General features: G+C 46.5%; 1 protein-coding gene across 2 annotated transcripts; it reads right to left on the bottom strand.

Moving 5' to 3' along the window:
• Window positions 1-22,193: 22,193 nt before the first annotated feature.
• On the bottom strand, window positions 22,194-71,083 carry ajap1 (adherens junctions associated protein 1). 2 transcript variants are annotated; one of them, XM_030363800.1, is made up of 7 exons: window positions 70,090-71,083; window positions 42,447-43,240; window positions 27,756-27,843; window positions 26,585-26,827; window positions 26,070-26,141; window positions 24,100-24,237; window positions 22,194-22,272 (listed from the first exon to the last, which is right to left on the bottom strand). In XM_030363800.1, the coding sequence occupies exons 1-6, from the start codon at window positions 70,116-70,118 to the stop codon at window positions 24,165-24,167; spliced, it is 1,299 nt and encodes a 432-aa protein (XP_030219660.1). In that variant the 5' UTR covers window positions 70,119-71,083; the 3' UTR covers window positions 22,194-22,272; window positions 24,100-24,164. The 2 variants fall into 2 exon arrangements, with proteins under 2 accessions (XP_030219660.1, XP_030219669.1); XM_030363809.1 differs by lacking the exon at window positions 26,070-26,141.
• Between the last annotated feature and the right edge of the window lie 1,006 nt (window positions 71,084-72,089).

Genomic DNA, 72,089 nt, shown 5'->3' with positions numbered 1-72,089 from the left:
GCAATAAATGTTTTTCATTGAGATTTTAATTATTTTTGGGCAGATTTTATCCATCCATCATCCATCCAGCCCCTTATCCATCGATCCATCCACCCGTTGTCTTTTCTGGAGGTCTCACACACACACACACACACACACACACACACACACACACACACACACACACACACACACCCGCATGTGCATACACACACACACCCGCATGTGCATACACATACACACACACAAAGACAGACCTGTTTGTGTGCATCTCAAGGATTTCCTCTTTTAGGCCATTGTGTTGAATTGTGATGCCGAGTTGCCAAATGTAACGCGTGAAATGCGCTGTGTACTATCTTATGTAATGTAGCTGGGGCCAGAGAGCTCTCATCCAGTGGAATATCCCTGAGCCACTTAATCAGGTTACTTCTAACGCTGTGCGGAGGGCTTGCTTCGTTTATCCACCTCCCCCAGCCCCCATCCCCACCAGCCCCCCAGCTCTGGCTCTTAATACGAGTCACCGACCCCCCCCGGTCACAGGCATGACTTTGTAGCTCTCATGTGCTGAGGAACCGGGACTGTCAAGCCCAGTGTTCCCATACTAGCTACGTTATCCACACATGCTATCAGGGTACGGTAAATATACAGCCTGGCTTATATTTGATCGGTAACCCAGGCTTTGCACCGTACTTGCGATGTATAGAAGTACAGAAGTCGGTTTAAAAATACGCTTTGAGTATTTCAAGGAAATAAGACGACCATTCTATAGAGGATTATAAAATGATGATTATGAGGATTATCATTGATATTCTTATTTTTGATTTTGATTTTAATGGAGGATAAGCTTCAATATAGTAGTAGACAGTAACTTTCTGTCTGCGAGGGAACTTTGTTCTTTTATTCAAAAGATTTAAAAGGAATACAACTGGAACCCACTGCGGAGGCCAACATTCAAGGAAAAGAAAAAGCAGGCTTTTCATGTTGTTTCTGCCTTTCTTGGCAGTCCTTTGGTGTCGCACAGGATCCTGCACTTCTTTGTGCAGCCAGCTGATGATGTATGTTGAATGGACGGCAATCTTTTGTCGCGTGCAAAAGCCCCAAAAAAAAGAAAAAGAAAAATCCCAGAAGAAGGAGCAGAAGAGGAATGGATGGCAGTGTCAAAGCGTAGTCGGGATGAATGGAGAGTTGTTCTGCCGTACATTACGGATGGATGGTCCGTTTCCCAGAATGCACCACAGCATCCCAGACGGGCAGTGAGGATGTATGATGCGGTAATGACCATAACCTTCCCTCTGTCCTTGTGCACTACAACAAACCGATGACGGAAAAGTACAGCGATTTCATCAGGCCGAGATTTGTTCTCTGCTTTTAAAGGATGATCACACACCAGGCCGGCCTGACCCCCAGGTCACCCCGTAGCCGCTGGCGTTCCGGTGGGTCTGGGGGGCTCTAGCTGGCTTAGCAGCTACAAAAGGAAGCTCACAGCGTTTGAATCTGGGTTGAAAACATAGCAATTGATCATCGTCTATAAAAAAAAGGCTGCATTTATATAAATAGACTGCAATTTAAAAAAACATTTACACATTGAAAAGGAACGCCGACAAAGGAATAAATAGATGGAGAAAAGAGGCACAAGAGGTATAAGGGCGAGAGCAAGGCGGTCACAGAGACGTGACTTAAGGCAACAACAAGAGGATGGAACTATACGGCGGCCTTCTTTCCAAACTTTGGCCTCTGGGGCTGAGGCAGCCCTCGAACGTACTCGGGAACGAGGAGAGAGGCCGTCAATCAACCGTGAAATACCGAAACTGTCACGGTTAGCGGGTGGCAGGCAGGCAGGTAGGACCCAATCGCAGACAGTTCAGGTAAAAGGATCATTTATTAACTCAAAAGGCAAGGAACACCGAGAACACGGATGACGCGGGTAACACAGGGTACACAGGTAACACAACTCACCACAAACTAAAATGATTCGACAAAGAACAAAGGAAAGACAAGGGCTTAAATACCAAACACACAGGGCACGCAACGAGTAAGAGCTGAGACACATTAGGGGAGGGAGCAGTAATCACGCAGGAGGGAAACCTGACATGGGGAGAAACAAGACCGATACCAAAGTAAAACAGGTAACACACCAAAACAAGACAAGGAAACAGACAGACCCTGACCGAAACAGAAACTCCTCCTATTGCCGGCGTCCAGCCTAGGAGCAGACGTCAGCGGCAGCACGGGGCGGGCGACGCGCAAAAACATTCTGTAAGAGGATCCTAGTGGTGTTTCCTTCTCCCTGCCGGGGAAGATGGGTTGTCAAGGGGTGTGTGTGTGTGTGTGTGTGTGTGTGTGTGTGTGTGGGGGGGGGGTGGGGGGGGGGTGTTGATACGGGGAGGGAGTTTAAATCATTTATGGTGTTGAATACAGGCCTCCGAGGCATTTACGTTCGCCGACTCTGCCGCCGCGTTGCCGTGTAGAGTCGGGGAGGACGGATGCGTGAGCAAACACACTCCGGCCGGTTATTAGATGCTGGGGCGAATTGACTCCTTAACAAGATGAAAGCTCCTTTAGACAGTGCTTCGCTACTGCATGGGTGGATGTCTGCTGGAATGGTGGGAGGAGGAGGAGGCTGCTGCGGTAATCCTGAGGCCTCGGCCTCCCAACACCACCACCGACAACACCAACACCACCACTGGCGGTGGACTTGTTTTCCAATAAAGCATGGCTTTCATCTTTTCAACTTGGAGACCGGTGTGGAGAGGAGAAGCAACGCGACGGCAGCGAATGAAAGACAAACAGAATGAAAGATTGGACCTGGGCTTAAAGTGTGGACTCAGTCGTAATCACTGTTGTACCTCCGAGGAAAAACCACCTCATCCCCAATCGCTGAATCCATATGCCGTCGCCACGGCGACATGTACGCGAGTATATCTTGGGGAATTGCAGCGCTATGAAGAGGAGTTTACCGGGCTCAAAGAATAAGACGCGCAACAGATGGAGAGCACAAGGAGAAGTAAACAACTTATGCTTTGTTTTTGTTTTTTTTCTCCCCAACTTGAACATCGATTTGTTGAGGTGTGCTTGATTTCGGTGACGCTCCGTTGAGAGTCAGTCAACGGAGTCTAGTGAAGGGCTTTGGAACTTTGATGTCATGACCCTGTATGGGGTCGGCCAACATGCACATGGGGTCGTTCTCAAATATATTTGAGAATTATATGTAATTTTATTTGTTTGCATTTTTTGAGCGTAGGGTTTGGTTTAAGGTTCAGGGTTTGGATTTAGAATAATTAATAATTAAAATAATTAAAAGAATTAGGGATACTTGTTTATAGTTTTAGGGTTCCAGGTCAAAAAAGTTTAGAAACCTCCGGCCATATCGCTAGGGTTTCTGTTTCCACTGTCTAATGCTGCGTTTGAGTATTCTCTGCGAACCATCTCGGATCCCGGATCTGACGCCACGCCCACACTTCAAGCGTTTTATTATTTCGCTCGGTCGTTGGAGGAAAACATGGACGCCACCCAGAAAGCTGTTGTCGTGGTTGCATTTGCAGAGGACCAGGCACTCCAAAATAAGTAGGCTATAGGCCATAGGCAGAGATACGGACGCAGTAAAGTATTGCAGTAATACGATTGAACGAAATTGCCATTTAAACCACCAAAGTGGTCCAAGCACAATGAAAACAGTTCATACTTCAAGTCACACTGGGCGCAGCCATCTTGAATTCTGTCTCGGAATTTTGCTCGGTCACCACTGAGTTCAACCGAGATGGCGAGTTCGCCGTCCGAGGAAAAGGGGCGTGTTTGTGCGTGTCACTAGGCAACGTCCTCGAAATCTCCGAGACGGATGGATAATGAAACGCAACATAACCCCTTCCTGCTGCTTAATTACCTGTCTCTTTATTCACAATCGAACCCCTACCTGCTTCTTAATGACCTGTATTTGAATTCATTGTCCAACCCCTACCTTCTCCTTAACAACCTGTCTCTGTATAAACTGTCCAACCATTTTCTGCTCCTTAACGACCCGTTCCTGTATCAATTGTCTAACCCCTACCTGCGCCTTAACAACCTGTCTCTGTATTCACTATCTAACCCCTACCTGCTCCTCAATGACCTGTCTCTGTATTCACTATCTAACCCCTACCTGCTCCTTAATGACCTGTCTCTGTTATCACTTCTAACCCCTACCTGCTCCTCAATGACCTGTCTCTGTTATCACTTCTAACCCCTACCTGCTCCTCAACAACCTGTCTCTGTTATCACTTCTAACCCCTACCTGCTCCTTAACGACCTGTCTCTGTTATCACTTCTAACCCCTACCTGCTCCTCAACAACCTGTCTCTGTTATCACTTCTAACCCCTACCTGCTCCTTAACGACCTTTTCTTGATAAAAAGGTAACCGTCTTTTAACCGTCTTTTTCTTGATAAGTCACCTTGGATAGAAGCAACTCTTAATGACTAAATAGTTATTAGCGTCCATATGATTGATGTACAGCTAGTGCAGGCAATGGCGTCTGCAGCTTCTGCCCTTATGTGTTTAGTTTGGTTGTCACGCATCGACACACATTTGGCTGCGGAGAGCAGTGCTAAATAATTTGGCTATTTAATAGTTCATTGAGTCACTACAGTGGGCTCGCTAATTAAAGAATGCTCAATCAGAGAGAGAGAGAGAGAGAGGGGGGGAAGAGAGAGAGAGAGGGTGGGAGAGCTGCAGAGTAATAGTTAGAGAGAGAGAGAGCGAGAGAGGAAATGAGAGAGAGAAAGGGACTGTGTTGTTTGGTTGATGAGGGGGTTCTCACCCTCGCAAACTGATTGGACCAACCAATTGGTAATTCATGTTTTCACCAGCTGCCCCCGACGGAGTCTTCCGGAGTGCCCTGAATAGACCCTCAGACACCCCGAGGACGATGATGGCTCCGAGTGTTCCTCATGTGGGAGAGATAATGAACGGAGGACAGGCGCGCGGCTGCGAGGGCTCTGTAATTACCAGCGACAAAGGCTAAAACAATAGGCTAATGTTTATTTGTGAACATCTTACGGTTTTCTCACTGCAGTTTTATTTTGGCTCAAGGCTGTGTTTACTTTAGTGTTTGAGTCGTGATATGTGTCTTTGTAAATGCTTAGTGTGTGTGTGTGTGTGTGTTCATAAAAAACAGAATCCATGATAAAAAAATATCTATAATAAAAAAAGATTTGTTTTTTATATATATATTTTTATCACCAGCATGAAAAATAAAGAAAAATCTAAGATCCCAACAAGGAGCACAATACAATAGACAGTCTGTTTTTTATTTTCTCTTATCGTGAGACTCAGTTCAGTGACTGCCCTGTAATCGACAGCAGCCCCAGACATTGGCAATACACAGACACACAAACACCCCACACACACACACACACACCACACACACACACACACACACACACACACACACACACACACACACACACACACACACACACACACACACACACACAGGAGCATACACATACACACTCTCACGCACACACACAGGAGCACACACACAGACCCACTCACATACACACTCACACATACCCGCACAAAGACGTTTTGCATACTTGTACACACACACACACACACACACACACACACACACACACACACACACACACACACACACACACACACACACACACACACACTCTTACCCTCACACTCACACACTGACTCACAAACTACACTGACACACCCGCACACACACACACACACACACACACACAGTCTCACACTCACAAGCAAACACACAGACACAGACACACACGCTCCATCAACACAAGCACACACACAAAGATTCACTCACTCGCCATACACACACACGCGCACACGCACACGCACACACATGCACAGCAGGGGAGGGCGCCATATTGATCATAAACAGGAAAGTCCCTTGAAAACAACATTAAAAAGGTCACTGTTGATGGGGCTCTGTCTGCTGAATATGAAAATCTCCTTTCTCCGTCTCTGATTACAATCACAGTACACCGCCCCCGCATCTCATTGTGCAGGCAATTATCATCTGGATGGAGATACGTCAGGAGGAGCGCACTTCATTTGTATTTAGACACCACACAAGTTGCAGGGGGTGTGCATTCAGTGGGCTACGTGGCTGCATAACTGGCGGTTTGTCTGTGCCGACGTGTGTTTTCAATAGAAACGTTGTGTCGCTAATCTCCATTTAATTGGTATTTTTGTTTTGTACTGTTTTGTTATGCGCTGTCGCAAAATGCCTGTCCATCATCGCCTAGGATTAAAGCACACGACGACGGACAATTAATTTTCTCTTGCCAACGAACCGTATTCACCATTGCTAATTCCTATCACATTATTTTCAAGAGTGCATTATGAGTGTTGAGCTGGCCACATCACTCTCCACAACCTTTACAAGAGACGGTCCAAGTGTTTGAGGTTCATAACATCAAAGAGCAGAAGTATCCTTTTCATTCTTTGACTCCCGTTGGCTTGGCTCCCGCCAAGATACAGTAGCGACGGAACCGAAAGAGAAAAGGCAAGAAAAGCCTTTGGCTCGCGAGCGAAATTAAATTCCCTCTTTTTTTTTTTCTCCCCTCCTCTGTAAATTATTTACATCTGAAAGCGCTTTGAAGTCATTTAACCCTCCTTAGGCTGGTGGCGGTCTTTCTTCTTGCTTTCAGTCAAAGCGAGTCTTATTCCTCGCCGTCGGTCCGTTGGTGAGGAAAGAAAGTGGCTCGAGGGGGTTCTTGAAACCACACGTTTTCATTTCTCCTTCCCTGTGAGCTGACGTTCTTCTGAAAGTCAAAGGGGCGCTTGGAAATCGAAGGGAATGCTCTTCTAATGAGTCACATGCTCACAGGGGTGCTTTTTTTGCCTCAGAGAAAAGCTTGGGTTTGGGGGCGTCCTTCCAGAGATCATTCGGACTGGGGGTGCAGGCGAGGACGGAGGGTGGGGTCCACTCGTTGGTGCCCAGTCGGGATGGGTGGAGAAGGTTCTAGGGGTCCTTGTAAAGTTGACAAGGTTTTTTGTTATACCAACAAATCCCATGAGGTCGATTATTCGTTTTCTTCAATATATACGTTGGCTGTTGATAATTCATAATATGTGGAAAAGGATAATAGTATTTAAGTTCATGGGAAAATGTATTCATTTATTTCTGGTTTGGGGTCGATGAAAGGGTTTTATTGAGCCGTACTGAGGGAGCTGTTGGGGGGGGGGGGGGGGGGGGGGGGGGAACGATACACAATTCGTCCCCATAATGCTTTTCTAAGCCCAGATACATGTAACACAGTGGTTACAATGGAAGCCACACTGTAACATGTCTCCCTTTCTGGCTGCTGTTCATCCTCCCACATTTAGTTGCCTAGTTCTGATCTGATCTCATCACTCATCCGTCTCCTCTGTGAATATGTTATGAATATACACGACCTCTCAATCTGTAATCCACTCTGAATGATCAAAATTATTATCATGTAACATGTTTTATCTTGGCATCTATACATGGAGTAAACGCAAACTTAATGTGAAGTGAAATATCAAATGACCAATCGATACATATATATCGTGGAATGCAAAAAACGAATATGAAATATATATATTTATATATTAACCAAATATATAGCAACAGGTTATTTCAAACCCACATCAAGGACACAAAGCCACGATTTGTACAGTTTAACCTTTCCTCAAATAAAATATAAATGCACAATCCCTCAGGATCAGACGAATAAGAGAGCGGATAGTGACAGAATAGTGCAGATACCAGCGGTATACGGTCTGGGTCAGACTCCTCTCATGTCTGCCTTTATATAACCGAGCATGTCTCGTATGCAGATGTACAGTTCAGGCTTCTAAAGGAAGATCTCCAGCTAGATCATCATCAATCAGATATGCAGTGACTGTGGCTGCAGCCTTTGAACACTTAGCTGTAGCTGCGCTCTCTGGCTCTGCCTCGGCTTGTCTCCGCCGCCTCTCTGCCGCGCGGTTCACCTCAGTTCAGATCTCCCACCCGTTCCCGAGCAACACACAAGCGCTGCAGTTACTCTGGGTTTGTTTGTTATTCTCTGTATCTTTTCTTGTTACATAGTCCTGGCGTGATGCTTTGTTTATTTTATAGAAAGAACAAGGACAGGAGGGGGGGAAAGAAAGTTGTTTCATCGTTCAAACGCGATGTGACACCTGTGTGTCAATCAGTTATACAAATCTTTTGATGAGATAAGCAAAAGAAGATGTATCATAACAGAGTGGACAAGATATCGTGTTAATGAGGATTACACGTTGCTGTCTCGCTGTGTACGTACAGCTCGATTTGACTTGAATTGATTTTAATGATATACTGGCGGGGCCAGTGGCGGCCATTTTTTTCAGCCCAACTGTCACGAGAGAGAAAGCTTGTTTTTTTTGTAGCCAATCAGGATCCCTACAGAAGCTCAACACACTCACTCTGCATCTCATTTCCGTGGCTGTGATCCAAGTGCCACTCGATACCGCAGCTATAGCCTAGGTGACTCCTCGTCCATGTGAACTATTGTGAAGTATGTGTGTGTGTATTTCATCAGAGCGGGAGAGGGAGAGAAGGAGAGGGAGAGAGAACTCGTCAAGTGCAACTCTGCTGATTTCTTAAAGTATTTAGCATTAGGATACATGAATGCAGGCCGCTGCCAGCTAGCCTCCACCTTTGAGACTTGTTAAATTGCATATTGGCTCCAGATGCGGGTTAGTTAGGTTACCTGTGAGACATCCCCAAAATAGAACCAAAATGTGTTGATCCTTCCTTTTTCCTCCCTGTAGGTTAATTTATCCTTCCTTCCATCTGTTTGGCATAAGTATAGAGCTATGGCATTATGACGTACACCTTAGATCCTACGTCATAAAGGTTCACGCCATCTTAGTCTTTATTTCCCCTTCCTTTGTGAGTTTGTTTTGTGTATGTGCAAAAAATGTGCAACATATTCCAATCAAATACAGATAATTTCATAATTTCTACAAATACAGATGACCTGAGTTGACAGAATCGATATGAATAAATACAATACTACCACGAATACACAGTCAACTAATATGAACAACAGACAGCGAATACGAACACATGGTCAGCTGATACGAATACGTGGTCGATTTGAATAGATAGACAGCCAACAGGATAAAAGACGGCTAATCTCAGTAGATAGACACCTCAGGGGAACAATAGAGAGCTGGTGTGAAGAGGTGCCAGATAGCAACAGTGATTATGGACAACAAGAGAGCTGCAGGTTCTCCAGATGGGACTGATGGGGGAGAGCATCTGGCTGGAGCATGTTATGTGTCACCTGTATTTCACCCACCACGCACCCCTCTCTGCACAAGAGGCCTGTCGCTTCATCTGCCGATTGGTCGCGAGCGAGGCTGGGGCGAATATGAGTGGAGACAGCTGGGGTCGGATTTATGGCACCTCTTTTTATTAGTATCACTGTGTCCGTCTAGTTTTATGAGGCGAGGTGGCGGAGGTGAGTGTGTGTGTGTGAGTGTGAGTATGTGTGTGTTAGCGTGTGTGTGTGTGTGTGTGTTACAAAGAGAGAGAGAGAGAGAGAGAGAGAGAGAGAGAGAGAGAGAGAGAGAGAGAGAGAGAGAGAGAGAGAGAGAGAGAGAGAGAGAGAGAGAGAGAGAGAGAGAGAGAGAGAGAGAGAGAGAGAGAGAGAGAGAGAGGTCTGTACAGATACTGTCATGAGCACGTTCCTGTGTCCGTGTGATGTGTGTAAATCTGTGTCACTGTGTGTGTGTACGTATGTGCTTTGTAAAATGCAATGCCTCTTAACAGTGCACAGTGGCGTGTAGTGTACCAAGCTGGCCTATCTGCAAGCAAGGCAGCAGTGTACGGCATCCGTTCTGCATCTCTGATCCCCCCCCCAACACACACACACACACACACACACACACACACACACACACACACACACACACACACACACACACACACACACACACACACACACACACACACACACACACACACACACACACAGAGACACCCCTATCCCAACCAGCCCTCCCTCCACTTCCCCATCACCCACCAGTAAACCCAAACACCAACCTCCTGAAATTCAACCAAATAAACTCTCCACAAACGATTTGGTTTGAGGGTGAATCACTCTCTGGAATACAAAATGGCCCCCACATCGAGAAACATATGTAAAGTAGTTTCACTTTCATGCTATCATTGGGCCCATTAGTCTCTCTCTCTCTCGCTTTCTCTTTCCCTTTCTCTCTCTCTCTATCTGTCTCTCTCTCTCTGATTGTATCTCTCTTTATCTGGCTCTCTCTCTCATTGTCTCTTTCTCGCTCTCGCTCTCTCGGTTACAGGAGTGCCGCGTCGGGGCTAAAGCCGCAACAGAGCGATGGGAGAGTGTTCATAAATCTTTAATCAACATTTTCTAACGTGCAGTCATAACAACCATTTATAATTCCTCGAGTCACTGTGTGAGAGCACGGGGGGGGGGGGGAAGGGGAAGGGGGGGGTTGGGTGTCAGCCCGCGAACCGGGGTATTAATCCACAGGCCTGGGCTGTGGAGAGAGAAGAAGAAGAAGAACATTCACTGCTAAATTAGTCATTCCCAATGAAAAGCCCCCTTAAGCAGGCATTTATGCTTATTACACAAGCATGCTCAAACACACACACACACACACACACACACACACACACACACACACACACACACACACACACACACACACACACACACACACACACACACACACACACACACACAGGCATTTACACAAATGTTGTTTTCCATGTTGATGGCATTAGTCATGCGCACTTGAATGTGCACGCGTCATGTGACCTAATTATTATTTTGGTAATCTCCGCCAGGGAGTTATGCAATAAAGCGTTCATTTAAATAAAAGTCAAAATTGAACCTCATGTTTGATGCCACTTACCATTCAGCATTCAGCTAAAGCCTGAAACACATTAAAAACAACATAAAAAAAAAATAAACACATCGGCTCATTTCGTAAAGATGTCTAACCTACTTACATGATTGGTTGGATCATAGGTTTAGGTTCATATTTTTTCAACCAATCATGTTGATTCCACTCCATCGTTTCCGTTCCATTCATGTGGTCCATCCCAATACATCTTTAACATGAGTGAATGAACTTTCAAAGATTTGCGAGACTGTTCTAATGTGAGGACCTCAGGGAGAACCACAAGGCCCCCGGAAAAGTTCCGACCAGGAAGTGTCGGCGACGGCTGAGTCATGCACCACACATCCAGACGCTCCCTAATTGGAATGGAAATTCTGATGATGATTAATCACATGATCCACTTGGAGGCTGCTAATAAGGAGCTATTTTAGCCAGGTGACATCATAATCCCCCCTCCCGCCAAAATCACCTCTGGCGGCGTCTCGCTCCACATTACAATGAATAATTCATTCCTCGCTTTGCAATATTCCTTTGGAAGGCGGAAGATGAAATGAGAGGAAGGGACTGTTTTAACTTTAACTTTGTTTAAAGACGGGTGATATCTTTTAAACAAAGTGAATTGCACTTAATAGCGATGGAGGAACTGTTAGATTAGGAACCAAGTGCTGCTAACGTACTAAAGTCATTCAAAAAGTTGAAAAAAGTAAAAGTGCCTTTGCCTCAATCAGGCCAAGATGATGTCCTCTGGTAAGTGTTAATGCTAGGGTTAGTGTAAGGGGAAGGATTAGAATTAGGTTAATGTTAGTGTCATTGCTAGGGTTAGTGTAAGGGGTAAGATTAGCCTTAAGTTATTAACACCTACACAACCACTATTACCAGTACCACCACCAATTCAACCACCAACATCACTACCACCCATCTCACCCCCACCACCGTCAGCAGGACCACCTCCGCAATCCCCACCACTCCAGCCACCACCACCGCCACCACCACCGCCACCACCACCCCCACCACCCCCACCACCCCCACTCCAGCCACCACCAGCTCAACCCCCACCTTCACAATCACTTCATCCACCACCTCCACCACCACCACTACCACTCCAGCCACCACCACCACTACCACTCCAGCCACCACCACCTCCACCAGCACCTCCACCAGCACCTCCGCCACCACTCCAGCCACCACCACTCCTGCCAGGGCTGTGACGGGTCACCTGGTGGCCTGGCTGGGGGGCCGGGCGCGGGGCTCGGGGGCTCGGGGGCTCGGCAGCAGCCGCTGCCAGGGAGAGGCGCGTCCTGATGGGCACTTTGTCTCATCCGCAGCGAGCCCCCGCTCTGGCAGCTACCGGCGTTTCTGCTGCTCCTCCATCGCCACTGATGGCCGAGTCTGTCCGTCGCGCCGGCAGAAATCATTGGGTTGGCTGTCTAATGTGTGTGTGTGTGTGTGTGTGAGGAAGTGACAGAGGTGTGTTGGTTTGGGAGGGAGGTGTGTTTGTTTGAGTCTGAGAGGGTTGTGTGTGTGTTTGGGCATGAGAGAGAGAGAGAGGTGCATGTGTGCGTGTGTTCATGTGTGTGTCTGACGCGTGTGTGTAGTGTGTGTGTGTGTGTGTGTTATGTTTGTATCATGAGGTTGTGTAGGGTGTCTCTGATGTGTGTGTGTGTGTGTGTGCACTGACGTATGTGAAGCGCGCACGTGTGATGGGAGGTGGGTGAGTCAGGTTGCGTCGGTGTGCGAGGTGGGGCTCTGGATGGGGGTGTGTGTGTCGGGGGGGGGGGGGGGGGGGGGGGGGTTTGGCGGAGCATGTCACTGCCAGTTGAGGCTGGTCCGGCCCGCCTCTTGCTAATGCAGTCTGGCATGCCGCGCCCCCCCCTGGGACAGACCCCTTCCAAGGCCCCCTCTACCTCCACCTCCACCTCCACCCTCCACCTCCTACTCCACCACCCTGGCTCTCCCCAGCGGTACTGCGGGCCAGCGCTGCCCACGCCCATCCGTCAGAGAGGGACCGACTGTAGCTCCAGGTGGTCCCAGAAATAAACAGAGGGGAAAAGCAGGGGAAAGAGACAACCACGGTGACTGAGACAGACAGTCGACTGACAGAGGGAGAGCGAGACAGAGAGAGGGAGAGGGAGACAGAGAGAGGGAGAGGGAGAGGGAGACAGAGAGAGGGAGAGGGAGAGAGGGAGAGGGCGAGGGAGAGGGAGAGCGAGACAGGGAGAGGGAGAGGGAGAGGGAGACAGAGAGAGGGAGAGGGAGACAGAGAGAGGGAGAGGGAGAGGGAGAGCGAGACAGGGAGAGGGAGAGGGAGAGCGAGACAGAGACAGAGAGAGAGAGAGAGGGAGGGATGGAGACGGAGAGAGAGACAGAGAGAGAGAAAGAAAGAGAGAGAGACGGAGAGAGAGACGGAGACGGAGAGAGAGACGGAGAGAGAGAGAAAGAAAGAGAGAGACGGAGAGAGAGAGAGAGAGAGAGAGAAAGAGAGAAAGAAAGAGAGAGAGACGGAGACAGTGAGAGAGATAGAGTTTTGCAGAAGACCTAAAGAGACAGCAACAGAAAAAAATGAACAGAAACCAAAAAGGGGAAAGAGAGAGAGAGATACAGAAAAGTAGAAAACAAAGAGACAGAGCGGGAGGAAGAGAGACGGCGAGAAGGAGAGATTCGGCAGAAAGCGGCCTTTGAAAAATGTATTTCAGCAGCAATCGGAAATATTGTGGCTGCTGTGCATGTTCTGATGAAATTAACCTTTGTGAACGTCTCCCGTTGAAATATTCATGTCGCCAGACTCGAACTGTTAATAAGATGCATAATCATCGCAAAGTGATCCTGACACACACACACACACACACACACACACACACACACACACACACACACACACACACACACACACACACACACACACACACACACACACTAACACACTAACACACTACATCCCGGTTAGACCCTAGACGACTGATGAGCTGGCTTACGATGGTGAGTGCTGAGAGTGACAGCTGTAAGGCCCACTGAGCTTTCATCAGAGCCACCTGTGACAGCTGACAGCCTGAGATGGAGGGGAACCAAAACCAGTCCCCAGCCCAGGCTTGCTCACACTCATATTTCACATTTCAAACACGCACACACACATTTACACAGAGACCCAATTAAACAAGGGGTATATCTCAGCGGAAGAGAGTTTAGTAGCGACGGGCGACTTTTGAAGGTCTCGTCGTTGAGTAATAAAGCGGTTTAATCAAAAGTAAACGACTGCCAAGTCAAATTAGCTGCACTTTGCGATGAGTACATTGTGCAGACCTCGGCGGTCGAACTTTGTTTAAAACTGGGGAAACTCTGATAAGGGCACAAGGTCGAAATTAAGCTGGTATGCTTCTTTGGAATATCCAGCGTGACATTTATCATATTATCTATTTTAGTGCCTTCATCATATTTTATATGGTAATATGCTCTGAATATTAATAGTTTTTAGATAACACTTTCAGTTGATAAAGAAAACCTAAAGATATATTTTTTCATCTTTGACAGCATGCGCTCACGGTCCCAGCTAAGGTGCAGCTCTGTCACCTTAGCTGTCACCTTAGTCTGTTTGGAGATATGATAAAGAAAGTGGGCGTTCACCCGCTTGGTGCGTCAGGAGTTCCCTTCTTCCCGTCGCTGGCTGCTCGACGTGGCAATAACCCTAGGGGTCGAACACAAACATATTTAATATTTTATATCAAACGTCGCCACGTAGATAAGACGGGTCCGCACGGCCTGTCTTGCCTAGAAAGAAGTCTAGGAAGAAGCTTTTCAGCTATCGATGAAATCGCAGGGTTTGTTTTTGAAATAGTGCTCTCTCTGCGTCAGTAGAGGCTGAGAAGGTTAACGTAGTAAACGTTCGCGGGCGAAGCCACTGTCATAGCCGCGGTTACAGCCACAGCAATGCGCAGTGCATGCGCCCAACAGCAGAAAGCGCGTTCGCGCTTCCTGCCGCTGGGCGTGGGCACGGCGAGTAGGGCTCGGTGACAATAGTGAAGAGTTCTATCCTCAGTGGTATAAGTATTGTACTGAAATGATCCTCCCAAGGGGACGGATGATTGGAAGATTGGGTGAATTGATTAAAGGCACCCAGTGCAACTTTATGTAAACATTCAATGAAAAATAAACATTCAATTTCTAGTCTTTTTTACACGTAGTAAGTTTCAATAACTCCATACCATTACATATCGACATTCAAGGAGCAAAGATGAGACGTCGCTGTGTGGTGAGAACTGATAGAAAATCGTAAACAACAACAATCGCCGGTGGGGAGAAGTCATTTTTCCATTGACTGGAAGCCTGCTTTATTTATTGTAGGTTACAAAAAATAAAGAAAATGGCGGCATTGTTGTTGTTATCGATTTTCTATCAGTTCTCACCACACAACGACGTCTCATCTTTGCTGCTTGAATGTCGGTATGTAATGGTATGGAGTTATTGAAACTTACTACGTGTAAAAAAGACTAGAAATTGAATGTTTATTTTTAAGCCTCGAAAGTTGCACTGGGTGCCTTTAATGCATGATTAGAATGGGATGAATTGTTTAATGCTTAGATAAACAACTGAATTGATGCATGCTAATTGGATGAATAAATGAATTGATTGATGGACGATTGGATGAATATATGAATGGAATAAAGGATGGTTGTATTCATAAATCAGTTAATTCATCAATGATTGGGTGAATTGATGCTGGGTTAAATGGGGGATAGGGTGATTGGATGAATGGCTGGTTGGATACAGGGATTATTCGATATTGGATGACTTTATCACGTAGGCTGACCCCTGCACTCTTGATAAGTCTACGTAGCTTTGGTTTTGGCCTTCTTTTTGCGGACCACACCCCTACCATGTGGTAAGGACCCAATCACAGGCGCGGGTTGTTTTACATTTTATTAATAGCAACATCAGAGTACTAAATGTACAGAGGACGAATCCAATGAGAATCGCATTTACAGTGCTTGCAAATACAGAGCTTAGTAGTATAAGAGTAACCAAATTAAAATCACCTGTAAATCCAAACGTTTACCAATTACTACAAAAAAGGAATAGATGTGGTAAGACACAAAATAAAATAAAATGCACAACAACATTAAGTCGTCTCAGAGGCTGTCCCTCTGTGGATGTGGTGTTTGTGTATGTGTGTATTTTTTGTATATACTATATTCATAGGTCTTATACAAAAGGAACAGAGGTACTCATTGATATATTAAACAGAAATATAAAAAGTTTTTAAGAGTCACAAAGTACAAATTTTTCATTTTTATGGCAACAACACAAGTCAAGTCAAGGTTCCTGTGTACTATGTATGGTTTGTGAATGTGATAACTTTTTTTTATAACGTTTTGAATCAACAAGAAAACCACTGTTGCCTCTCCTCTCCGTACCCTTGGGACAAAAAAAACGAGAAACTGCTCGGTCTGAGAGTATCCACAGAGAACTTCCCTTTGCAACAACCCAAAATGATGCTCCTGCCAATCCAAGCCTTCTCAAATATCAACCAGGTGTTCCAAAAAAGAGAAATCAATGGACAAACCAACAAATAAATAAATAATTTAAATAAATAAATAAATAAAAAACACTCTTTGGGCCGACACTTTTATTTTGGCGCATTCCTGTTGTAGAAGATTCGGCACACACACACACACACACACACACACACACACACACACACACACACACACACACACACACACACACACACACACACACACACACACACACACACACACACACACACACACACACAGCTAGTGGTCTGCCCCATGGGCCATGAAGGGAGATGATAAGTTGTGTGTTGTCTCTTCACACCGGCCACCGATTGGTTAAACAGGACCTGGTTGCTTCAGCTCTGGTCACGAGAGGTAAGGTACAGGGCGAGGTCAGACTGTTGATGTTCTCCGCTCCCAGAAGCTCTTACGTACGTTCGCCGGCATGTGGATGTGGTTTGAATTCAGCATCGAGAGAAGCAGTGTGTATGTGAGCAGCGACGCATCTATGCAATTCTTAATCTGCAGGATGAAGTCAGGAGAAATCAGTCTAGGTACTTTTTTTAGTTATTTTCTTTTGTTGGGGGTCTATTGTGTATGCCAGGTCCCCTCCTCGATAGTAATCGGTGGTTGCTAGGCAACCGCATACAAATGCTATCCCCGTTGGGAGGATGGGCCGTCGCGTCAACAAGTGTCAACAAGCCTCTTTGCGTGGGGGTAGGCCGTGTTCAAACAGGAACAGGAAGCCATCACAGGCAACGCATCGATTCACGTCCGCTGGTTTAATTTGCAACTAACGATATTAAGGGGAGGGGGGGGGGGGGGCAACATGGCCGCCCTGAGAAAGTCTAACGTTCGATTCACCTGTCACCTGCGCCAATAGGTTTCAATCTATGTGTCAGCGAGACAAACACAGGGATAAGCCGCCCCGCTAGGTGTGGTGGCCTTCTGTTTGACTCGGGGTTGGCTTGGTAGATAGACATTGGATTGGCTTGTTAATGTATGGGGTGCGGGGCCTGGGTCCTTGGTCGGGGTGGGGGGGCATTCATTTGTTGTTCTGAAAGGCATTCCGACTCTTTGGTGTCTGGATTTTCTCATTAGACAAGAACATGCCTTCCTCTAGAAAACTGATCTCAACCTAGCCCAGTAAGGCGTGGTCCTTCTAAACTCAACACCATCATTGAGATCAGTACTCCTTGTTATAAACTCAACAATGGAAAGTTAGGTAAAGTAAGGCATATCCTTACATGGGTGATACGACTCTATAGGTATGAGAAGCGCTGGGAGGATTCTAGTCATTTTCTAGCTAACAACATATTCTTAGCCTGTAATGCCACGTTAGATATTACCTAACCAAAAAAAAGAGAATACATATAGTTTTAAGTATTTCAAATCTTAAAATTATTCACAGTATCACTTCAAGCATACAATGTATTGTATTGGAAACCCATTAGCCTTTTTTTTCTTTTTTTATCCTCAAATAACATGTTCTGGATTTGGTCGATTTTTGGTCGAGATGCACCGATATCTCATACTCGTCCGCCCGTGCTAAGGAAGCACTGAATGATATTTCATCCCGACTTGATTGAGTAGTGGAAAATCCAGGTTCAGGAAGTCCTGCCAATGTATTTTCTTTCTGCCATGCGCTAAGGGTGAACTCGCTAATTTCTTGCATTTCTGCGTCTCGCTCATTATCAAAATCCATATGGCTGCCTGATAACAGTGGAGTGGACTTTGATTTTTCTCATTCTGGATTCTCAACTTTTGATAATAATGAACGGAAACCACTTGTAATTCAGGTTCACATTGATAAAAACATGAACAAAACATCAGCCACCATCTCTTCCAATACATTTGTGTACATATCATTGTGGTGTAGCGCAGACTTATCAAACAACTTATCTACTGTATGATTTGTGCACATCCCATAAAAACCCTCTTCCCTGAACAAATCTTTTCTTTCTTGTCAGTTTGACTGTTGTTCTCCCATATCAGAAAATGGTGACCATAGCGTGTGACATTGAAACTGGCTTGGGTTGAAATGAGGGTGAGTTTGAAAACAGATGGTGCACCTGAAACATGAAACTTGGCAGCTATAGGTTGGATTTACATTGTTTTTGGCAATGAATAATATAGTGTTGAAGTTATATGGAGATGATGCCACTACATGAGAATCAGCTTGATGGTTGTCCCCAGCTAACTTACGTCATTTCAACGGAACCCAGCCATAATAAAACAAAACAAAACGCATGTACTACCCGTTCAGGGCCAGTTCTTTCTGTACATTCCACCTGATTCACTCATCGGTATGTGAAATATTGCAGCGCCTACGTAAGTATTATACTGATTTAGCTAAAGATATACTGTAATACAAGAACTGCTTGAAAGTGCAGGTAGGAAGCTTGGCACAAGGTTATTTGTGTGTTTTCGAAAGAAAGTCAGCAGTTACACATGTAAACAAAGACACTATCCCCAACCTAGCTGAAGCCTTTCCAAACAAAATGGATCCGGCTTTGAAAAATAGAACACACCTGTACACAAATAGAAGTAAATATATATAGAAAATACATTTACACGCATATAATATACAGTAATTTTTTCCTCACCCTCGGACTAGTAATAGATAATGCTCTTCGTCAAAAATATATGTTATGTCAAATTCCAGGACCCTTTGAAACGAAACCAAACAGTAAAATCATAATCGTCAAGGACAGCAGCATCTCTTGTCAAACAACAGGCCATTGCAATTCCCTTGTGTGATTGGCTGAAAGTGGCCCCAGGTGCATGGGTCACCTGCCGTACAAACACCGGCAAATTGACGTCATCCCCTGACGCGCAGTAGTCGCCTGTAGCCTGTGTTTGCCGCCGTTACCGTAAAATGACTTTAGTGTTTGGTTACTCTGGTTAAACTGTTAGGCTGAACTGGTATGGTCATTCACAAGGGGTGGCTTCTCATTGGTGGAGGAAGGGGCCGTGAGGAGGGTGTCTTTTCATTGGTGACAGGGCTGTGAGGGGTAGCTTCTCATTGGTGGAAGGGGGATAGAGCATTCTTTGTGCACCACAGTGTTAAAACCAAAGCCACCGATCCACCTCCGGAATAGCAGAAACATCAGGAAAATAAAAGACTTGAGACTACGCATCCTGCACACTAGGGAATGTTTTTTTTGTTCTTTTTCTTTTTTCGCTCCCCCTGCTGGAACAAGAGTGAGACCACCCTCAAGAATGAGACCACCTCGGTGGATGGTTTGAGTCCTTAAGTGCAGTTATCTCGCCTCAGCTGGCCACACAACAAAAGAAATAACAACCCATCCATTTGAACTGTACATATTGCTGTCCACACCCAGAAACACTTTACAATTTGTTACGTTTGTGCTTTGTTCAGAACACCCCCCCCCCCCCCCCCCCCCCCCCCTCACCCTTCCCTTCCAACGAGAGCGCCAGCTTCCCCCATAGCTTCAAAACACACTGGTAATCCCTCCTGCGCACTCCAGGTTGATTTATGAAAATGACATTTGGTGGGAGAGAGAGCTCCTCAACGCCCTGCCCTGTTCTCATGAATAACAGAATGGGATCGCCTTGAAGGGGGAGATTTGGAGTTCAGCTCTGTTTGTCTGCTTTGTGATTTAGTGTGTCCCTGATCCTTCCCCTAACACTCCCTACCCAGCAGTACATTGTTGTTCAACATTTGTTTTTTTGCCGGGGCGGTTTTTATAGCACGATAACCCCTCGTTCGAGGGGAAATGTTTAAGTTTGGATTTGTGTGTTTCCAGGGCTTAACAGCCCCTTGGTATTCCAGCGGCCGATTTAAACTGAAGTGTGTAAGGGATCATTGGCTGGTGAACATTGGGCTTTAGGTTGAACTATACAGATCATTGAAAGAAGCAAGCTATATGGAAAAGTGCCAAGTTGTGACATCACGACTTGAGACTGTGCCTCACTGGTGATAATGTTTCCAAAAGAAAAACGTGAGAATGGCAGCTAAGGCGTGCCGATACTATGTGTTGGTACATCAATCAAATTATCTGAATTCGTGTCAAACCTTAGGCAAAGAAAAGTGAAAGTACCGCCCTGTCAGATGTCTTTAAGTCTTCTTTTGGGAAGTAAGCGCATGATAGTCTTCAAGTCTTTCTGGTCTGCTATGCTATGCTAATTTCTACTAGAAGTACACTAGCCAAGACACTAGCCTAATGTGTGCAAAACACAGTACCACCACATCTGCCTGTGTTCAAAAGATTCTTGTTGTTCTGAATCGTTCACAGGGAAACAGAAGCGCGCTTTGAGACCGACTTTAACAGAGTCACACAGCCGTGAGGGATTTGATTGCGATTTGCAGTCCAAATGCTTAACTTTTCACCCTGAGGTTATTTTCTTCACACTTGATTCAAATGTTCAAACTTAAATACATAAATATCTCCGTCCTATGGTCTCAAGTTTCTGGTGGCATGCAATTTCTAATTCCCTCTAAGTAGGGAGGGTTACAATTATTATTAATATTATAATTAGTTGAAATGTATTCATTTATAAAGGAAGGCGAGGGGGGTTGTTTATCTCTTGTGAACGCACAGATCATTGGCATCTAATCTTTCCAATTCAATTCATCCAATCCTGTTGCCTGGATGGTGCAACAAGTAAAGGGGTCTTCCGTTTGTCTGCGGGTATATTTGTAGCTGCTAATATCAGCCTAGATCCAAAACTAGGCTATTGTTTGTATGTTCGCTTGGCATACATCTGTGTATGCACTTTACTGGGATTAGCAAATAATGCAGAGGAGCAAATATTCATAGAATAAATGTTTGAGGATTCAGTTCAGGATTCAGGTTATTTTTTTCACATGCACTGGGTCAAAATCATCAGACCCAATCAGAAGCATCACATAATGGGAGTTATTCTTTGCGGGATTGTTTCTTTTTGAAAAGGTGTTTTTCCTTTGCTGTCGTTTAAGATTAGCTAGAAGTCGTTTGGCAATGCCCTGATACAGTCGCTTTGGATCTACACCGGTAGGCCTGTGGCATGATTGATTCCCCTGTAAAAAATAAATAAGATAAAAATGTAGACATTTGATAAAGCATAAAGTATATCTCTTCACCTTCTTCTCCCCAACACTTCATAAATAGAATTTCACAATAAAGTTCTCTCCCCCCCCCCCCCCCCCCCCACCACACACTTTTCAAATATACCAAAATACACACATGTTGATCATCTCTTGTGTTTCCTTCAAAAAATAACAAACAGAAAAATGAAAAGACAAAAACAAGAGCATGGAGTTGGGAGGAGCACATACAGGGTGGATACAGCACTCTTTAGTTTGTCCGTCGTTGGTCTGTTGTCCTCAACAGTTCCTTCATTCCTTCCCAGGTTGTGGCACATAGTGGCATTATCGGCACAATGTTCATAAACGCAGTTCAGAATCAGCCGTGAGCAGCTCCTGGAATCTGGTATTCCCAAAATGTCGAACATTTAACTGAATGTGGGATTTTACAGTCTTTTCCTCATGTGGGAATTACAGTCCTGTCCTCTTGTTTGTGTGTGTCCCGTCCCCCACGTCTCCAGTCTTGTGAGTGTATATTTATATACGTCTATATACTTTTATATATATATCTATATATATATGTAGATATATATATACATATGACTGTATGTCCCTGGAAATAGCTAGTTGGCAGCATTGTGGCTGCTCTGCTTTGTTAATCTCTTCTCTAGAAAAATAAATTTCTTCACCAGTGTCCAAAGAGTGATCACACTATTTTACAAAATAACGCTGTTTCGTGTGTGTGTGTGTGTGTGTGTGTGTGTGTGTGTGTGTGTGTGTGTGTGTGTGTGCGTGTGCGTGTGCATGTGAGTGTGAGTGTGAGTGTGTGTGTGTGCGTGTGTGTGTTTGTAGCTCCTTTAACGTTGACGTTCTGTGGAAGAAAGAAATAGGCGGTTTAGCATCCATGCTCTCGAACAAAACAAAGCACTTTGGCACTTATTTTTGTAGTTTAGCCTCAATCAATCTAAAAAGTTTGCTAGTCGAAAGACTAGAGGTCAAATATCAATTTAAAACATAGAAGAATTATGAAAATATTTCATAGTCCAAAATACATTCAAATCATTTCGAGGGAGAGATGAACACTATCAGGCAATACAGCACATTGAACTTTCATTTAAAACAGCAATGACGTGACCGCTTACACTTTCCTTTTTTTTAAGTGTTCTCTTCTTTTCATTTATTAATGTTGGCACAGTATCTATCCATATCGCTCAGCGCTGAGCTGGGCCACCACAGGGCTCCCAGACAGCACTCAGTTCTGGGCTGATCCCGGCTCACGTCCGCCAAGAGGCGTGTGGCTGGATTCGGCTGTGCCTTGAACTTTTCCATTGGCTAAGAGTCAATATAAGGGGAATCTAAACTGTACCGCAGACGAGGGGAATGATAGGCAGTGAAATAATATCCAGACATCGGCATTGGCGCTTGTTCTTCACTCTCTCTCTCTCTCTCTCTCTCTCTCTCTCTCTCTCTCTCTCTCTCTCTCTCTCTCTCTCTCTCCCTCTCCCTCTCTTGCTCTGTCTCTTGCTCTCTCTTGCTCTCTCTCGCTCTCTCTCGCTCTCTCTCTCTCGCTCTCTCCCTCTCTTGCTCTGTCTCTTGCTCTCTCTTGCTCTCTCTTGCTCTCTCTCTCGCTCTCTCTCTCTCTCTCTCTCTCTCGCTCTACAGTCCCTCCGGTCATTTTGGTTTCTTTTTGGAATCTGGGTCAGCAGCCCACTCGGAGTACCCTCCGGGCGACCAGCCACTCCGGGAGGCCAGAGCATGTGTTTAACTTTCACACTGTCGACTCCAAATGGAGGCCGCCCTGACATTCAACAAAGCATGACGCCAAAACTGGGGGCGGGGGTGGGGGGTGAGGGGAGAAGGGTCCCTTGACTAATGCTAATGGTCGAAAGTAAAAATATACAGAAGGAAAGGAGGTTGAGTGTCCTTGGGAGTAATGGTGGGTTACCGTCATGATTCCTTTCTATAGCTTTTACAGACAGGGGACGCCACACCTCTCTGCCCAGAGCGTCTTGCTCAGGGACACCACCTCACACAGCTAGGAGCCGGGGTTCGAACCAGCAACCTTCCAGTTACCAGTTAACCAACTCTACCTCAAGAGCTTCTGCCGACCCCTCAAAACATGCAGCCGAGTCTCAAAAGTGAGGCGAGGCTGAAAGAGGTTGGTGAAAATGACAACGTTTGATTGACGTTGTTTAGAAGGGAATGCCTGGATAATAGATGGTTATCTCCATCCAGGCATTCAATCATCAGTTGAGGTTGGATCATACTTCTGCGGTCACTAGCTGCTGTGAGAACGCTGTGGGTAAACGCTGTGAGTCCACGTGGTTCCGCGCCCACACTTGGTAGTTAAACGTTTTGGAGAGACATACGCAGGAATTAAGCATTAGGAGATGTCTTACCATCTCCGTCTAATTAATTATGTATCCATCCGTGCCATAACGAGACACAACTGCTGCTGGGGACACGGTCAGGGTAATGGCCTAGATCACACCCGCCTAAATCAGACTTTAATCTCCACTCAAACTGAAGAGGCAGATGTTTGCCATCATTCCAAGTCGTCTCTCTCTTCTACCTCCAGCCTCTAAAACGGGTCCCTGGCCTCTCACATCCTTCCATGCCTGGCAGTACAACAAGGTGTGGGGGGGCTGGCAAGGGGTAGAGACCCTGGGGGTTGGGGGAGGGAGGACAGGGTACCCACCAGAGCCTGGGTCCGGTACGTCTGTGGCGAGCACGGTGAAGTGGTGAACCGGGCCGCGCAGCCGGTCAGCAGGAGATCTCAAACCACTTCTCCGAAACAAAGGCCACGGGAATCAGCTGCCTTTCGCTCGGAGAGGGTCTGATGGAGGGGGGGGGGGGGGGGGGGGGGGGGGGGAGAGAGAGGGGGAGAGAGGGGGAGATAGAGGGAGGGTGAGAGATGTAGAATTGGGAGGAAACAAGTTCCTGATTGGTTGTTTGATAACATGTTCATTATGTGTTGATTAAGTGATTTTCTTTTCCGTAAAGTGTCAGTTAGAGCCATGGTTGGTTTATACTATCTGCGAGATAAATCGCACAGAAAGACGGCTGGAGAGACCGATCGATAGATAAAGACATACACAGCTAGGTAGATGGAGATGTGAGTAGAGAGAGAGACAGATAGAGAGACAGATCTATAGACGGATACAGATAAATAGATAGATACATAGATGCATAGATATTCAAGCATGCTTGAATGTTAACACAGCATACATTAATAATAAATGAATAAAAAGTTCTTATGCTTCCTTCATAACAACAACTTCTCGAGATTCATTTATCACAGCCATGCCATTGGTGAAACAAAGAACCATGAAGATATTTTAATTTAATTTCTCTGGCATTGTCGCCCTTCTGTGCCTTTCATTCTTTTTTTATATATATATTCAAATTAAAAGACACCCTGACATAAAAAAATCCTTTATCATCTTGCTAGTGAATTTCCAAGTATTATCTGTCATATTATTCACGTATTCAACAAAGCATGCCAAACATTAGAAAACAAAATCAATTCTATTCGTTTTAGCACGTGTACGTCTAGTGAAGATAACTTTCCCCGCAGCTGAATGTTCGCTTGAATGACGCAGCAAACATCAACACAAATTGAACACAAAGTAACATTTCAAAAGGTTAGATCTGGCTTATTTCCACGTTTCCTCATTTAAATACCTAACTTATAGTTTTTTGTCATTTTGGCAGGATCCACTCAAATGTAAAGGATCACATTAAAGCTACGTTGTGTCAGGAGGTAATTGCCACTTTAACGTAGAATGTCTAGAGATAAGTAAGTTCTCTAGATAGAGAAGTACTACGGCTTTTCTTGTTTGGCTACTACGGGGTAGCCAAACAAGAAAACCTAACTACCGGGGCCAAGACACAACCCAGTTCATTGATGGCCTCCGATTGGCTCAAATTACTGTCAGCTGATGATGACACTTGTCAAGAGACATCACCTGACCTCATTTATCCAATCACAGAAGGCCCCTGTAATAATTTCCCAAGACGCAGAGCTACCCCCAGGGAGACGTTTATTTGTACGTGTACAGTTGCTCTTTACAAATAAAAGCACTAAGTCTAGGTTGTCGGGATCTGTTTATTTTTTCAAACAAAGTACTCTAATTAGTGGTGGACAGCTCAAGTCGACCACGCTGCTGGTACAATTCCTCCCCCTGCCCCTCGTTCACACTCTGGATAAAACCATCCGCTTAATGAAGACAACGATAATAGTCCCATATGTATCAGGATGAAGTCTGACTACTTTACTTTCTGGTGATTCATGAAGTTAGCCAACAAGGGCTTTTTGCTGTGGATTTAAGAACCCTCTATGAGTCCCTTAAGTCCTCAAAATGATTGATTTTTTGATTTATTCAGTCAGTAATTCAGTAAAGTGTCCTTTTGCAGCACATTTCACAGACGAATCACAGGGTGCTTCACAACAATAGAATCAACTACAATGGAGCACAGACGCACATAAACATGGGAAAACAGCACAACCCAGCCGCCTAGTCTGAAAGGATGAGTCTTTTACTGCTATCTATTCATTTATTCACTCACATCTCATAAAGCGACTTGTGCACTCTGTTGTTTTTTAGCTCTTAGTGTTGAATTGAGAATGCACTTTGTTGAGATCTCTTCGTCTTGAAATCTACTAACCTCTTCCTTCTGCTTCCTGTGGCTTTTCTGCCCTCAGTCCACTTGTTCTCAACTTGGTCGTGCAGCACTTTTCTGTAGTTATAGTTGGAGTTAGACCAATTTTTTTTCGACGGTGTGCAAACAGCGTCACATGTAAGTCGTATTGGCAACACGTTACAGTACAGTGTCCTTGTTACAGTGTCATTAAACATGCGATACGCACTGTAACAACCTTTTTTCCATCAACAGCGTGTGCTCCCGAAACCGCCAAACACTAAGCATGACCCTACGCTCGTGTGAAACTCAAACTCAATTTTGCCTATTCCGAACCACAACCCGTAACCCTGAGCAACAGTGTGTTGTGCGGTTCCATAATATTTATTCCTACATATCAAAGACACGCTGTTCGTCGTTGTTACATTGCCTATCGCACAGCCTTTACTCGTGTAATTACGCCGTAACCACACACTGCAACGTAGAGTGGCACCATGACTCCGGGTCACCCCGGGGGGGCACCCACCTGTGGGGGCACCCACCTGTTTCCGTTGTAGGAGCTCTTGTAGACAGGGGTCTGCTGGATCATCTCGTCGGTGTAGATGGGCACGGCGGTCCGCATGCACTCGTGCGAGCACTGCATGCTTTCGTTGTAGGCTGTGAAGATGTCCACCTTGCTGGGCACGCGCGCAGGCGTGAAGTCGGTCAGGTTCTGGCAGCTCTCCTCCTGCTGGTGGATCTTGCGCTGATGGCTATTGTGGCGGCCGGTCCCCGACTGCGCACAGCTACAGAAACACGCACCAAAGACAGGAAAACAAACAGAAAAATCATACCTGGTACCTGGTACCTGGTACCTGGCACCTGGCACCTGGCACCTGGTACCTGGTACCTAGTAGCCGGGAAGGCTGCTTTGTTAAGGCTGAGTTTTTGTTTTTGTGTCGGTCAAAGTGAGTTCTTGGACTCTGAAGCCGTCAGCACACGTTGAGTGTCTGTTTGGAATGTACCCAGAGAGTGAGTGAAGCACATGAAAAAGCTCATAAAAAATGTATTTCAGTTTAGAGATGGAGAAAGCGGTTTGGATACAGTTTATTTTTGGAACGTCAAAGCTGTAATCTGATCGGATGTGCTTCGGGAGATGTCGATCAACAAGGTCAGAGACGAAATGTTTGGAAATTGGAGTGCATCTGCAAGGCCGAGAATTTCCTAACGTCCGCTAGGCTAAGGGTAGCATGAACGCTCGGTCGGGTGGCAATGTTGAACACTGATGTAAGCTAATCACAGGCCCCTCTCCTTTCGCGGATGGGAGACTGTCAAAAACAGGTTTCTGTCCACTCTAACTGGCTTTGCAACTGTGTGATGCTTATTAGCGTATCTCGTCTGGCTGGGTGGCGTGAGTTGGAAATGTTTATGGAGTGTCCATGGTAAGATTCTTATCAGCAAACGAGAGAGGTACATGTATTTGTGGAATAATTTCAGTTATAAGTTGTGATTTTATTGATAACATTATTAAAATCCATCGATCAGCATTGACTACAGATAAGTCAGGGCTACAAGCTAGTGAACACTTTTACACATTGAAACTAATACACACTAATATTGGTTTCTCTGTTGGGTTAGTTTCAGGGCTGGGGTTGGGTTGGGGTTGAGGTTAGTACGGCAGGTGTATAGAATGCAAACGGGAAGATGCAGGCAAACTATTAAGATGGTTCCTACCAGTTCTTCAGGACGAGGGTTGTGATCAGGGCCGCGATCACCATGATGAGAGACACAGTGATTGTGATGATCTGGTGCACTGCCAACCCTGGGAGGAGTGGAGAGGGGAAACAAACATAAGCCTTCTTCTAGCCTCATATTACACACATTTGAAACACGCAAGAACGCACGCACGCACGCACGCACGCACGCACGCACAGGCCAGTTATATTACACACACAAACCTACAGAGAAATAAATGCTCGAAAAATGTACAATTAATTTCAAACTCAAAAAGAAAGTACCTATATCAACATAAGGAAAAGTAAACTGCTAATATCTGATCTGGGAGGTGGAAAAACATAATCCAGCAATACATCGACCAGTTCATCTTCCGAAATCTAAGACGCGTATAGCACAACGTTCCTAGGTTCTCTACATTCCCGTAGAGAAATATGTACTGGCTCTTCAAAACCTTTTTGTGATGTTTAGTAGGCAAGGCAAGTGTATTTATAAAGCACCCCCTGAACACAAAAGCCATTAGAATTGTTTAACATAGTCAGACAATACATGATCACATTTTCAGCCATCTAAAGAACAATCCATCAAAGGCAATGAATAAAAGACGAAAAGCAATTTCAAAATATACGATATATATATACAGTACTGGGAGGAGTTTAGTACTCCTAAACAAAAGGTTAGCCCGGCTCCTCTATTAGACAAGCCCTCAGAGGGAAACACAAACGCTATTCAACGTCTCTGAATACCTTCCCCCTGGGCTAGTACCAGCAACCACCACCGCCACAACAACAACAAACATGAGGATGATACGGCTAGTCATCTCCCGAGAGGTGACGTCATACATGATACATACACTGAGTGTGTCCCTGAAGAGAGGCTGGGGCCACAGGAGCCCTGCCGTGAGGGTGACTCACGCACACGCACAGAGGTCCTTGCAGCAGGGGGCCCGCAATGAGCATGCTATGAGATGGAGCATGACACGAGTTACATTATGATACGAGTGACATCATGATGCGAGAGACTTTGGGGGAAAAAAAGGCATCGTGATGCAAGTGAGATTGTGATACGTGTCACATCATGATATGAGTGGCTTCATAATAAGAGCGACATGATATGCATGACATCGTGATACGATTGACATCTTGATATGAGTTGCATTGTGATATGAGTCACATCGTGATATGAGAGACATCATCATTTGAGGGAGATTACGATGATATGAGGCACTGGTAATGTAAGAGAAAACTAGAAGGAAAGAGAAGGAGCATTGAATTTAAGGGAGAGGAATAAGAGATAACAGAGAGAGCGACAGAGACAGAGACCTCCCCCGTATCCAAATGCATATAGACAACAGGCGGTCCTGTGCCACCTCAACCATCTCCCCTCTCCATCAGCCGGCCTGTCTGCCTGCTGATCGGAGGCCATCTGTCTCACTAGGTGCGTTTCCATCCCCCTGATGTTATGCAAACTTTGAAGTATCGAATCAGTAAACGGTGATGGAAACACCAAAACTCGCATAAAAATCCTCTAATTCGCAAAATGGTTTATCCGCTCGCTTGAGGTGGTTTTTGAGAAATGTGAAAGAGAGTAAATTCGCAAAATGGGAGATGGAAACAGCTTTTCGAAACAGCTGTGACGTAGCGAACTTTGAACACACAGGACTGACAGTCTTTCCGATTTCCGCATAACGACCGGCCATAGCAACCCTGCCGACATCAACGTGTAACGTCATCACCCTATTCCGCTCCAACCACCTGATGGAAACGCACGTAATTCAAATTACTTTTTTGCGAACTTTCTAAAGATTCGCATTCGCACCTTTTAGATGGAAACGCAGCTACTGAAGTCACCCAAAACGAACCTCCAACCATGGGGGAAGAGTGGTGATCGGGAGCATGCCTGTTGGAGGTCCAGTGACGAGGAGTGGATCTCCATAGGTGGACCTCCATCCCGCCGGTGGGTATATATACTGTACATGCATAATATGTACCCAGGTAGCAAGCATCTGTCGGGGATGGAGGGCTGGGTCAAAGCTGGATTAATGATATCTCTGGCTGGCACCTATATGTGGGTGGCGGGGCGGGTGGGAGAGAGGTAATGGATGGGTGGGGGTGGGATGTTTCAACCTTCTCCTTTTGCAATCAAGAGTGCCCAGCGCTGCAGACGCACGCGTTTGACTTATCTCGGGCAAGGCATTTGCATTTGCAGCACGGAAGCGCTTCGCCTCGCTCTCCCTCACTCTCTCCCTTTCTCTCTCCCTCTCTCGCTCTCTCTCTCTCGCTCTCTCTCTCTCTCTCTCGCTCTCTCGCTCTCCCTCTCTCGCTCTCTCTCGCTCTCTCTCTCTCGCTCTCTCTCTCTCGTTCTAAATCTCTCTTGATGTGACTTATTAACTCTCTATCACTTTCTCTAATCACTTCTTGAGCCCTGATCTCCCCTCGCTCTCTCACTTTGACTCCATCTCTCTCTCTGTGTCTCCTCCGCTCCCTCTCCCTCTCGCTCTTTGACTAACTATCGCCCTCGCTCTCTGGTCACCTCCTGAACCCTCACTCGCTCTTACTCTCCTCCATCTCTCTATCCCTCTCTCGTTCTCTAACTATCTCTCTCTCTCTACCTCTGCCTTATTCTCTCTGTTCACATTGAATCCCTCGTCCTTCCAGTCTCCCTCTCTCTCTCTCTCTCTCTCTCTGTCCCTCTCTCTCTCTGTCTCTCTCTCTCTCTCTCTCTCTCTCTGTGTCTCTCTCCCTATTAAACTAATTATCTCTCATTCCTTCTTTGTGCTCACCTCTTGATCCTGTTCTTCTCTCCCTCTCTCTATCACTCTGTCCTTCTCTCTCCCCCACCCTGCTGTCCCCCGCTCGCGATGTGACATCAAGGCGGTGTGGTTGAAAGCGTTGAGTTATAAATTAACATCTGTCTGAGTCGGGGGGGGGGGGAATAATGGCGGGCGCCCTTGACCTTGATCAATAGTTGAAGGCTCAAATGAGGACCAAAGGGGGAGCAGGCGGTTCCATGTGCGCCGTTCCGCTGACTTAATGTTCTTAAGAGGATCTCACACGCGTCATACTGATACTCATTGTCTTCTCTGTACCTCCGACGTCATGAACACGCCTACATATCTGAATAATATTTACTGCTATCAGGTGACATACTGCCATGTCGCATTTACATGTATTAGTTAATGTATCCGTTTTTTGAATGTGTTTATTGTCATTTAGATGTTTTATGTTTTAAAGCCAAAACAAATTAAAGTGACTTCTTCCATCATTATGATTTCACCAAGCACTGTTTGGTGACATCCATGCCTAAAATGACCTGCCTAAGTTTCTGGTCGTTTACAGGTTAATTGGCAGGTTAGTGAATTTTGCTGAAGGATGCCTATAAGGTAGACTGCAGATATCAGGGTTTGAACCAAGAACGTCTGGGAGACAGCTAACTGCAACTTTTTCCTGACCCCTGCCGATATGATATATAGACGGAAAAAATGTGTCCCTTACTGAGCAGCATACAGTGCAACTGACACTGAAAATGTAAAAATAAGCCACTCAGAAATGATGCTGTCTTTGAAAGACACTGTGTGTAAAAAAAAATATATAAAGGACCTCTGTGTGTTGGATGCGTGTTATTGGTCAGCACATCTCCACGTTGGCTTTCATTAGCTCCTCTCTTCTGGGTCCTTTCATTAATCTCTTAAGGGAGGGGGAGTCAAAGGCCAGAGCTATTTCCATCCTCAGAGATCAGTCGGATATGACTACTAGAAACTATTTGTGCTGACGGATGATCTGCGTTATATGTAATATGTGCCGGCTGTCACTTTGACGGCTTTAAAAAGACACTGTTTTATTTCTCTTGAATTTCTGCCAGAAAGACAAGTGGCTCGTGAGGGAAAAGGAGATAAAGAGGGAGAGAGAGGGGGGGGGGGGGAGGAGGAGAGAGAGAGAGCAGAAGGGATGGGTGAGAGAAACATGAGATGTGTGTGATGAGAGAGTCTATAGGGAGCATAGAGGGAGCAAGGAGGGAAGGACAGAGAGCATCTCAGCTCGATGCCGTTAAAGTGTACTGGGAGAAATAAATGAGGTCCTGGCATATACACTCACACACACATACTGCCACATACATAGAGCCTCATACTCACACATATACGCACGCACATATGCACAGGCGCACAAATACACACAGACAAACCCATAGGTAGTCACACACTCACACACACCAACAAACACACACTTACCCACGTGAACAGTACGGCACAAAGCAGTTTAATGAAATCTCACTGTGCATTTGCCTTTTTTTTTCTTTTGTCTCGTATTCAAGTCCCTTTCAAGTAAAACAAATGTACTCTGCATTTACACCTCCGTACATAGATCATGCACCCCATTCATAATACATCGATCCCTTTCTCTATTGGGAGGTCCACTCAGGGTGACGTCCAGGAGAGGTTCTTACTGGGGCAACTCCTGCTGCTTAGTGCTGCAAGGAAAGGGGCAGAAAGGCTGGCTCACTGGGGGACCAGAGTACCAATCTGATCCTTATTTTACTCTCGTCTGGCTCCATGGTTGCACCCCCTCCGACGGAGAATATGCCTGGAAATGGGGGTTGTTTGGTGGGCGCTGTCCTTGGTGCTGAAGCTTAGGATCACATGGGTCTATGGTCCTGTCTCCATGGTCTTCACAATCTCTTTATCTCTGTCGCTCTCTCTCCTTCTCTCTCTCTCTCTCTCTCTCCTTCTCTCTCCTTCTCTCTCTCTCTCTCTCTCTCTCTCTCTCTCTCTCTCTCTCTCTCTCTCTCTCTCTCTCTCTCTCTCTCTCTCTCTCTCTCTCTCTCTCTCAGTCTCTCTCTCTCTCTCCCCCTCTTCCTCTCTCTATCTCGCCCTTTCTATCTCCCCCTCTTTCTCTCTCTCTCTCTCTCTCCCGCTATCTCTCTCCCCCTCTCGCTCTCTCTCTCTCTATCTCCCCCTCTCTCTCTCTCTCTCTCTCTCTCTCTCTCTCTCTCTCTCTCGCTCTCTCTCTCTCTCTCTCTCTCTCTCTCTCTCTCTCTCTCTCTCTCTCTCTCTCTCTCTCTCTCTCTCTCTCTCTCTCCCTCTTTCAGCCTCGTTCTCCTGCTCTGGTTTCATGCCTCTCGTCGGTTCTCTGCCCAAGGCTGCCCCAAGACCTCAAAACATATTGTGAATTAAATAATTTTAATAACCCATTCCCAACATATTTTAAATGTTCTCTGCATGCCACTTGAAACGCCGGAGGCTGCAATTAGGTCGTTTGTTCTCCAACTTCTCAGTAACAAATGGGGCAACTCCAAAGCATTGCTATTTTAGGTGTGTGTTTGTGTGTGTGTTTGCATTTGTTTGCATGTGTGTGTGCCTGTGTATGTGTGAGAAGGCACAACTTATAAAGGTGGTGAAGAAAGTATTTATCTCCAAATCCTTCCACCCATCCTTCCGTTTGTCCGTCTGTCCGTTCGTCGTCTGTCCGTCCATCAGACTGTCTGTCGGCCATTGTATTAATCACACCATGGGGAATGTACAAGTAACAGTTAACTACCCAGCTGGGCCAGTATGGTGGCGTCCCATAGACCAGTGGCTCTCAATCTACTACTTACTAACCAACCCCTCTGAGTACCCCTTTCACCAGCACAAATCACTTTGGGGAGGGAAAACATTTCTATGTTATGTATTTTTTACTGTATGTGCATGACATTTTGGCCTACAATTTAACATTAAATCGACGGTGCAGGCACATTGATTTTCTTTTGGGTAATTGTTCACAACCAATCATGAGAACAACCAACACGTATTTTTTAAATCGTTCAATTACCCCCTGCAATCCTTCAGCTTGAACCCGTGTCCCATTTTAGAAGCCCTGCCCTTAACTCCCCCCTCATCTCCCAACCCCCTTCATCTCCTAACCCCCCATCCGGTTAAACCGGGGATCTTGACCTCTTCTCCCCAGCCTCCCCCCCCCCCCCCCCACACTGAGATCCCTACGCCGAGTAGGGGTACTGGGCGTTGCAGTGCGTGTGTGTATGTGTGTGTGGAGGTGTGCGAGGTTTGGCGGTGTGTGTGTGGCTGTGTGTGTGTGTGCGGAAGTGTGTGTATATGGAGGTGTGTGTGGAGGTGTGTCTCATGTCTGTGTGTGTGTATGGCTGTGTGTGTGTGGAGATGTGTGTGTATTGAGGTGTGTGTGTGTGTGTGTGTGTGTGTGTGTGTGTGTGTGTGTGTGTGTGTGTGTGTATGGCGGTGTGTGTGTGGTGATGTATGTGTATGGAGGCGTGTGCGTGTGTGTGTGTGTTTCTGGAGGCGTGTTGAGGTGTGTGTGGAGGTGTGTTAAGGTGTGGAGGTGTGTGGAGGTCTGTGGAGCAGTGTTGAGGTGTGTTTGTGTGTGTGTGAAGGGTAGCGGGGATTCTGTAGAAGGCAGCCCGCTGATGGCAGAGCAATTGGCAATTAAGGGGCGGTGTCAAAGTGTCAATCCTGGCCTGATTTCCACTGAGTCACTCAGCAAGCTAAAACACTTACTGGGGTGGGAGGGAGGGAGAGGGGGAGAGAGGGAGAGAGAGAGGGAGAGAGAGAGGGAGAGAGAGGGAGGGAGGGAGAGAGAGAGGTGGAAGGTAGGGAAGTTGAGGGAGAGAGAGAGATCACAACCAATTATTCGTACATTGCCTCTTTTTCCCCAGTTGATATATTAGTTTTTTTTCCCAATGTCAAAGGCGCTGCTGCATAATTCAACCAATCAAAAGGCAGTCTCCAACGTTGGAGGTTTGACCGCCTCACCTCCATGATACCATCACCTGTGTGTGCGTGTCTGTCTTAGTAAAAAAGTGTGTCATTTCCGTGATTGATGGCTCATCTTGTTAGCCACGGACAAAGCCAAAGATTGGCATTAGCATTGTTGGTGAAGTTGCTGAACGATATGGTTATCGGGCTAATGCTACCATCACTTTGTCGCCTTTGATAGGCATTGTAAGGCATGCTGGTTCTGGTGGTGACAAATCACTCAGCAGCCAGATCCATCTCGACGTGTCTTGGAGTAGGAGTGTGAAAACCTGGTAAATTGTGTTTAGTCATAGCAGCGTATTTACAAATAGCACCAGTGGTATGAAAAATGATAATGTTCTCCCAATTTGGTGCCAAAAAAAACCACCAACAACAAAGAACTCATTGTTTTTGTTGTTGCTGTCTCATCGAAAATAATATGACAGAGCTAATAAGGAGAGCTCACTTATAATGAGATGTACGAGAGGAAGAGAGGGGGGGGGGGGGTGGAAGGAAACTGCTGCTCCAGCATTGACTGCTCCACTGAATGTGAAAAAAGAATGTGGAAGCCATGTTTGGACACATGAAGCTCTGAAAAGATTCAAGGCTGTCCAAATTGACGTTTGTGTTTTTTAGCCGTTGAGACGTGACAAAGGGTTTTGACGAACGCAATGTTAACCGTAAAAATAAATTGGAGATTGTCTTCTAGAAGAAGGTGCGTAGTTAGACCTCAACGATTTGTACTAGTTACAACTAATGTTCGGCAGCTATTAAAGTGTGTGTGTGTGTGTGTGTGTGTGTGTGTGTGTGTGTGTGTGTGTGTGTGTGTGTGTGTGTGTGTGTGTGTGTGTGTGTGTGTGTGTGTGTGTGTGTGTGTGTGTGTGTGGCAACCTTAACACACAGACACAATCTATCCATAGTCACTCGCTTCCACACACACATGCATACAGGCATACACACACCTTGATGATAATCATGATGTAAGGTTTAATAGCTGCCAGCTGCTTATGTATTGGGGGGGGGGGAGGGGTCATGCTGCTTGGCCTCAGCCATCAGCATGGAAGCCCAGACTTCAAACAGTAAAAAAAGGGGGTTCATTTTTGTATTCAGCCCCCCCATGACTTATTGAGAGTCCATATAAGAAAGGATATGAGAGAGAAGAGCCGAGAGCTAATACGATTGTCATGGTAACTGTCGGGGGGTGATGGGGGGTGGTCAGTCTCTCTCTCTCTCTCTCTCTCTCTGTCTCTCTCTGTCTGTCTCTCTCTCTCTCTGTCTCTCTCTGTCTGTCTCTCTCTCTGTCTCTGTCTCTGTCTCTGTCTCTCTCTCTCTCTCTCTCTCTCTCTCTCTCTCTCTCTCTCTCTCTCTCTCTCTCTCTCTCTCTCTCTCTCTGCTTCATCATTATTCTCCTCACGGCTCCCTACGTCCGTTTAACAGCCACCTGACCTGTGACCCCTCAGCCCACCCGGGTGACCTGGGAGTGAAGGGGTAACCACCAATTAAGTCCGACTGGATTTATTTACATTTCAAATCTAAATCTTATCGCCGCTAAACAACCGTTGAACCCCTCTGTGTTTTCCTCAGTCCTCTCAAACGGCCCTTCAGTTCAATTAGAGATGGGGGTGCAGGGGGGTTAAGAGGGTGGGGCACCCCCTGCTGTTTATGTCGGGGGAGGGGGTTTAACCTCGGGACCCCCCTCGTCTCCGCCGCTTAACAATATGGCCGCCGGCAGGCAGGTTGTGTGTCTTTAAGGAGAATTAAACGCTGGTGGTTAATCACTGTGTATCCATAATGGATCTGACGACTCCATCTGCAGTGTGTAGGGGGAGGGGGGGGAGGCAAGGGGGGAGGGGGGGTATAATCACTAGGAACAATCTGCGTCTTTTAAACGAACGCGCTCTGGAAGAAGAATGAGAGAGAGAGAGAGAGAGAGAGAGAGAGAGAGAGAGAGAGAGAGAGAGAGAGAGAGAGAGAGAGAGAGAGAGAGAGAGAGAGAGAGAGAGAGAGAGAGAGAGAGAGAGAGAGAGAGAGAGAGAGAGAGAGAGAGAGAGAGAGAGAGCGCAACTGCAAAATCAACTCCCAGACACACACACCAGCCCAGACCCACATCCCCACAAACATTCACACATATACACACACACAAACACACACAAACATTGGTTTTCGGCACTTTGATGTGCTGTGCTCCTGAAGGCTGAACAACAATGTACATCCATGTATTACACAAATGAGCGCAGTATTACCACCACCGCATGCATGTATGCATCCCGCTGCACACACCAAACACAAGCAAACACACACATACACACCAGTACACATAAATACAGACAATCATGCACACACAGATGTACGCCGGAAAACACACACACACACACACACACACACACACACACACACACACACACACACACAGAAACACACACAAATGCACACACACTTTGATGATAATCATGATGTATGCTTTAATAGCTGCCAGTTGCTCAAGCATCTCAGTGTATTTGTGAGTCAGTAATTCACGGCCATTAAGCCCTGTTTGTAGGGGTGAATGCACTCTGTTTCGTGTTTACGCCAGGGCCGCGGTCATAGCCATGGTGAATTACACCATAAGACCAATTACAGAGGGCCAGTAGAAGAGTCATTATGGCGTTTTTCTTCGCTCCATTAATTGTTCATCACTCATAGTTCAGATGTTATTATCAAATATAGATAAATCTCACATCAGCATTTCAGGCTCTGTGTATTTCTGTATTAGTTTAAAAATATGAACGCGTACGAGAACACGAAAGCAATATGGAAACCACTTCTGAGCACATCAATCAGAGCGCATGAAACGTGAAGCTACAGGTTGTGCTTTAGAATTACATGTTTGAACACATTTTGATAAGAATGTCAATATCAAAACATCCAATCAACTTAACAACGAAAAAATAAAATATGAGCAATCTAGTCAGTGACAACAGCATAGATTGGTCTATTTTTTTTAGCACCAACATTATTTACTCTGTCATCCACCCCTCTTCCGTTTGAAGTCTTTAAATGCTGATTGGCTGATGCCCGCATCTGGGCTCGTCAGGGACGGCTGGTTTCATGCAGTCCCAGCGGAGAGCACAGCCATCCCATCTACCTCCACGGTACAGGGAGGCCGAGAGACATCAGCAGAGAGATAGGAGAGAGAGATAGAGTCAAAGGACGAGAGAGATAGACAGAAAGATAAGAGAGAGAAACGTAAAGGATGAGAGAGATAGCAAGAGAGATAGGAGAGAGAGAGAGAGATAAAGTCAAAGAATGAGAGAGAAAGGCGGAAGAATTGGAGAGAGAGTGAGAGAGAGAAAGTGAAAGTAAAATAGAGAAAGAAAATTCAAGGAAGAGAGATAGGCAGAGAGAGAGAGAAGGTCAAAGTGAATGGAGAGAGGGGAAATGAAAGGATGTGAGATAGTCAGAGAGATATGATAGAGAGAGACAGGGAAAGTCAAAGTGAGGTAAAGGGAGAGAGAGAGAGAGAGAGAGAGAGAGAGAGAGAGAGAGAGAGAGAGAGAGAGAGAGAGAAAGAGAGAGACAGAGAGAGAGGCAGACCTCCCCTTGAGCACCAGGTTTTTATTTCCCTAACAATAAAGCGCACTGCTGACTGCGTAGTAATTATATCCTGGCTAGGGGCCCTTTGTGGGAGTCAGGGTGGGAGAGAGACACAGGTTAATGTGTTGTGAAGGCAGAGGGGAACTTTTCTACAAAAGCTAACCAGAAGGGCCCTGCTCCCCCCCCCCCCCCCCCCCCCCCCCCCCCCCCTTCTGATGTGGAGGGCCCGGCTCCCCTGATTAACTTATGCCCACCTCACGGTCGTAAAGACCCCCGTCATCGGACCACCCTTGTCAGACCCTGAATTAGCCATCACCTGAATAGCCAGGATTTATCACTGGTGATTAATCCACTCATTTTTTTTATCTCCCCTGGAGGACTGCGGTGAAGAAAACAAGCACATCAAAACCATTGAATCGAATACGAACGACTGCAGCCGAATCACACGTCCGTGTTGCTGGAAAGATGTTTCAGAATTTTAAAACGGCGTCCGAGATAGACTGCAGTCCTAAATAACTTTTAATAATAACAATAACAGCCAAGCTACGTTCACGCTCCGCGTGCTTTGGGTCCGTTCAAGCAATATGATTCAGTTAGTTTTATTGGTCGGGCTACAAATATCAACAGAAATCTATGAGCCGTGTGCTCTGGGCTTTAGAAGAAAATCGTTTTCAACAGAAGGACGCCAGCCTCTCACTGAATCCATACCGTGAAGACTACAGGCTGTTATGGGTGGAACGTCTTGGAAAGTTTTACTCAATAAAAAGGCCACTGAGTTTATATTATATTTATATATTAAGCGACCTTGGGTACCTTGAAAGGCGCTATATAAATTGAATTTATTATTATTATTATTATTATATTTTCAATACGTTTAATCATTGTTGTATTTGACTGTAGCGAGGGCAATAACTTGCTGTCCTCAGTTGTGTTTTTAATTATACTTAAATATAGACTCTCTCTCTCACACACACAAAGACACACACACACACACACACACAAAGACACACACACACACACACACACACACACACACACACACACACACACACACACACACACACACACACACACACACACGCGCGCACACAAATGCATGCACACACATCCCAAAGTACATTGTTGTTAATCCTCGATTAGGATCGACAGACAGATGGGGAGATTGACATAGATAAAGGAGGGGTAAATATCAATGTAGGGGAAGTATATATATTTAAAATATTACCAGAAATACCAACCACATGGACTTGAGTGAACCCATTTTGGTATTTCTATTGCATAGGCCTAAACTTAGTTTAGCTTAGCCATATTCTAAGAGAAAGAAATCTTTGAAATCAAAACAAATCTTGTGGCCTCTCACTCAAGCTCCCTGTCAAATCAAATAAATGCTAGAATAACCTCTTCAGGGGTAAATGACAATATGGCATCACCGTTTCAAATATGAGTGAAATATATAGTTAGACTTCTGGTTTTGACTCTTTGACTTTTTATGCATTGCATTAGGAACTACTGGAGAGATTCAGTCAGCTGTCAGTAGCTATCATTAGTATTTTTCTTACTGTGTATTCTATCAAGTTTGTTGTTCAGTTTGTCCTTACATCAACCTCTCCAAGCGATAAGTCACAGATAACTAACCTTGCCTAATCAGTCACATGAAACCACATTTTGAACTGTTAATTAACAAAAAACGTGAATGCTGTGTTGCAGTTTACTGCAATTTGACGGCACACTGCATGTGATCTATGAAGACCCATACGTCTCAACCAGACTTTGAAATTTCCAACCTCGATATCCGTGCTGGAAATCAAAGTGAGGGTGAGCCCAGGGAGGATTAGATGGGCCTTGTTCAACCAAGATAAATTATACATCCTAAATCTGCTGCACATCTCCGTCAAGAGTCAGAAAGTACGAAAACACACGTGCACACACACACACACACACACACACACACACGTGCACACACACACACACACACACACACACACACACACACACACACACACACACACATGCGCGCGCATGCACGCACACACTCACACACACCTGTGCATGCTCTAACACACCCACACACACAGACAAACAAATACACAAGCAAACCATTATTGTATAACACCTTTACAAAAGGACAACATTCTGTTTTGGTGAATTGTACATGTCCTACTGGACATGAAATTGAAAGCGTTCAGCTGTGGTGATTTGCATTTGGCATAGCTGTGCTTTTATTGTGAAACACACTGGTTCAGTTGCACTCTGCGGTTTGGGATTTGAAATCGAGAACCATGGCCAAAAGTAATATCGGCCAATCAATGCTCAGCTGTTGGTCAGCTGTTATCTCTACAGACATGCAGCCTTTCATTCATGGCAGCTATGCTTCGCTGCATTTTGACCAAATGATGTGATATTACACAAAAGGCCAGAACATTTCAACATTTGATTCAACAATATTCTGAACCCTTGAAAGGACGGATACATTGACCCAACCGAAGGTTTTAAATCATTACAAACCAAATAACTACCAGACAACGCTGACAGCACAACAACGAAAAAAGCTAAAAACTCAAACCTCAGGGGCCTGCCTCCATCACATCATCAGCACGCTTCACAGAACATCATTAATCCTATCTCGTCAAATGTTTGTCTGGCCTTCATGTCTACAAACGATTTGCGTCAAAACTTTCTCAGTCGAAAAATTGGCATGCTTACTTAACCTTTCGTTCAGTCGTACTCTGAGCACAGTTGAAGTGAATTAATTTAGCTGTGCTAAGTTCATTTAGCAAACGCTGCTCAGTGAAGACATGGCCCTTTTCAAAATCAACTTATTGATAAAACAATCAGCTCACTGAGGAGTCGGCCAACTCTGGATATGAAAGCAGCCAGATTGTAAGAGTGAGTGCACTTGTTCTGTTGAGTAGACCAGATGAAGAGCCCAAACGAGCATTATCCATAATGAAGATTAAACAACCAAACTACGTATTGCTTGGCAGGCTGTGTGTTGTCCCAGGTTATTAAAGACATGCAGCACAGATTTCAACGATAGTTCGTACATTTTTGTTTTTTGTTTGTTTTTTAAACGGTGCAGTGACAAACAGCGGGCGTTTGGGTACAGATCTCCCCATATTTTTTAATTTGAAAGAGAACATAGATAGTTAAAGTATCGGCTGTAGTGGATTTCTTTCTCATACATACGTGTTCAGAAATATCAACGCAATATCTCTATCTATCTTTCCCCCTTTGCAGTGGAGATGCACTCAAGCTGCTGGGTGGGGGACTGAGGCTGAGGAAGGAGAGTGGTCTGCAGTACTTTGTAGGGCAATCACTAACTGAAGATGTTTTGCGTGGTACTGGTTTAAGTGGTTCTTCTTGTGGCTCGCAGAAGACCCCTAATTGTCCTCCACACTTCATGCTCTAATTGTATAACATTTATGAGATAAGAGCCACTGGGCACGATGCAATCCCATACACCGTTAAACATGACTGAGGCCTTTATGGATGTCGGCACGGGTCGTTTAGGAAGCCGCCCTTCCCATCGACTTAATGAAACTGTAAATCCTAGTTAGTGCTGCGTATTTCAACCACATGTGTTACACTGTTGAAAGCCTTAACGTGTCCAAGGATGTACTGTATTATGGGTTTGCCTCCTTATGCCACTTTACGAAAATGAACTCAAAATAGTCCTGGTACATTGGAAGCGTCCCTGAGATTGGACGGGAGGGGTTTGTTTTTCTTCTTTTGTGTATTTTGATTGGTACTGGCAAAATTATAATTACCTGTCAAACTATCATGGCCCCTGGGTAATGAACTTGGGTACCCTTGTTCCAGAATGATACGGTCTTATAACATAAGTTAATAAAGCAGTGATTTGACATTGTGTAAATATTGAATCCTACCTCGGCCCAATGGAAGAAAATGGCATGCTCTGTTAGCTATCTGTCTTTTTTCTGTCTTTTAGTTATGATGGAACACGTTTTTCTGCTCAGGGTTTCTGACATGCAGATGATAAGATAATGATGCCTTGCATTAGAAGTGAAGGGTTCCGCGAACAACAGGAAACCAGGAAAGGTGGCATAAATCCCAGACTAAAGAGAATAACAACTGACAAGCGTATCAACCAACAAACCTTGGGGAAGACTCTTTGGGAATAGGGGAAAAACCCTTGTCCCCCTAGGGATGAGTTCTAACTGCAGGGGCAACGAGACGACTCTGGGAAGCCAAGGTCAGTGAACTCAACTTCTCAGAAAATAGCGGAAGGCTGCCACAAATCATTAACTGATTATGCTTACCCAATAACTGCAACTGAATCCATCCGCCTTAAACTCTTGTATTAACTCGGACCCCGCATTTTGTGAACTGCTGAAACATTATCTACACACGCTTACCTGGTGTTTCCCCGTATGGCTTTGGTGGTTTGGTATCGCCCAAGCTGACCGCCGCCTTGGTGGTGTTCTGCTTCTTGCTCTGCGGCGTGGTCGCCACGGGACTAGTCCAAATGGGAACCTTGGTGGTACTGGAGGTGGTGGTGCTGGCCACCGTGGTGGTGCTCAAGGCCTTGGTGGACAGGGTCAAGTTGGGCCCGGGTTTGCCTTCCTCGTCCGGGGTATCGACCGGTGGCCCCGTGGGTCCCCAGTCGATAAATCCTGCCTGGGTGGTGGTCCAGCCCTCCGGCACATTGTCAGGACTTTCCCACATGAGCTGCCTCCTCATCCGCGGCGACAACCTCACGTTGTCCCGCTTGCCGCCGCGGGACAACGCAACTGCGGCGGCGGCGGCGGCGACGGCAGCGCCGCCCAACGGCACCGGCGAATCGGCAGCCTGAGAGTATATCCAATCGCAGTCCTTACACTCCGCCGGGCCCAGACGGCGTAGCGGTTTCCGATGCCTCTGAACCCTGACCTTGGAGCCCAGGCCGGCCCTGCCGTCGTGGGGCGGGGAGACAGGGCTGAGCAGCCGCCGGGCCAGGGGGCTCACAGTCCTCCAGTGGAGCATGTTGGGGCTGTCCCAGAGGGGCTGCCAGTGGGGCCGGGAGCGGGGCGCCGCTTTGTGCTGGAGCTTGAGCCCCGGGGCCGGGCTGAGGGGGCTGCAGGCGGAGAGGTCCACGGCCAGGTGCGCCACGGCCAGCAGGATCCAGATGTGGTGCGCCGGGGAGGAACCTGGCCTCAGAGCAGACATCGGACTGGGGGGGGGGGGGGGGAAGGGGAAGAAGAAGACGATGAAAACTGTTAGAAATCCAACCCAAAAAAAACCCCATTCAATCATTCTCTGTTGCAGATTCAAAGACTGGTGAGGATTATTCTCCTGATCGGTGTTCAAGCATTTCTAACAAACCCCTGCTTCAGAACTTTTGTAACCCAGGCTATGACTAAAGAAATAATTTCTTAAAATGTAGGTCAGACACAGGGGAAACGTTTGAACTCATTCCGCCCTCTGGGCTTTCGCCTGTCAAAAAGCAACCGGCACTTATCTTTGATGTTAAGAGATGCATATCCAATCCCAGTATTGATAAGGCCGAGGGAGACAAGGTCAGGGCAAGTTTAGCTGATCATCATATCCTGCATTATCTCTCCTAGACTCAAAAGTCATCATGATTCTCAAAGGGCAATTTCATTATGCATCGCGTTGATGGGAGGGGGGGAAATGCCTACATAATCTCAGCCTGGGATACCGTGTGACTTGAATACCATATCGCACATCCTCACCTGTAGTACAAACGCCTGTGTGTAATGGATGTATTCACGGCAAGCGTTTTTTTCCACTCGATTTGAGCCCTTATTAACCTTGATGGTGTTTGTCATCGCGGCAGTCTCTCTATCGTGTTGCCGGGGGCGATCTAGGCTAGCGCTGGTTCGTCGGATAGGCTTACAGCGATTGATTTGAATGCCCTTGGACGGTCTTTGGGACGACACAACACAATCAATTCTGAAAATGACCAAGCTCATTATTGCGTGGGGGTCATCTGAATTGTCCTTGCTGGCACAATATAAGACCATGCCTTGGGCTGATTTTGGAAGCATCTTGCTGTGAATTAGGCACAGATAAGCCTCTCTCCGTTTGGTCATTCCTCTCCCTAAATTTGTCAAGGGTGACTTTACCATACATGTTAACACAGTGACGCTGATGAGCGTAGCCATGAGCTACAAAAAGGAATGCACGAACAGAAGGAACAGTCATCGGTAACCTTTTATCTTTTATATTTCCATACGATAACCTTTTGCTGGCTGGTTTGCTTGATTAGGTTGCCAGATTTTTATGATTCACCTGAGCCTTAATTTGATGTCAGTTGTGAAGCGCCATTAAGCCGGTGAACAACAATGATTGTTTGCGAAGGCAGCTTAATTGAGCCATGAGCAGTGATGGATGCAGTCATAGCGCAGCGTTGACAAGGTCAGAGCATTATTGACGGCAGACATAATAATAGGCTCCAGTCTTAATAGTGCTCCAGGGCTGGGGGGAACGTCGAACAAAAGATGTCGGCGGTGGCGTTAACGGTAGACACACTGATGCTAGTTTCACCTTGAAGACCGGAAATTGTTCACCGGTATTGATCGGATGATATTGGAATGAATAAAAAAGCAATAATGAGACTTGATCATAATAAACATACTCAGATGATGTCAGGGCACGGTTGTCTAGTCTACATATAGAGCATTTAGAAGAAGCTTTACCATCCAAGCAGACTTACAATTACAATTAGGGCATTTAGCCCTAACATCGGTTAATACACACATTTACACACCGACGGCAGAGTCAACCATGCAAGGCGACAGCCAGCTCGTCAGGAGCAGTTAGGGTAAGTGTCTTGCTCAGGGACACATCAACACTCAGCTAGGAGGAGCTGGGGATCGAACTAGATAAACATTTGTCAGAAGAAATAGAAACAACAATATATCACTGTCGGTACAGGATGTGTGCCAGTACAAAGATAGGTAAGATAAGATGCTACACAAGTATAATTACTATTTTTAAGTGCCACGGCGTACGAACAAGAGGGGTGTTTTAGAGTAGAGTAGGGGAGGAGGGTGGTAAGGAATGATGTCCAGCTGAGACTTGTGAGGTTGTGCAACCTTTGCTTGCTCTAAGCCCATTCTAGTGTTTGCCTCTGTGCTGTAGGTTCTGTGTCTGAAGCCCAGGGTCCACATGCTTGAAGAAGGTGCATTACTCTTACATTCTCCTTAATGACACACTTCTAAAAACGACAAAGAAGGGTAATTTGTGGTCCCGTTTAATGAGATGCCCCCCGGGGTGTTGCATTAATGGAACTGTGTTTTGCCACAGAAAAATAATCACAATTAACCGTGTGATAGCTTATTATAAGCTACCTTTCGGGAGCATTACAAAGCTCTGGTTTAAGTAGTATGACTAAGCCTCTTCTGAAGGATTCACATCAACATGTTTGAGGAACAGAGTAAGGAGAGATTGAGAGAGTGGTGTTATTAAGTGATATTGTAGACACTGTAATCCCTCCCGTCCAATCTCAGGCACGCTTCCAATTTACCAGGACTATGTAGACACAAGAAAGTGTTTTCATACAGAAAACATCATTACAAATGGATGCACTTATGGTAATCACTATTAATTTCACATTTTCATGTGTAGCGCTTTCAAGATTTTAAAAGGCCTTGTAAACCTTGGTTTAATGTCGGAATTATTATGAAATTGCTTTTGCAAGGTTATTGGAATACGAGGCTTCAAAATCCCTGAATATTACATTAAATATTGACTTATTTTCTGTGTGTGCGTGTGTGTGTGCGTGTGCGTGTGTGTGTGTGTGGCAACTATCCTTCAATGAACAAAGCAAATACTCAGGGCCATTTCGTTGAGATGGGATCCTGTCCAAGCTTGCTGTCCCAAGAACAAACTCCCAAACCAAAATGACGAGCAAACTCACAGAATTTCCAGAAAAGGTGTCAAGCTGTCCTGCTTGAGACGTGGACCAGAGTTCAGCCACTCTGATCTACAGACCTTCTCCAAAGCGAGGGGAGAGACAGCCTCCTTCAACCGCTGGGCGGCCTCGCACTTCGAGTGATGCAGATGACGAATCGTGATCCGTGATGGCGGTTAGTAAGCCAAGTATTTATAGCTGTCCCGTTAAGAAAACGGATCATCCAAGACTCATCTTTTCCACTCTGGCTCTCTCTTTCTCCCATCTTCCCTTCACATATTCCATTTGTGGCTGATAGGCCGAGTAGGCCGCGACCTTTAACGCCTGACATTAAACTCTCTCGTTCTTTGGTGTCCGTTCAGTACTTGAGAGCTAAAGGAGGAAGCCGTGGCTCTTCTGTAGGCTCAATTTTACCTCAATAATGGCTCTCAATGTCAACTAACGGGGACACAAAAGTAAGAACTACTGAGAGATCTTTTGAGAAAGCCTCAGCAGCTAACTTGACTAACTGCTGTGTGTGATTGATACAGTCAATGGTGCCAGGGTGACTTGCCACAGACAAATCACACTTATGATGTGTACAGTTTATGTGTGTTTGTGTGTTTTTTCAGAGACCATTGCAGAGTTGAGGTTTTGCAACAACCGATGTATGGGGACGTGAAAGCATGCGTGTGTGCGTGTGAGTGTTTATGCGTAAATAATGCTGTGTGGTCTGAAGATAGTGGAAGTGAGTGTGTGTGTGTGCGTGTGTGTGTGTGTGCGCGTGTTTTCGGTGTGTGTGTGTGTGTGTGTATTGGCGTTTGTGCCCGTGCGTGTGCATGTGTCTCACCTGTTTATGTGGGCCACTGCGAATTTTCGGGAGAAATCTATTATTTGAAAGCCCATGCATTATGTAGATGGCTAGGCCTCGTCAAGGCAGGGCCAGCCAGCTCCATGCTGAACTCACGGGGAGAAGGAGATTGCTTTTGTAACAGCTCTTTAATTAGAAGGTCGGCTGACACCCAGGACCTTGGATACAAGGTTGGGTTGGAGGGGAACAGAGTCCCTGGTCGGGTGTGAATCATTATTTCAGCCGGTTGCTCACCCGGAAGCCGGTGCCAGGGACGCAGCCGGACACCTTGTTCTCTGATTGTATTGTTTTAGGCCGTTTGGTGGAAGCTTTCGTCCAAGACAATCAGCCCACAGCTCAGTGAGCTTTCATTCAGCCTTTGCTGCACCAGGAGCCCCGGAGCCTGCGGTCGATCTCAGCCAGGGGGAGCTCTGGTGAGGAATGGAACCCCTCACTTACTGCAGTGGTGTGCTATCGCCTGGTTGAACCTGGCTGAAATAAATAGGAGCACTCCGACGAAGGCCCACGACTTTGATTACTGTTTATAGATGTTGTTATCGATAATTATTATGATTGCACTGAACCTAACAAATGCCCCCCCACCCGCGAACAATGTCATTATGTCTGCCACATGGACGACTCACGACTTACTGGTAAGATTTATTATCCAGATTATCATTATCAGTATTGTCCAGATGTGTTTTACACGCCCTGGACCTCAAACAGCCAACCCTGTAAAACATCCTGCTTTCTTCTTCTTCTTCTTCTTCTTCTTCTTCTTCTTCTTCTTCTTCTTCTTCTTCTCCTTCTCCTTCTTCTTCTTCTTCTTCCTCTTCCTCTTCCATAGTCTGCTTCAAATGCCAATGTCAGGGAAGGATGGGGGGGGGAGTAAAACCTGACAGACGTCATAAATTCCCGCCCGATCTCCCTGCTGAGGACCACGTTCGGCAGAACATTACTGCGTACGCCTGTCCCAGCGAGACGCATGTTTCCATGTGTACCGAATCCGAACGGGGGGTTGTTGGAATGAGTGTTTGATATTCCATGAATCATCTCCACAAGTATGTTTAAAATATGACCGTCGCTTTGAAAATAGGGCATCTAAAAAAAGATGATTAGATGAATGAAATAAAAAAAAAGAATAGTCTGTTTACAAACTAGCATTTATGACGTAACTCGCTCTGCTCCCACAACAAGGGCAGGTTTTGTGTTCACTGCAAACGTTTACCTTGAACACTTTGTAATGGCTTGACACATGCAGCGTGTCACTGCAAAGATCGTAATGTATGCAGGAATGCCTTTCAAGTCCTTGGAAATGGTTTTGCATGCGTAATTCAGAATTAATGTGCCTGTAAAGAAGATGCATGAAAGCCTGTAGTTATGCATGTTGTTATCATGACCTAAATGACTGTAAGTAACTTTTGAAGCTCTGTTTACAGTGTAGTTCACACGGGTAGTGTCGTTAGCTGGAATGATTGTAACTATGGTTAGCAAAATAGCATTGCAATGTGAGACGGCCCTTACTTCTACCACCGGCTGTGAGGTGGAATACTCATTACAAGCCATTTCAATATCTACCCAATGGTGATATCCCAAAATGGAAGTGTCTAGTCAGATGTATAGACAGAGGAGAGACTCAGAATGGGTTTAATGATATATTGGTCGTAATGGCACTTTAGCGTCACAAACAAAATCAATTTCTCTCCATATGCCTGTTGTTTTATGGTATCCATTTTCTTTTCCATTAGAGGGAGAAGAGGCCTTATGGCGCATCGTTATCAAGAGAAAATAAAGTCTGATTTGGCTCACACTCAAAATCAATTAGTAATTCAAGCGTGAAGCAATCTGTCGGCTCCTTTATGTGATTCCTCAGTTTTGTAAGAATATCGATCGGTAGTGATATTAACGCTTGGCTGAGTAATATTCTGCTGCTAATAAAAGGGGACAACGCCCAGGGCGCCTGAGGACACTTGTGCTTTGGACAGGAAAAAGCGAACTCATCTATCGAGGCGAAATGTCTGTTATTGGCCCAAAGTTCAAAGTCAACGCAATGGTATGTATAAGCTCAAAACGTACACACAGGTTATACGTTTATGTATACACACATTCAGAAATGAATATGTATATCTGGGCTAATTTGGTGAAGGTTTTGGTGATTGTCAGCCAAAGGCCGTCAATTAAAAAAGACGTATTCAAATCAACTGTACCTACTCAATACTCATTTACCACCTTTTGATAACAGGCTGACAATAGGAGCACCATTTTAACCGTACAACCCCTAATTCAATCCTCTAGGACCCAATTTGAGTGCGCTGTTCATTTTGGAAACTTTCAGTTAATAGAGAAAGTGAGAGATAGTGCATGTCTGTCTATTGGGCTTTTAGGGATAACATTAGGTTTCTTCCCAAGAGTTCACTGGAGGACACGAAACACACACAGATATAATGAAAAGCAACCCTATAGCGAATGTAATATTTAGACTTTTTAACTTACTATCCTTGCCATGTCATCCCCAAAGGCTACCATTCGTAATGCTATAAGTACAAGATACATATGCTGCTGGGAAATCTTTTAATGGATACTCCTAGACTTGGATAGGACTTTGTAATTATATTGGGTTACCAACTTTTGCGGCAATTTCCTATACAGTTTCTATCGTTTTTTTCTGAAGACATTAAGTACTAAGCTGTGAGAAGCAGTGCTAGGCGACCGCGTAGGAAGACACGTTTAAATAAATACAACTATGCTTGAAGAAGTAGAAGGAAATTATGAAATCAAATCTACAAAAGGCTTCTCTGAAGCCGTGAGACCACATATTTTCGTTATCACACCAAGAGAAGTCATGCCCGAGAAAATGCGACAAAAACAGTTCGGGAATCTCATGTTTGTAGTGAGCATTCAAGACATCCTCCTACGCGTTTTTGAATAATCGTCACATATTAATCGGTGCGAATAAATGTCCGGGAAGGGGCCTAATAAAGGGATTATGTGACTGTTTGAGCCCAGTCCCATTCGCCTGGTTGTTCACACAACCAGGCCGTTATCTCTGCCACTAATCAGAATTTCCACCTCATTATTCGTGTGCGGGCGGTTTCTGGCCCACTTCCTATGTTGTCACACTGTGATCACTTGCTCAATCTAGCTCTTAATTAGAATTTTTTTTCCGCCTTTCCCGGTGAGTTTGCTGAATCGCGACGCTAGCAGATGGACCCAGCCTCACCTGAGGGAGGTTACGGGAGTTGAGGGGGGGAGGGGAGGTGAGGAAAGATGAGGGGAAGAGTGGGGAGGTGAGGGGAGAGGAGAGGGGAGGGGAAGAGAGGAAGGTGAGGGGGAGGGGAGGTGAGCTGAGGTCAGGGAGGGGAGGGAATGGCAGGAGAGGGAATGGGAGTGTAGGGAAGTGAGGGGAAGGGCGATTATGTGAGGAGAGGGGAGAGAAGGGGAGAGGAGGCAAGACCAGGTGATGTGAGAGGAAATGAGAGAGGGGGGGGGGGGGGGGGGGGAGAAGGGGAGCGAGGTACGGCTTGTTCCAATCTCGCCCACGGGCCGAGCTGGCATCAATGGAAGTTTGTTTTTAATTTATTTTATCAATGCGGTCACTCCAGACACACACAAACACACACAGGCACACACACAAACACACATCCTCCCTCTGGCAGTCACCGCTCTCAATGGCGACACATCATTTTCTTTTCTTGCAACTCCGACAGCGAAGGGTGCGTGGTCGAAGGTGACCTTGGTGAACGGAGGCGCGGGTGGGAGACAATCTGCCGGCTCGGAGATTTACTTTTGTTCTTTCCTCCCGCTGTGTTTCCTTCTCTCTCCCTCTCTGCATGAGACACCGTCTTTTTGTCCTGCTACGGACAAAAGGTGTTTCCCGTCTGAGCTTTTGTTGACAATTCCCTCCGGTTTAGGGGAAGAAACAGTCCTGGGCCATTGTGTCCTGGAGTCCGAGGATTTTATTCCCTAATATAGTGTGTCCATGTCCGCTTCACACTCAGACTTTGGAGAGGAAAATCAACAATACACAGAGTGTTGGAACAATATGCCGGCTTCAAAATCCAATTAAAAAATAGCACCACGCTAAAGAGTGACCTTTGTAAACAGCAACCTTTGGATTGAAGGACTCTTTTATTTTCTTTGAAATGCCATCCGTTGCCATACTTATTATTAAAAAACACATGACAAGCAAAGTGAAATACATGTCACGATGAGAGAGAGAGAGGGAGAGGGAGAGAGAGAGAGGGAGGGAGAGGGAGAGGGAGAGGGAGAGAGAGAGAGAGAGAGAGAGAGAGAGAGAGAGAGAGAGAGAGGGAGAGGGAGAGAGAGACGGGGAGAGAGGGAGAGGGAGAGAGAGACGGGGAGAGAGGGAGAGGGAGAGAGAGACGGGGAGAGGAAGAGTGGGGGAGACGGGGAGAAAGAGGGAGAGAAAGACGGGGAGAGGAAGAGTGGGGGAGACGGGGAGAGAGAGAGGGAGAGAAAGACGGGGAGAGGAAGAGGGAGGGAGACGGGGAGGGAGACGGGGAGAGAGAGAGGGAGAGAAAGACGGGGAGAGGAAGAAGGAGGGAGACGGGGAGAGGGAGAGAGAGAGCAGACCGGCAGGAAGATATATAACAAGACCGACAGAGAGACACAGGAGCGGGTGGCAGAATGAGAGACTGAAATAGGAAGAGATGGACACACAAAGGGTGAGACGCACCAAAAGCGAGAGGTCAAGGCAGAGAGAGAGAGAGAGAGAGAGAGAGAGAGAGAGAGAGAGAGAGAGAGAGAGAGAGAGAGAGAGAGAGAGAGAGAGAGAGAGAGAGAGAGAGAGAGAGTACTTGAGCATGTGTGTGGCATGCAGGCTGGCGTGTGTTTAATGACCGGCGAACCTCCCGACTTATCTAGCCCGGCGAGCTAGGCACAGATGAGTTGCATGTTTCTCTGTGAGTGTGTGTGTTTGTGTTTGGGGCTGGGGGGGGGGGGATGAAAGGTGACCTGCCGGTAGCTAGTGACGCATGCTGTGCCTGCGTTGGATCGCGGCCGCCAGGCAAAGCCCGGGGCGCCACCATTGTCTCGCAGTGAATGTGCTTCCGGCACCGCAAGGCCAGCTGGGAGATGAAAAAAATATACCTCTCTGCGACAGGGAGCAGCAATGGAGCCTTTGTTTACTAAAACGCCGGTGGTCGCCACGGTAGCGCACCAACTCTTTCGTTCGGGGGCACTCTGAGCTGGTGCATTGTTCCCGCCGTCGGAGTTCAATTCCTTGAACGAGTCCACTTTGTAGACCCACAAAACGAAAATCCTCGCCCCTTTTCCTCAACGGGCCGATGCAGAGAAACATGGCGCCCGTAAAGAGTATGTTTGCTTTGAGACGGTGAAAAGGTGCCAAGTCCGTGTGCAAACAACAGCTCCAGGCCTCAGTTCCGGTTCTCTCCAAAAGGGGCTGGCTGCCACTTAAATTGCCAGACGTCTTCGCCATGCAGATAATCCGTAGAGCTTTTGAAACAGTGGTGGTGCCCTGCTGTTGGGTATTTAAAGGGATGAAACTCCAAAACAATGGTAAACAAGCCCGGGTTTAGCGTTGTTCCTCAGTTTACTGGCTCAAAGTGCTCTGAGACAAAGTCTACACAGCAGAATTCAATTGATTAAAACATAGTAATGTTCAAATATTATTTTGGGTAGAGCTATGAAAGCAATATGAATAAGAAAGTATACCACAAAGCCGGTATTGAACTGAAAAAGTAATAAGGCGTTTTTATTAAATAGATAGTTTGATAGTTTGTTGATATTACATTGTTCCTGCTTTTAGCTGACACTATCTCTGTATGATGTTGCATCAGACCTTTGGTTTGGGCTTTGTTTCCACTCTTGTCTAATGAGGTGGCTTTGTGTTGGGAAAAGTGATTCATTGAAAGCAGGTGGAAGTAATCATATGTTAATTTGGCAACACATGCATCTGGGACATGTTTAGCAAGCCCCAAGATGGCCGACATGTGGAGAGAGAGAGAGAAGAACCAGCTAAAGGCAACCATGGACTTAATGATGAAATTAAAACCTCATTTAACGGAACAAATTAAATTATAAGGAAGGATCTTTACCATAAAGAAAATTTTCTGTTGTTATTGGACGATTACTTTGCGATTGATGTTCGGACCTTTCCTTTAATGAAGTGCTTTGAGTTCCCTCATGTGGATTAGTTGACTCATGAAGCCTCATCCTGGACGTTTCCTGATGTAGGAGCTAAGAACTTTAAATTTCTTGGATATTTTTTCCCTTCTCCTGTGATGAATTGGTTTGTCTCTGTATTCAATGACCTGCCCATACATTGTGATATGAACTGCTCTGTATATTGTCAATCACTGTAATTCTTTATAGTCGTTGAGATTTAATTTGAAGAACCTTTATAGAGCCGTGCAACACAAGCAATAAAAATGAAACGTGGTTGAGTTGCCCCCTCATTGAACGATCCCGTCTGCATGTGAGGAAAAGGCTGGCACTTTGAGAGCACGCCAGCCACCTGTTTGTCCCTGCAACTAACTACAGTGTTGTGAACACCCACATACCACACACACACGCTAACATTAAACCCACACGAGACTGTATACATTCATGCATACAAAGTGTAGGCTATACCCATCTACCAAATTACATATTGACTTAAACATGCTTGAGCATTCATCTATTCATATATTCACTCCCAAGATGCACACATGCAAGCACGGCACCCATCAGTAACATCAATGCAAGGCCGTAAAACCCTATCTTTCAAATATGCACGCACACTGTATACTGTATAAAGATGCCGGCACGCATATTGTAGAACCCGCATGTGATCAGTCAAACAGCAAAATAAAACATTTAACACACACACACACACACACACACACACACACACACACACACACACACACACACACACACACACACACACACACACACACACACACACACACACACACACACACACACACACACACACAGTTTCACTGAATCCATTGCTAACGAGCTCGTGCTAACTGTGGCGTCAACGCTTTCCATGGCCGTTTTGATGAGCGCGTCTCACGCTGCAGATGAGTGACTTGAGACGCACTCCCGGCTTGTAAACTAGATTGTTCTTGCTGTCGGGGGCGTCTCGGTGGCGTGCGCGGCCTTCCGACGCGCCAGCCCCGTGGAGTTAGGCTGTCTCTTCAGCCGTCAATGGCAATTAGCAGGGCGAGGTTTGCCAAATTAAAGCCAGGCTGATGACAGCACGCGTAACAGGGAGAGATACCGGCGTGCATTTGTCAATTTTTATTACCACTCTCTTTCAGGCACGCTGCGTAGGGGGTTGCCAAGGGAGTCGTCGTTCGTGAAGAATATCACGAAGTGGGAACAGGCTAGGATTTAGCTGGTTAGGTTGGCATAATTTTGGGTTTTCCTTTTTTTGGATAATAACGCATGAGTATTTCTTTTTTATTTTTATTCATTATTATTATTGAGGGTTTTATCCTTTTTATTGCAGAGCGAGATAGACATTAAGGTATGGGAGAGGGAGAGGGGAAGACATGCAGCAAAGGACCACGGGCCGGAATCGAACCCCGTTCGCTGCGGTCAGGACTGGGCCGTCATGGTACTCTACCCGGTGATCCACCCGGGCCCCACCTTCCTAGTTTTTGCCATTTTCAAACCACACCATTATAAAACTATCATCCACCCTTGACTACGAATGACCCATTTTCGGGACATTTTCCGAGAAAGACCAAGCAATGTCACGGCAGTTTACCAAAAAAAAAAAACGTTTTTAGCAGTTGCTGGTTCTTTTTGTACCGATAACTGCATGGAGTGGTGCCATCCCATTAGCACTAAGTGCTGTTCTGAGAGTGGCGCGAGATGGAGAGAGGATGAAGAGATCTACAGATGGAGAAGGGCTAGAAGGGGCTCGGCGGGAGACTTGTACAGCGCGCTCTTCCATTCATCCCGGTCCTTTTTCGGTCCGGAATAGTCCTTCCTTTGAGCCAAGCTCACTGCACACATGGTGGGGGGGGGGAGGAGTGTGTGGACGTATGTGTGGTGGTGATGCTGGTGGAGTTGTGTGGGTACTTTAGAATACTAAAAGGGCCACCTTTCCTGCATTGGTGAGCTGCTGAATGTCCGCTTATTCCACCCACTCAGTGTTATACACAGCAGATATGTTATAAGTCACAAACATATCTAAACCACTTTGCATCCCACAAAATGCATAAATATATCACAAAATACTGACTCCAGGTCATCCCCATCTATACATTTTTTTTATGCATTTAGTCACAAGTAAAAACCAAAGCTATCCCTATGTATAAATGATGTTTATCTAAACTAATATAATCTCATCACAAACTGAAATTAAGAAGCTAACAAGATAGATAGATGAATGCTTAATTGATCCCCAGGGGACCTATGAAGTCATCTATCTGGTCATATATCCACGTATATGTCCATACATATATGTTCTAAAAAAGTAGGCCAAGTAAGTGTGAAGAGGAACCTTGACGAGCCAGCTATCCATCACCTGCCGAGTCAGTATCGTTGTCATCATCCCTGTGTTGCCATGGTGCCAAACCAGACACAATCATGCCAACAATCCAATCATCTGTTCCTATTCGCAGGACGAAACGAAAAAACAGAAACTAAAGCAGGGGCAGGAAGTAAAAGTGGCTTCAGGTGGGTCGGCGGGGGAGCTCTTTAAAGACTGAAGAGAGAGAGAGAGAGAGAGAGAGAGAGAGAGAGAGAGAGAGAGAGAGAGAGAGAGAGAGAGAGAGAGAGAGAGAGAGAGAGAGAGAGAGAGAGAGAGAGAGAGAGAGACTTTAGCATGTGTGTGGAGAGCGCAAAAAAACTGTATGAAGTGTATGAGCCTCTGGGGAGGTAAAGGACTGATAACATCCAGGCCACGGAACAGGGATGGGATACATCTCCTTTCATGTGACTCACCATGGCCAGGAGGGCAGGTCGGACCCGCCGCCCAAACCACGGCACATTCCACCACACTTCATCAAATTACTACAATAGCCCCGCGAGTGCAGTTAGGAAGAACGCAGGCCGAGGCCGAGGCGGAGGGGCTGGTAGGGGGAGGACCAGTTGTTCTATTCATAGCTTGGTACATGGCTAGAAAGCTATCCACCACTGTGATTGTTTAATCACGCAAAAAAAGGGACGGGGGAGGGGAAAGTTGTGTGTGTGTGTGTAGAAGAGGCAGTCATGGTATTGATGAACGTAGGGGATGCGGATAATAGAATAAAAGATGGAGAAGGGGAAAAGCTTATTTTGTAAAGGAGTGGGAGGAGGTGGCGGGGTTTCTGAGAAGCTGGCATCAATCTTCCGGGTGGCTGATTGCTCTGTCAGGAGCGGCTCTGTCGGCGGACAAACATGGCGCTCGGGAGACGTCCGAACACAATGTTGCACCTTGATGGAACGCGCGTCCTGTCCCTCAGCCCTGCTCGCGTCGTCAAAGGTGAAGAGGGAGGAGAGATGAGAGATGAGCCTTGACACAGCCGCTCTCTAACCCCTGTCTGGTCTTTTGGAACCAGGAGAATACCTTCTGGGTGATTGCAATGCACACTGAGAGTAGGAGATGGGAATATGAGAAATTCGATTTGGCTCATTTTCGTGGTCAATCGCTCATCTTGAGGGCTTCAATGGTACAGAAAACGATTGAATACAGTCGAACGGCGACAAATTATAACCACCGCTCGTGTCCAAGCGGTTTGATGCATGACAGGGTGTCTGCGAGCTGTTTGATTCAATTCATTAGGTGAGACGCACTACATCTTCTACACTTTAAGTGCAATTGATTACGACCAGGTAATAAATCAGAGAGGTGCGGACACTGACTGATTGCAGTGCAGCCATTTAAATTACAGTGGTGACATCCGTAATGTGGTGGTAATACGCACTCTGCTCCACCACTACTGATCTGGGTTCAGCCAGTTCATCGTTCTAAGATGAATTTCTGGGGAGAGACAGAGATATTATACAGAAGAGAAGCTCATTTGCGCGGCTGGATGGAGCTTCCAGAAGGCGGTTTTAATGAGTGTATTTCTAGTGGCCAGTCTACACAGTGTTGATTTGAAGCCTTCAGACACTTTTTACCTCAGAACGTCCATGTTCCGACAGGATGTTTCAAGTTGTTTTCCCACAGGAAAAAGTTGAGCAGTGCTGAGTTTGTGTTTGCTGTTAGCCAATTAGAAGAACAGATCCCGGCTTCCAGCAACATGACGGGTCCGAATATATGAAAGCAAGCGAAAGAAAGTGAAACACGCGTATGAGACTTTGAAGAACTTTAGATGATTCATCTAAAGTCTGATTTGTGAGACAACACTGAATAGGAGGAGGAGATGGGGGGGGGGGGGGGGCGAGGCACCCCTGCGGGATAAGGGATGGGGAGGAGGGTGGGATGTTTGGGTCTCTTCCAGCGGGACGAGAGTAGTGTGAGAACACTCACTCTCCGCTCTTTCCAATTTGCGTCAATGCGCGCCTGTCGCTTTAAGGGAGGCTGACCCAGAATCATTTACAGTTTCCATGCGGTGGCTGGCAGAGATAGGAGCCCTGCTGCTGAGAGGGTCTGGGGGAGATGGCTGCGCTCTAGAAACCACCTCCGCCCCGCTCTCTGCTGAAATTGCAGGCACACACACACACAATAACACTATATCACGCACTCACACACACACACACACACACACACACACACACACACACACACACACACACACACACACACACACACACACACACACACACACACACACACACACACACATAGAGGTGTGCCTCCACAGGCGCTTGCACGCAAGCATACACGTGCATACAAAAACACATGTTAACGCACATGCACGTGCAAACACTCATGCATGCACACACTTAAACGCACGCACACACAATAGAAACATCCCCGCACGTGGACCCATTTGCACGTAAACGCACACACATAAGCAACATTACTTAACAAAAAGGATACTGCAAAAATTGTATTACACAAACACGCACACACACACACACACACACACACACACACACAGGATCAACCAGAAAATATAACCTCACATACCCTCTTTTCCTATTGCCCAGTGCTTTACCGAACCTTTTACAGGACCACATTTTTATATGCAACACAACTCACGACATTTCCTTGCATTATTCAAAGTTGATGCATCCGTTCGGACTTGTAAGACGAATAAATATGAAATCCTCCATATCTGCTATCCTGATCTCAGCTTTTTACTTGAGTACACTGCTTTACTCCTGGGCACTTCACTGTCTCAACCGGCAGCGTTTGATGTAAGATTCAGTTTGCGTTTTAATATTAATGAATAACTCTCAATGCATTTCCGACGTCAATCTGCACTTCCACAATCACATTTCCATCCGCCATGGTCTGAAGACGGGCGTGTCCTCCGCAATGTGCCACAAATGAGGATTTATGGATTTCAACATCCAATTAATTGGTATGGATATTGTTTTCAAGACTCGCACATCCATCTCCAATCTGCCGTTTTTAAAACAGATAAACTCAAAAGATCTTAATGAAAGTGCAAAAATATAAACTTTAGGCTAGTTAGAGGCCATTTTGGCTAGCTTATGGTAGTCCGTAGCCTATAGAGTACTAAAAAAAGCAAATTTTTGCCTCTATCATGGTGTTCAATATACAGTAGGCTACGTAAATAGCCCATTTTGGCTCTATTATGGTGGTCGATATACAGTACGTAAAGGGACAATTTTGACTCTATTATGGTGGTTGGTATAGAGTTTGTACAGAGACCATTTTGACTCGGAAAGGATCTCTATCAAGCACAAAACCCATTATGGCTCTAAGTGGATCTGTAGCGGGACTTTCACAGGTGTATGCCGCAGTATCGGGATTGACATCTGTAATAATCAAAGGCCGCCGCTGAAGAAAAGGATAGACTGCCATCGCGTGACACCGATGAAGAGTTAATGATGATGATGATGGTCCCGTCCTGTCTGTCACCGCGCCCCGATAGCGAGCCGCCTGTTAAGGGGGAAGCGATTAACCTAACAGTTGACAGCGCCGCTTTTGAGGGGGGGGGGGCGACGGGAACCATCATCACGGCCACTTAACGTCAACAGGTGCACTTAAACCTGAATCATGTACATCTTCCCATTGTCGACCGCCATGTCCACGCTTACGAATCGCATCAGCAACACTCGCGTTGTTTACTGCGGAAACCTAGTTTACAGAATTCGGCGGGCATATCTTCCAGCCGGTTTAACATTAGACCGTTTTTGTACATGACCTTATTCAAGCCCAAAAATACTGTCAGCGTTTCTTTTCTTATTCCCACGCGGTGAGGGTAGCGTCAAGATGTTCCCATGGCGATGCGAAAGTGGACCATGGAATATTATTTATAGGAAAAATTCCCTGGATGGATTGACATGTGGCTTGACAAATATTATTCTGGTTCGTATCTATGTATTGATGGAGTTATTCGCAGACTGACCAGGTTGAGTGAGCAGGTTTAAGAGGGCCCCGAAGTCTCCCCTGGGGCACACCACACGTCGTTGTAATCCGCACTGCCACGTGCAGGCAACGTTCACGGGAGAGCAGTGCGCTTCCGCCGGGTTGTCTGGGATTTCGATCCGGTAAACTTGATGCACTGCTAATGCAAAAGCAAATTGGAAATGTGTATAACAAACCAGTGAGTTGGGAGACCCCCCCCCCCCGCGAGAATGATGATGAAAGCAGCTGCAAGAGTTGTGCTCGGGTGAGATCAGTACACGGCTCGCCTCCGTTGCGCCCCCCCCTCCTCAATCCAATTTCAGTCCTCACTGGCAGCTGGCCCCCGTTCGGTCGAGGACCAAAGCATTCACCAACGATGTGGATGCAGAGTTTCTAATTTGGCGGTTTAGTGTAAACAAAATGCCAGTTCTCCTGCAGTCCCAGACAACACAGCTCTATAGGGGGAGAGGACGACGACCGGAGCCAACCTTTCTTGTGTTTGAGGGAATTAATAGTGCTGCGTTCTGAGCCCGGAGAAATTGTAAGAGATATTTGGAGTCCTGGTGGACTCCGGTGTCCTCCTTATCTTTGACAGTTCTATAAGAGGCAGTGCCTCTGACAGGGATTCAGAATCGAGGCCTTTGAGCAAAACGGTCCATTGTTACCTTAATCCAATTTTATTCCATGCTGGGGCTTTTTCATTGCTTCCTTTTTTTTTTTTTTTTACTGTACTTTTCCCTCTGTCTCCTGTCATGAATAGAAACAACGGACAGAAATAGCTTTCGAAAGCCCATGCATGAATGAATGTATGGCTAATGCAGGGATTGCAGGAGGATTTCTTTTCTTTTTGGGGGGTTGAAGCTTGGAGTATTGTGTGTGTTGGCCCACGGTGGTGTGTGTTACCGTGATGGTGGGGATCAAATGTGGCAGTGTGTAATTGAGGCTATTTGCAGTCACTTTAAAAGCACTCATCACAAAAAATGGTTTTCCAAATAGGCTACTTTGGAAGAAATTAAAAACGGGTGTTGTGAAGCCTGCAGGGAAATAAAACGGCTCCCCTATAAAGAACGGCGTACACTGGTACTAATCCCATGCAGTTCACCTCGCCTCTGCTGATTCCCAATCAATTCATCCCTCTTTCCGCCACCTTCCTAATGAGGGCGTTGGTGCACAAAAAATCTGTCGAGGGGGCCCCCCTCTTTTGCTGAGGCCCCCCACCATCCCCTGTCAGGCCCCTGCCTAATAAATCCCAACAATTACATCCAAAGCCTATTCTGTGCTTGTAAGAGTCCAGAAAGCGGGGGCCGGTGGTGTTCCAGCCAGCCAGGCGGCTCTGTCGTCTGTATTAACACCCCCGCCTGGGACCCAGGGTCCGCCCCAGAGGTGTTAGCTCGCTCCAGAAATCCGATTTGGACAAAAAAGTATTCACCCTTTTTTTTTTTCTATGCTGAAGGCGACAGCGGTTTTCACCGTTAAGTCCGGCAAGAAAATGCAAGACAGGGGACCCTGGAAAACCTCGGGGCGGCCATTCGGTGCCTGTTTTATATGCAATCAGGCCATCGCGCCGGCCGGGAACTCGAGAGCACTGTGTGCTCGAGCACTACGGAGTCAGCCATCAGGTACAGATGACCGACAGTGGATAGGCCGCGTTCGGACGGGCACTTGTGCCTTGCGGGCCTAATATGCGAGCAGACGGGCACACATGAAACCGGAGACAGTGCAACGGATTCAGCAGCACTACACTTTGGCCGGGACAAAAATACACAATATTGGTTGGCCTCATACATAATTGCCGAAGTCATATTTTGGCCAAATTTTGATTTCTAATCTAACTCCACTCATCTGATGCTACTGATTCATTGTGGCTCATTGGCTATATCCTAAGCCAATCAGAGTGCTTTCTACATTCCACTATCTGCCGAAGTCGTCTATTTGACTTGGGCATTTTTGACGCTGAATACAAGATAAAGCTTTAAGTATGACTCAGACTATGAGGCTAAAGATATGCATGTTAAATGTGTCTTATTTAGACTACATTATAATAAAGAATGTATTAGAGTGGTTTGGCAGGCTCCATCGAGGATTACATAAAAAATAATGTTCATGTTAATCTGTTGATTTATTTATTAAATAACGTATTAATATTGGATCCATCTACGCGTCGAATCGCTGATTGCGTCGAATGACTAAGTACGTCTAACCCGGGGCGGTTAATGACGAATGATGATGAGCAAGAGTTTGCCCAAACAAATGTAGGATTAACCGCTGATTAACAGCATAAATATCCGATGAGACTCGAGCCTCACTATTAAACATACAGTTTATTTTATAACATTGTTAACTAGAGTGGGTTCAATATTAGTTATTCATGAGCCGGTCGGGGTGGGGGGTCTTGCTGCAGGTCAATGAGCTTGAACCCATGAACTACTTACTGGGAGTCACACCTCACCCTAACCCCTCTCCTATTGGTCGAGAAAGCCCCCTTTGGTTCTCGTATGTCCTCAGAGTGACCCGACCAGAAACTTCCAGAAGAGCTTGTGCCTCTCGGGTTCCCCCTTTCTCTCTGCTTTTCATCGTCTGCTTATTTCATCTTTAATAACACCCCGACCCAGCGGACCTGAAGCGGGACCTTGTCTCGCACGCTCCAAACAAAAGCGAACAGACATTTCCCGGAGGTCGACATGGTGCAGAGACCGGGGAGAAGGTCGTCCCGGCCGATACAGCGTCTTCACCCTGACCTTTTCCTTTCTACATGAAAAACAATGAAATGATTTAAAAGAAAAAAAACGGAAATATTCTGCAGGCTCCACGTTCCAGTTTCTGTTTTTTCCGAGGGGTTCGTGAGTCGGGTAGCAGCCACCAACCACTTTCTCTTTCTCTTTCTCACATTTTCAGATGGTAGAGATGTACTTTTATATTATGTCGTTTTCTACATGGCTTCCCTCCCTCCCCCCACAACTCATCCCTCTACGACTGCCCACGCCAACCTCCGTCTGGCGTGGGCAGTCGTAGAGGGAAGAGTTTTGGAGCAGAGTGGGCTTGAGCTGCGGCAGATGGTGTTTGAAGAGACTGAGATGGCCGTTTATCTCTGAGGATTCCTCAGTCTTATTGATGGTCTGTAGCTGTAGGTTTCTGGGGGAAGCCCCCCGCTTGCATCTAACATCTCTGCCCTACTGAGGCATTTCCCTGAATGGCCCCATGTGCAGTGTTTCTCCTCGTAGGAATACGAATGGTTAGTCGATACTTGCGTTAACTTATCTTATATTTGTGTGGTCAGGATTTTCTTTTCAAACTAATTGACAGTGTTGGTTAATCTTTCGACGGATAGGAAATTATTAAAATAATCTCTGTTAATGTTAGATAATAGTAATAACATGATGTAATCAGGTTTATATTTAAAAAGTTAAAGAAAAATAGCTACTGTTGGCAGCAGTTTGTCCCAGGTGTATACCCACACACACACACACACACACACACACACACACACACATACACATACACATACACACACACACACACACACCGCCCCCGGTGCCAGGAGTACCTCCTGCAGTCTTGGCTTGATGCCTGGACTGAGCTCGCTGTGTGTGTGTGTGTGTGTGTGTGTGTGTGTGTGTGTGTGTGTGTGTGTGTGTGTGTGTGTGTGTGTGTGTGTGTGTGTGTGTGTGTGTGTGTGTGTGTGTGTGTGTGGATGGGGAGGCAGTTTGCGGCTGGCCTGTTAATAATTCCGGCCCCATAATAATTGATGAAAAGACACTAAAAGAAAATAAGACGAGGGATGCCTGACAGCCAGGGGTGCTTGACTCCCAGGCGAAAGGAACTGGGTTCAATCCCCAATATCCACATCCCAAACGGTAGGCATGCCTCCCTACTCCCCTCTGCCTGGTGTTTTAATGACATGCCTCTGCATTCACTGCAAGTGGAAAAGAAAATGAGTAAAACACTAGGAGGGATGTAGGAGGGGCAGAGCCGGGGAGCTTCAGAGAGTGTTGTCTGGTTAATTACCGCATGCGACAAAACGTCCTCCGTCCCCCTGGGCGGAGAGAGGGAGGAGACCCACTGGGGGAGGTCGGACACCGGGTGGGGGGGGGGGGGGGGGGGGGGGGGGATGGGGTCCCACATGGGAATGACACCCTGCGGCGCCAGACGGCCAGCTCGGCCGGCGCTGCCCGGGAAGGTCACTCATGAGAAGGAGATCTCAGTCGCTGCCTCCGCCCTTGACCCCCCTCATAGAGAGAGAGAGAGAGAGAGAGAGAGAGAGAGAGAGAGAGAGAGAGAGAGAGAGAGAGAGAGAGAGAGAGAGAGAGAGAGATGGCTGGCTGCTGTAGTCAAAGGTGAGAACCCTCCCAGCCTGCAGCTCATCCAGAGGTGTTGTGGCGGTGAGGCGGTGTTCCCCAGGGACACCACTCTCAGCCTGTTAGCGGCCGCGGCTGTGAAGGATACTTTGGAGGGGCTATCGATCGCGATGAACCCCCAGCGCCATGACTCACGTCGGAGCCCCCCCCCCCCACCCCCACACACAGCTCTCACCCAGGCCGGGTGGGGCGGACCTGCTGCAATAAGTAAGGAGTGGGCGCACACACGCAAGGGGCCGCGCAAACAAGCATGTGATAGCAGCTGGGTTCTGAAACCAGAGCTTCTCTTGTCTTCCTCCTGGTGCGTGGGGAGGACTGGAGAGACTGGTGGACTGTGATGAGCACCTGTAACTGGGGTAATGACCCTCGTGAGAAACTAATGACATATTCATGAGGTACATGGTTTAAGCAATGGTGGGACACGGTCGCAGCCGCCTCGTGAAATTCATGGAAATCTTTAAATTCGTCTTTCAATCGGAGAGCAGATGTTACTGGAACCGTCACATGCCTCCTCTGTGGTAAAGAAATCAACACGTTTTCCTTACCAGACACTTTCTCACATGTGTCCATGCAACCGACCAACCAGATCTCTGTCCTCCCTCAAGCCACACATTGTTTGTCCATCCGTGTATCACCTATTCATCCATCCATCCATCCATCCATCCATCCATCCATCCATCCATCCATCCATCCATCCATCCATCCATCCATCCATCCATCCATCCATCCATCATGTATTTCCCCCTCTAGCCATCCACACAGATCAATCCCTGGTCAGGCCCGCTGAGGGTCTGGGTTGCCTATCCAAAGGAAAGGGATGCCTATACATCAGAATGTATCACACACCACACACGCACACGCACACATTCACACACACACACACAAACACGTGTCCCATTATCAATTCCCCCCCCCTCCTAAGGCAAGGCGGGGGGGAGCAGCAGGATACCCAGGAGTTCTGGTGGGGTGGGGGTGCCAAGCTTAACTGTGCATTAGCCAACCTACAGGCTCGCCCCCTCCATAGGCAGGGGCCCTGAGGCAGGTGTGGAGTAATTGATGAATGTCTGGCTCTATGGTCCCTGTGGGCGCCGCGGGGGGGGCTGGTGAGGAGCGTCCTGGGGTCAGCCCCCTGCACAAACAGCTAAGTGCATGGGAGCTTTTCTCTTCACTGCGTGCAAAAACACATGCACACGCGGCTGCTGCGCGCGCAAGCACTCAGCACAACACTTACACCGTGTGGCACACACTGACAGTGAGTTTGGATACCTGCTGTTGAGAAACAGGTTGGCTTTGGAAGGGTCTTGTTCTAGACTTTGGTCTAGGCTTCACACATTGGACTGCACTAGCTTTCAGCTTGCCGTTAAACACACAAAACACACAATGACTCGCCTATACACACAAACACATATTGAGACAACTGGACACAGATGTGAAAGGACACACACTCACACACACACACTTTTTCTCGTCCAGTTGCACCACTGAAGTCTCAGGAGGGCGGGAATTGCTCAGAGGGCGTAACGTATCCCTCCTCTTCCCTCTTTAACTGCCAATGAGTTTAATCACGCCCCAGAGAGACCTGGCTAATAGCCCTCCCGGAGGCCATAAGGGTGCCACCGCCGTCCCGGGACCCTCTGATGTATATGTCCCAGGGACCGGCCTGCCGTAGCCATCGCTCTTAGCCCCCGCTAGCTTGACGCAAAAGAGACTTAGTGTTGGGGGGGCCTTTGACAGCCAGCCGATGTTATAATGGCCCAAACTGCTCCGGAACGTTCTGGAAAGTTATTTGTTTGCACCGGGGGTAAACCCTTTCCATCAGCGTAACCGCAATCTGTCTCCTCGCTGAACAGACACTCGACTGAACACACATTGCATCAAGATCAAGGAAATGTCTCAAGTGTACGTAAAGAGCTGCTCTTTAGTCGTCGGTTGGAGGCTTGAGGCTTAAGTTGTTTGCACTCCTTCAATCACGACATAAGAGGCGGGGGGAAGCCGTCTGAATGCATCCACGCTCCGTGTCTGCGCTGGCAGGAAAGGGAAATGATTGGGAGGGAGGGGCCAATGTTTTACCATGGAACTAGTTTCACCGATCAGACTTTAGATTGATATGTCGTAAGTCTGATGGCAGGCGAGCTCTAATCTCGGTGAACGTGGCAGGGTTTAACTTTGTTATGCTTCTGTATTTGCGTCTACCAATCATGTGGCTTGAAGCGTGGATCTGTAAGCGCGTATTTTGGGCAATCATGCTCGGCAGCAGGGACCGTGAAAAAGTATCTTTCAAGGTTTGAAATCAACAACACTACCAACTGTAGAAATACACAATACAAAATCCCCCATTCTGAAAGCTTCACCCACTCGCAGGAATGAGTTTTCCCCTGTAGAAATCAGTGTCTGGTTCCCGGCCAAGGCTAGGTGCCATCTCCCCCCAGGAGCTCCACTGCTACAACAAAGCAGGACTGCTTGGTGCCAGATTACCCTTAAACCGAGCGGCCGCGAAGGCAGGGTGCTGCATGTCAGGCGTGGTCGTGGGAGCTTTGCGCGGTGCTTAGTCTGCTCTGTGCTTGAGTCACAATATGTCACCGCAGGAGGTGAATGCAGCGGCTGTGAGTGATGAGGTAAGCATGGGTCTGTGTGCCGGAGCTGTAGGTAACCCACACCTTTGGATATATGGGGTGCTGGTTGAACGCTTTCATTTCTAAGAGTCTTACAATGTCTGCGTGTGCTTCATTGTTAGAACGGATGGCCGCAATGGGTGTCCAACGCCCCGGGTTAGAAGCCCGCTGAACTCCTCCACTCAATTCAGACGAAGAGGTGGAGACCGCCAAACGTTTGATTTATAGCTATATATTGGGCTTTTGTTTTAGTATTGGTGTCAAGCTGATCTACTTCTCTCTTTTGGGGGGAATCGTCAAATCAATGCTGGTAATACATGTGATTAACGAGTATGAGTTGTGTTTATGTATTATGCGTCATGTATTTGACGCGAGTATCTATGCTATTCAGCCTTCATTGGTTCACTGTGAGCGTCTGACAGACACTCCCCACTCTAGAAGATATATTCAATCGGTTTATGAAAACACAAAAAAATATCCACTCGTGTGCAATTCAGCATCCAGGCAAAACACCAATTTTCCATCAGGGATCGAGAAAATGCCATCTTGTCTAATTAAATATCCAGAAAACATCTGAATTTACATAACACACATAATCCCCAAGAGCAGAACTTCATTTTGTAGTGGTTTGCTTTCCGTACAGCCCCAAAGCGACAGAGGTACGGAAACCCACAGAGTCTCCGGCCTCACAGAGAGAGAGAGAGCTGCCACCGGCTGAGCTAAACATCGATCCAATGCTCTCCCACTCTGTCACTCTCCGCCACTGCTAGTCGTGACGGGATTGGGGCACTTTGGTGAATTCTGGTTCCACGAGCAGCCAGCAGCAGGTCGCCCAGCGACACTATAGACTTCCCGGGAAGATGGAGAACTAGTGAAGCCAAGCAGGGAGCCAGCAGGGGACCGACCATAGCAGCCAAAGGAGAGAGCCATTGCACTGCACGGTTACTCATATCGTACATACCGTAAGAAGATATATTTCCTTACTCTCCCAACTACACGTTTTACTATTAATGTTTACTTGTCTCATTCCGGATTGTTTGTTTTTAGGTGTCAAACTGTGATGAAATAGGATTTAATTAAAGAGAAAAAATATATTAACCAGCACATACAACATCATCAGGGTAGGCCTACAAAGGAAGCAGTTAGCGGTTAAAGTAGCAAGCAGTGGTAACAAAGTTATTTAACATTGCCACCGTTAGGATACCCCCATGCCCTACCGATGAAGTAGCACTTGGTCTTTGTGGCTCGCAACGTCATATGAGTTTGACACCCCTAGTTTAGGGTGTTTGACTCTCATCCAAAAGGGCATTACCCATAGCTCTCTATATGTTGCAGATATTCTGGGGGAGGAAAGTGTTGGGAAGACACCATCATCCAAGCATCGCTCATCTAGACGTAGGAGTGCTGGCTGCCTTACAACTCAGTGACTGAGGCGAGGTACAGAATTCCTAGCTGGTGTCAGTAGCAGCTAATCATTGAGTCACTCGAAGATCACATGTCCCAGCATATGTCATTAATCCCCTTGTCGCTCCGCACTCTGTGTCATTACGGTTAACATGAGGAAACCCCCACCGAACACACCCACGGTGAACAGAGAACAACACGTATGGCGTGACATCCTCCTCCTCCTCCTCCTCCTCATGGACACGTCTGAGGCGTGCATGCAGGCTCCACGGGTAGGCATTATTCTGTATGCACTGAGTTCTGCCGATTAAGAACAAACGGTGGGATGCCTGCGATGTACACCGCTACTGGTGGTGTACATCGCCCGAAATGCACTGGCAGCCTGGTCCCTAGCCAGCCCTGAAGCCATTCTTTCTCATTTGTTGTCTGTATAAAAGCCATTTCAGAGCGGGGTCGCGGTACATAACTCTTAAGACTGTTTGTTTTCATGAAGGGGGAAGACTGTTGATTGTTTTTCCCCTCCGAGCCAGGAGAGCCACACTTTAATCAATCAAAGTTAAGTCATCAATCCTGTGTCAGTCAATACATTGAGCTATCGGGAGTGGGGGAGCGTTGCTAAGGGGTCAAAGCGAAGCAGGTCTTGTTGTTTGTATAGGTCAGGCACGTGGCTTTGCTTTGAAGAAAAGAAAAGACAAATTGTTAGGGCTCCCTGGTATTCGCTGCTCTAACTGTGGTTGCCAGGATTCAAGCTGTGACGTGCAAGTGCTTCAAGCGCCCAGCTCAGGCTTGGGGGGGTTGATGTTGGGAGGAAATAAGCGCGCAGTCCATCTCTATCCGTCCCCGATTCCATTAAGAGTATTAATGTTGGTGGAGGGGCGTCTGAGGCATGAGCCAGGAATATTCTGAGGCAGTTCAGTTAATGTACTCAACCTTTGCGACTTCAGACTTCAGAACTTCAGACGTCACATTTACAATGAATCATACATCCAGCTTGGACGTTTTTATTACTTCAGCAATACTTTGTAAAAGCGTACTTCTTATTGAACATGTTCCACAGTTAGGCGATGTAGAGATGTAGTGTATGTATCCACAGCTATAACAATTTGTTAACCCCTGACTGATCCACAGCTTCTCAAATATTGTCAAACAATCCCATTGCTTGTCCTCGTTGTACAGTTGACCCAGGATAGCTTCTCTCCATTTGTAACATCACTGAATAGCGTCCCTGTATATGAAAGGACACGGACCACTTAAGGGATCAGGGAGTCACAGAAGGGCCCCGCCTCTCCATCACCCGCGGACGACGCCGCCGTACGCCTCAGTTCAGCTCATAAAACAATCTGTGGGGAGCCGGACACATGGTGGCTTTACGAGCTCACTGGGTCCTCAGGTTTCAGCCTGCACGCTCACCTTGTGGTGGCAAACAGAGATTCGTGTTATTATCATAAATGTCCCTCAGCCCGTGACAGTGTTTTTAAATGGTTTTGAAATGATCTTGTGTAGGCATTACGGACCGAGTCTGATGGAAATGTGAGCCATAAATGCGCCCATTGCCAGCTTTAATTTCAGTTTAACTACTCTGTCTGCTCACTTTGCCATTAATCTCCGTGGACAGGCTGGCGCGGTCCATTGTGTGTGGGCGGACGTGCCCACAATTCGAACAAAACAGAACCAGGTCCAAAGAAATCGTTCTAGGTGCCAGTGCCATGGATTATGCTGCCTTTGTTTCTGCATGGCATGTTACTTAGTGTTGCAGAACGTTTATTTTCTCATTATGAAGTAGGAAGAAAAAGTAATTCCCCTCCTTTTTAAATAGGAGCAACTTGGAGTGAGATGACGTAGCCTAATTGAGATTTTGGCTTGTCGTTTGCCTACTACTTATATTATTGAATTATGGTGAAGTTTGGATTCATTTTATCTCTGGTTTGCGTGAGATACTGGATAAACTTTTTAAACGTGATATATATTGTTGAATCTATAGTGAATAGATAAGTCGAACGTGTTACATCGCACCAATTGCAACAGCATAAATGGATGAGCGCGCAAGACAGACAGTGCGTGTGAGTCTGCGTGTGCCGTTTGTGCCGTACATTTGGCGACCCCCAGCGTAAGAAATAAGACACTTTTGATAATGATTTAGTCAAACATTAAAATGAAAATCCCTGCATTTGTCGCCGAGATTCTACCATCGTAACGCAACTCGGACTCGAGCTATTACGCGCGCTTTTGTTGATGGCACAGTGACAATACATCCCTACATCTATATATCGTTGTGATCGTTTAACAAATAGCTCTGTATTTATCAATTCAAGTGCACCTTCGCCAACAACTTGCGATGGCGTAGATGTTAAAAAAGAGAATGTTTCCTCCGTGGGCGTTCATACATGTGCAACAGCAGCCTGTCGAACCCCAAAACACTACTAACGGGCATATATCTGTGCCTAAATTGAATGGCATGCTTTAAAAAAAAAAAAAAAAAGCCAAGTAAATCTTACCTGCGCGTTATACACCGTTTAATCCACATTCTCTCGACACCAAATCCGAGTCAGTCCTCCAGGTATCCTCCCATTTAGAAGGCTTTCCACAAAAGTCGATAAGGGCTGAGACACTCAAGTGACGGACCTTACTCCAAGTGTCAATAATACAATCATTATCGGGCTATATCCATGAGCACGTTGGAAACAACATCCCCTTCTCACCGAGGCTGCAAACCCCCGCTAAACACTAGAGAACGCGGAATGCCTGATCGCTTTGAAGTTGAGTCCTGGACGAAAAGAATGACCGTCCTCCTCTCAATTAACCGAGTAACATTGGCGCACGCTTGCACCAGATCCGCAGACAGGTGGTCCACTGTGCGCACACCACAAGGTGTCCCCTCGGCCCCTGGCGTCGGTCAAACTTTGCACGTACATAAATCATCCATGTCACTCCACTAGAAGGTCAAAAAGCTGCTATTAAGGGAGAAAAAAATTTAATGAGCAGAAACGCGCGTCGGAGCGCAGGATTCAGTGTTTAAACGACAGCGCACGATTCCAACGTGTCAATGTGTGGAGGCAGAAGCATCTCCAAAACACGTCTGACTGAGATCCCGGGCTGTTTGGTGGTGTCTTCAACACGGAACCGGGTTGAACTGCCGACGCTGCTGCTGTGACAAGTCACTGGCGACTAAAGATTTCTCATTGCGCGCATCTCTGGGATGGGAGGGAGGGAGGGAGGGAGTGCGGGATGGAGAGGGGGGGTGGGGAGACAATAAAGTATCCTACATTTAAGATTAAAAGGAAGACGCGGAGACGGGCGTAGAGAGAGAGAGAGAGAGAGAGAGAGAGAGAGAGAGGGAGGGAAAAGGAGGAGGTGAGACGGTGACTTGTTCGGAGGAGTTGCAGGGTGGGGAGGCGGTCCGGGGGGGGAGAAGGAGAAGGAGAAAGGAGCGCTTGTCATCCAAGGAGCAGAGAGTGCAATGTTATTCTCGTCACTCCCGCTCCGCGTCCTCTTGGTACTGCTGCTGCTCGCTGCTTCCCGCTGAGAGAGAGAGAGAGAGAGAGAGAGAGAGAGAGAGAGAGAGAGAGAGAGAGAGAGAGAGAGAGAGAGAGAGAGAGAGAGAGAGAGAGAGAGAGAGAGAGAGAGAGAGAGAGAGAGAGAGAGAGAGAGAGAGAGAGAGAGAGAGAGAGAGAGAGAGAGAGAGAGAGAGAGAGAGAGAGAGAGAGACTAACGGCCTGCTTCTCTCTGCTGACACCCTACATGACGTCACTTTAAAGTCAAATTATTGGATGTGGTTCCCAAACACCGATAACAAAAAACTACCTGATTCGCCCCTTTCAAGTGACACCTGTGGAAGACCAGATAACGTCTTGGCTTGATTATTCTTTTATTTATTTTTTTAAACAGTCCTTCAACCCTTTTTTTGGGTGCAAATAATCCATGACACCATGGCTTTTTTCAGGATTGCGTGAGACTGTGACTGTAGCTCCTCGAGGTCAGAAAGTGTCATGTGGTGGTGATGAACACATAGTTGCTGACGTCTCTCTGTCACATGCTTCACCTTTTCGGTCTTTTGCAGAAATACTGTGTATCATACATGTGTAGTAAATTCAACTTTGGACACTTACCTAACTAACCCTAACCTAACCCTACCTTTTGATCATGGGTGTGTAAGTGTAGTTTTAGAAAAAAATCATATTGAACCCCATGAGTTGTTTGCCCATAACTGCAGTAACGGCGAACACTGACCAAAATAAATCGTAACCTATAGCTGAAATCTATTTCTGTGTAACGCTATTCTCTGCGCTCTATTCTCGCCGTACGGGATTGCTTTTGCCCACCAGCCCAATGGAGTGCCTATGATCAGGCAACTTGCCTTCTCATTGGTTCATGAACCAATCAGTAGTGTACAGTGAGTGGGTACGGAGCCAGTGATCCGGGTACCTCTGTCTGGGTAAACCGTTGTTGGCAGCGCACCGACAGATGGGGGCTGTCATTTCTCCCTCTGTCCATGGCT

Source organism: Gadus morhua, chromosome 1 (genome assembly GCF_902167405.1).
Source record: "Gadus morhua chromosome 1, gadMor3.0, whole genome shotgun sequence".
Taxonomy (NCBI): domain Eukaryota; kingdom Metazoa; phylum Chordata; class Actinopteri; order Gadiformes; family Gadidae; genus Gadus; species Gadus morhua.
Note: the sequence above shows the minus strand (reverse complement) of the source record. Positions and strands in the feature narration are given on the sequence as shown.

Bases quoted from the DNA above. Each gene is read 5' to 3' on its own strand.
- ajap1 (XM_030363800.1), bottom strand. From the start codon at position 70,118: ATGTGGATTAAACGGTGTATAACGCGCAG. The intron at 43,241-70,089 runs GTAAGATTTACT...CCCCCCCCCCAG, and splicing joins AAACGGTGTATAACGCGCAG to TCCGATGTCTGCTCTGAGGC. The intron at 24,238-26,069 runs GTTAGTAGATTT...CCCCTCCATCAG, and splicing joins ACAGGAAGCAGAAGGAAGAG to ACCCTCTCCGAGCGAAAGGC.